Genomic DNA, 72,089 nt, shown 5'->3' on the forward strand with positions numbered 1-72,089 from the left:
ACTCTGAGAGCGTGAGTACATGAGCTCATCATTGAGATACATTGCATTTGACATGCGTACTTGTGATACATGTATAGAGGTGCATTTCCTTCTACTACCTAGTTGTGGGGACATTTATGATTTTACCTGTATCTTGACATGTAGGCATAGAGAAGTATTTTTCTCATGCTATCAGAAAATGAAATATCTTATTTTGACTTTGGGAAAAATCACAGTTTTCAAACCCACTCGTATTTTGGCTTTTTCGGTAAAAGATTTGGGTTTTCACTGAGATACTTGAAAAGAAATGCCTACTTTTCTCGAAATGTAAACAAACTGAGCCTTTTATTTCTGAGATATTCTTTTATTACTTGTTCTATGCTGTTATATTAAGTTGTAGAATATTGGTGTTGAACCTGACCTTCGTGTTAGCTCGTCACTACTTTCAACCTAAGGTTAGGTTTATTACTTATTGAGTACATGGGGTCAGTTGTACTCATACTATACTTTCTGCACCTTGCGTGCAGATGTTGGCTGCTGATGTTGCTGTGTTCGATGAGAGCTGGGTTGAAGATGTACCTGCGTCCCGGCTATAACTGCCTCTTGTTCGTAGTAGCTTTAGATCTGTAAAACTTTGTTTATGTACTATTCAAATAGACTATGTATTTATTTCATTTCCTCTTTGTAAACTCTATTCTTAGAAGCTCATGATTTGTACTACCAGTTCTTGGGGACTGTATAATATTCAGATAATTTCTTTACTTAATTACTTTATTTATTATTATTGGAATTGGTTAGTGGTTAACTGGCTTACCTAGCGGGTGGGGTTATGTGCCATTATGACTAGTTGGATTTTGGGTCGTGACAGGTGGTATCGGATCTCTAGGTTCATAGGTTCTACAAGTCATGAGCAAGTGTCTAGTAGAGTCTTGCGGATTGGTATGATGACATCCATACCTATCTTCGAGAGGCTACAGGACATTTAGGATATACTTCCCATCTTTCTTTCCTTATCGTGCAACATTGATTCAGCTTGAAGCGTAACCCTTTGAATTCCTTCCACGCATTCGTATGCGCACATGAGCACTCGGTATCGGATGTGCGCCGACGATTTGTGATTCCATGGTTGAGGTATGAGATGTGATTCTGGCGTGCTGATGATAGGTCAGTCTGGAGGACTTGAGGTCGAGTTTTGATGGTGGCTTGAGTAGGGAGATTTCGGTTGTGTGAACACATGTTTTTGGGACTCATATGTCCGATAATGTCCCTACGAGAGGAATTTGTGGCCCGATGAGCGGTGAAATGGCTATATGGTGAGTATGATGTGACTACGAGATGTGTTCGGATTGTTCGAATGTGACAAGAAGAGTTTACTTGAAAGGTAGCAAGGACTATGGGGTGTTTGATTTCTGTCTTGATTTGGCATCTGGTCTCGAGTTATGGGTGTGTTGAGGGATCTCTCATGATGTTTAGTCGTGGGGTGAAGTAGATTCTCATGTCTTGGTGATGAGTTCAGAATCGCAAGGATTAAGTGATTGCGTAGTAGTCGTGACTGTGGAAGGGTATAGAGAGATGTCAGTTTGAGGCAGAGCAGGCGGGATATCTCCTGCGAGGTGTCCTGAGGTTGTGTGGTCCTTATGATGTTTTGTAGAGAGTTCTCTTTTACCAGCGAATGATATATGTTGCAATTTGAGTTTGGATCGCTTGTGGAAGTTGGCTTGACTATTACAAGGGCGAATGTGAGATTTGCAGACGATTTGAGGTATTATATGGTTTGTGTTGCATGGGCTTGCGAAGGATTTAGTTGAATTTCAGTGCAGGATACTGGCAGTAATAGAGTATGGGTATCGTGATGTTATCGAGTGTTTTGTTCTGTGGCTTTGAGCCAAGTGGGGGAGTCTGTTATCGATAAGTTGATTGCATGATTATGCGTTGTATTGGTTTCGATTTGAGGTATACTGGTGAATCAGCTATGACTGCAGGAGTTGTATTACGCTCTATGGGTGTGTGGAAATCATAAAATAATTGAGTGGTTATGCGCGAAGGATGTAGGGTACATGGAGTAGGAATTTGCTCGATTGCTTAGGAGTGTGGACTACTCCCTTGGGTGTTGGTGTACTAATGGGGCACATGTCATTCGGTTCGCTTGGTCGATTCAGTTGATATTTGAGTATAGTGGATGATTCTCGAGAATGGTTCTAATAAATTCAAGATTTATATGTAGCGATTTGGAATTTTCAAGATTTATATATGGCTGGAAACTGGGAGCTGCATTGGATGGTGTCGAGATTTGTGGCATTTTATATCATTATGGATTATGCATTTCGGTATCAAGAAGGTGAAGAAAACAGTTTTATGTTCATATAAGGTCTCTTTAGAGTGGGTGTCTCGGTTGTGGTGCCTTGGGGTGCTTAAGAGGGGAGTCAGCGGCTTATGGGCCTTAGGGCGTTGTGGTTTTATATTAGGGTCTCTTGTGTGGTGAACTTTGGTTAATGATCATGGTGTTCTAGCAAGGAGAAGTATCAATTTGAAGGCAATTTGGAAAGGACTTGAAGAAATAGGATAGCTTGGTAGTAGGTTGGATTAACACAGTAATGGGTATGATCGGTTCTTTGGGTACTTATGACATGGCTAGTCTCTACAGGTGTTTCGTGGCAATGCTCTTCGGTTTTGGAAACATGCGTGGCTGGGTTAAGTTAGAGATATTCAGTTTAGATAGCTTGGTTATGTGCAGATGGGTTTCGAAAAGTTCTCAATGGTTTTTACCAAGTTTCGAGGGGTATATTTCCTGCTGGCGTGAGGAGCATGTGGTGTATAGTGAATTTCTCCTGGATGAAATCAACTGGAAGGTTTCTGACTGATCGGGTATATATTCTGCTTGTGACTCAGAGTTGATTATGAGATTCTTGTATTCTTCGTAGGATGGCATGGTAGACGCGGTGTATTGCGTGGGACTGAGATTTGCATGTGCAAGGTCACAGTTCAGTTTTGAAGGGAAGGACATAAATTCGTAGGCAGCATGGACGGTTTCAGATAACTAGGCAAATGATATTACTAATCGGTATGGCCTGATGAGAGTGTACATTTCAAAAGGGGCAATGTATTTCGATTTGTGGATACCTCATTGGTATTGCGACACTCTTCTGGTTGATCGACTGCTGATATTCAAATTTTTCTATGTGACACGGAAGAATTTTAGAAGTATTCCTCGTGGGATGGTCGTGTATGAGAGATGTGTTAGACATTCTGGCGGTGGAGTTGGGATCAGATATAGTGATTCGTGTGTTTTATGGATTTGGAGGCTGGGAGTTCTTAGGAGCAGATTGTTTCATGGTTGTGGACTGTGAAGTCATGGCCGAAGCTAGCTAGATGATAGTAAGCGTTATGATTCGGTTATTGTGGGGCTTTCGGAGGGTTATTTATCCATGTGTGGGTGCCCGGAGTTGAGTTGGGGGTCCATTGGTAGGCCCAATTAGGATGTATATTCTACATCGAGTCGGATTGGTTGGCTCTATACTGCTATTATTGAGGGATGTGTCATTTGGTTGTAGATGAGCTTATTCGTGTTCTGTTTTGTTCGGTGAGTTACTCTTCTATGCTATGAGAGGTCGTGATTCGTTGGTTGTATGCACCCATGGTGTAGTTCTGTTGGGGCCTTATAGTAGAATATGCGCGAGATGGGTATTTGAGTGATGTATGAATGGTTGTGCATTGGTTATGTTCGTTCGGGTTTGTGTGGCATTGTGTCATTTGCTTCTCCATGGTTACAGTAATGCACTGTGAGTACTTGATGTCAGATTGCGCGTAGTTATTGATTTTGAGCATGAGGGATGAGGTATTTTATATAGATCAGTATTTGGATGGGGTCGCGCATTGCGGCAGAGTTATGTTGAGATATGATCCTTTGTATTAGATTTGTGTGTTATGGTTCTATGGTGTGTGATGGGTTCTTAGCACTGTGTTGGGGTGGTACCCGTCGAGCTTGCGAAACGGTTCTCTTATTTGAGTCATTTTCGTGATTGAGTACATTTGGAATAATGCTTATTGGATAGTATTGGGGTGACATGTCAGTAGAGTAGCTGGTATTTGATAAGATGAAGTCGTCGGATCTAGGATGGGTGCTATCAGATTTGGTTGTGGTATATTTGGAAGGATAATATCAAAATTCGGCTTAGAAATTTTCTATGGTTCTTGTCGAAGGAGAGAGAGCTCCACGGCTGGTGGATCTAATGAATGGTTATGAGTTTCTGTGTGTTTCTTTCATCATCGGTAGTGTACGAAGGTTTTAGAATAGAGTCTTGTTTGATATAAGGTTTATTACCGGCATTGGGTTGTTTTGAGCAGCTACTGTGATTAGAAATCATTGCTTCGAGCATTTGAGCTATGTGGTATTTGAGTTTTGAGTATTTGAGTTATGGTTATCGCTTTTGGTACAGCTTGTTCAGACTTATACAGTATGTAGATGCGAAATTCTGATCTTATAAGAAATTCCGTATGTTGGAAATTTGATTCGAAGGCTTGTGGGCTAGGGTGAATTGAGAAATTTTAGTTATGTTGTGTTATCGGACCTGTATGGGATTGGGTGACATGGGATCACCCCCGGGTATGTGCATGGTAAGGTTATACGGCGGTTTGATGGCTTTGATAACAACTCTGGACACGTTTGAGGACGAACATATGTTTAAGTGGGGGAGGATGTAACGACCCGGCCGGTCGTTTTGAGCATTTGCACTTCGCTCGGTAGTTTACGGGCGTGAGTACTTCCGTATGATGTATTTTGATTTGTGTGAATCGTTAGTTTGGTCTTCATGTTATTCGGGATTGATTTGAAAGAATGATTCTCAACTAGGGAGCTTTAAATTTGAAAGAGTTGACCAAGTTGGACTTTTTAACATTTGACCTCGGATTGGATTTTTAATGGTTCTGTTAGCTCCGTTGGGTGATTTTGGACTTAGGAGCGTGTCCGGATTGTGATTTGGAGGTCTGTGGTTGAATTTGGCTCGAAATGGCGAAAGTTAAAATTTTGGAAAGGTTGATCGGGAGTAGACTTTTCGATATCGGGGTCGGATTCCGATTTCGGTAGTTGGAACAGGTCCGTAATGTTGAATGTGACTTGTGAACATAATTTGAGGTCAATCGGGCGTGATTTGATAGGTTTCGGCATTGGTTGTGAAAGTTAGAAGTTTCAAAGTTCATTGAATTCGAATTTAGGTGTGAGTCGTCGTTCCGATGTTGTTATGTGTGTTTTGAGGCCTCGAGTAGGTCTGTGTTATGTTATGAGACTTGTTGGCATGTTTGGACGGGGCCCCGAGGGGCTCCGACGTGTTTCAAATTGATTTCAGATCATTTTTCTTCATTTTGGTACTCCTGTGTTCTGCTGTTTTCGGGTGTCTCAGTTCTTCATCGCGTTCGCGTGGCTAGTGTCGCGAACGCGTAGTGTATTTTGATGGCAGCAGTCAATTGTTCTTCGCGATCGCGAAGTATGTCCCGCATTTGCGTAGAGTTGGGGCAAGTCCTCTTCGCGTTCGTGTATGAAGGATCGCGTTCGCGAAGTGTTGAGGTTGGCAGCTGGGAATTTGAGCGTTCTTCTATGCGATCGCATAAGGTCAATTGCGTTCGTGAAGCTTTTGGCAGCAGTGTTCATCACGTTCGCGTGGGGTGTATCGCGAACGCATAGAGTCTTTTGTGGCAGTGTGAGTTTTATTCATCGCGAACGCGATGGATTTTCCGCGTTCGCGAAAGAGGAGGCCCGGGCATATTATAAAGTACATTATTTTGAGGGTTTCGGCCATTTTTACATTTTGGAGTTATGGAGCTCGAATTGAGGCAATTCTTGAAGTAATTTTCACCATATGAATTGGGGTAAGTGTCCTCAACTCGGATTTGGTTATATTCCATGAATCTATCTTCGATTTTAGCTTTTGGTTGATGAATTTTAAAGAGGAAATTGGGGGTTTTGGGCAAAAGTTTCATAATATGAATTTTTGAGTTTTGAACATCGAATTGGGGTCGGATTTGAGTGAAACGAGTATGGTTGGATTCGTAATTGAATGGGTTGTTGGATTTTGTAAATTTTATCGGGTTTCGAGGTACGGGCCCAGGTTGGGCTTTTGGTCGGTTTTGGGCTTTTGATTCAAGATTTGATCTTTTCGATCGGGATTGGTTCCTTTAGCATTGTTTGATGCATTTGAGTTGTTTTTGGTTAGTTTCGAGCCGTTCGGAGGTCGGAAAGCGCGGGATGGCATCTTTAGAGCACCGCTTGTCTTGTTCGGCATTTGTATAGGCTTTTTCGAGGTAAGTAACTCTTCTAATCTTAATGATGAGGGTATGAAACCCCGTAATACATATTATGTAATTGGTATTGAGGTGACGCACATGCTAGGTGACGGGCGTGTGGGCGTGCACCATGTGAATTGGAACTCTGTTATTTCTATGGCACTGTATAGTGGTCCTATTTTGTTGATATCCGTGTTTTTACCGTGTTATAAAGTAATTAAGATGTCAATCAGATATCATGTTTAGGCATTATGCCGATACTGTTTGGACCCATAATGGTCGTTTCTTACTGTCATCTCACTGATTTCATTGATATTTCGTACTCAGTCATATTCATGCATTCATATCTTATCTCAGTCTCAGTTGTTATTTATTGATACATCATATCATTATTATCGGGCTAGTTTCATGGCATTGTGAGCGCGTGAGTGAGACTGGAGAGTGATGACTGAGTGAGGCCGAGGGCTTGATTGAGATTGATATTTTGGGATCGGGCTGCACGCTGCAGCATGTTATATTGCTATTTTGGGATCGGGCTGCACGCCGCAACATGTTATATTGATATTTTGGGCTCGGGGTGCACGCCGCAGCGATATAGCGCATGGGCTGAAAGGAACCCCTCTGGAGTCTGCACACCCCCAGTGAGCGCAGTCGACTATAAACAGGGATCGGGCTGCACGCCGCAACGGATATTGTACATCGCTGAGTGATTGAGTGTGTTGAGCATAGTGAGAGAGAATGCGAGACAGTGAGGTTAAGTACTCTGAGAGCGTGAGTACATGAGCTCATCATTGAGATGCATTGCATTTGACATGCGTACTTATGATACATGCATAGAGGTGCATTTCATTCTGCTACCCAATTGTGGGGACATTTATGATTTTACCTGTATCTTGACATGTATGCATAGAGAAGTACTTTCCTCATGCTATCTATAAATGAAATATCTTACTTATTGTTGAAAGGACTTTGGGAAAAATCAAAGTTTTCAAACTCACTCGTATTTTGGCTTTTTCGGTAAAAGATTTGGGCTTTCACTGAGATACTTGAAAAGAAATGCCTACTTTTCTCGAAATGTAAACAATCTGAGCCTTTTATTTCTGAGATATTCTTTTATTACTTGTTCTATGCTGGTATGTTGAGTTGTGGAATATTGGTGTTGGACCCGACCTTCGTGTTAGCTCGTCACTACTTTCAACCTAAGGCTAGGTTTGTTACTTATTGAGTAAATGGGTCGGTTGTACTCATACTACACTTCTGCACCTTGCGTGCAGATGTTGGCTGCTGATGTTGCTGTGTTCGATGGGAGGTGGATTGAAGATGTACCTGCGTCCCGGCTGTAGCTGCCTCTTGTTCGTGGTAGCTTTAGATCTGTAAAACTCTGTTTATGTACTATTCAAACAGATTGTAAACTCTATTCTTAGAAGCTCATGATTTGTACTACCAGTTCTTGGGGAATGTATAAGATTCAGATAATTTCTTTACTTAATTGCTTTATTTATTGTTATTGGAATTGGTTAGTGGTTAACTGGCTTACTTAGCGGGTGGGGTTAGGTGTCATCACGACTAGTTGGATTTTGGGTCGTGACAACGTCTAGTGGGGGAAGGAGATGGCACAGTTTTTTTATATAGGTCTAACGTGCATATATAAGGCGCTATACTATAGCGCCTTATATATGCGCGCTATACCTCCCGCCCATTTTAAGTTCAAATATAGAGCGATTATTCACCGCGCTATACCTTAACGGCAATGGTGCCCAATTTTTTTTTTTGTTTTGACCTATTTGTTTCTCTTGACTCGTGATATCATGTGTGGGCGCATCGCTATGAACTAAAGCATGCTTAGGGTTACCCTACACCTCAGAGAGTCATTTGACAACTTGCTCACCTTGAATTGTACTACTGATTATAGATGCTCAGTGTATTATCCACAGCATTGAGCAGTCAATTTAAGTTGAAGAAACCAGTCAAAATATCAAGAGTAGGCAACCTACACCCCTCCCCCTGATCTCTTATAAAAAGTAGAAATACCACCAGTCTTTTGTAAACAAAAGTACGGTCCAAAAACAGAAAATATATATTTCACGTCTTTGTCATAGACATATTGGACGTCTCTTTTTAGGAGTATCATATCAATATTCAAGAACACAACTCCTTGCCTTCACATTCAAGAAAGAAATCCTAGAAAATTAAAATACTGCTCTAGTCAGGACAATTTATTCATAAACAGACTAGATCCACAAATTTTAATCCTTATGCCACCCTAGAGGGCTCCCAATTGTAATCGCACCAAACACCAACTAATGATTTAATAAAGTAAACTTGAATAGAATGAAACTCCAAGCTTTTAGGACCACATGCCTAAAAGTATAATTTTTTTTGTTGAAGATCACATGCAGAGCATAGCAAGACCTTTACTGGGAACCATGTGCAATATGCACACTTGACTTGAAAATAATCTATGTAAAAAAACTTTATATTTTATAGTCAGTAATATGTGTCAAATAATGGTACGGTTTTGAGCCAGAGCCTGAAAAGATGATGGGGCCACAAAATCATACTTGTTGTGCTACACTTATGGTCACTCTTCTCTACTCAGTACTATAAAAAATAACTCCAACCATAATTTGCCATCAGACTACATTTCTTTACCTTTTTTACTTAAATAACATACTGATCAAATCAAAACCCACCACAACCTGTCACAACCACAAAGGTATTCACAATTTCCAGAACTAACTTTCACCAAGTTTCTTAACTACAAGATTAGTAAAGTCTAATATTAATCCATGAATCCAGTTCCTTAGTACTCTCCTACTTTGAACCAAAAACACAAACTTCACATCCTTCCCTTGGTTTTTTATACGAGAAAAGAAACAAGAAAAAGCACGTCTATTCGTCAAGCCTTTTACCCATATATATATATATCTGTAGCAATTATATCAACAAGTTCAGCAAGTTTCGTCATCTTTCAGATTTTAGCTCTGAATCTACACTTGGCATTGTCCCTTCACCTTCTAATGATAAAATAGGAAGCTTACATCTAGGACTCATCTTCTTCACTTCCTCACTAGAATATATAAATATCCTCCTGACCATCTTACAGAACTCCCTGCAATTAGAAAATTCAATTAAAACATTTAGTCAAAAGAAACATAGATGAAAATGATCAAGTCGGTTGCAGACTCACAGCCATGGATCATCCCCCACAAGCATCATGTCACCCTCATCATCCGTATACACAACTTCCCATTTGTTTCGAGGGCAAAGCTCTCCCTTGATATCAAATATCTTCTCCAGCTCAATGATAAGATCATCATAACCACTTAATCCAGTCAAGTCAACAGCGCGTCCAACACATACCCCTTGCATTTGCACCTAATTTGGATAATCATATGTAAGCTTACAGGTAAACAAATGGTTTCAACAGTTTAAAGAATGAAGACAAACTATCTTTTGTACCTTAGTACGAGTTCTTGATGAAGTGAGGCACTGCTTATGTGTATCCTTCAGTAGTGCCTCCAATTGGACTTGTTTCTTTTCTTCAGAAGGATTAAAATGCTCTACATTCTGGTCCTTATCAGCTTCGGATCCATCAGCGTAGTTGGATGTAATGTTAGGTGCGTCTTTCTCACTGGTAGGCGTATTATTAGAGTTGTTCCGCAAATCAATGCCAAATAAGCGACAAGTAGAAGAGATCTCATGCTTATTACCCCTATTCACTTGGTCAAGTAAAAGGCCATTACTTGCCCTTGATGACATCGGAGAACCGTAATCCAACAGAGCTGATCGTGTAGTCAGCTGCTTGTTGTCTTCAATAGAGTCTCGGAGCATATTGAGGGAACCATTTGCAAGCATACTATGCTGCCAAGCTTCACTGAGATGAGTCCTACAGCTAGTGTTGCTCACGCCATTGGAGAGGCTGCTATTCTGCTCCGAAGACCAGTATAGTTGGTTATCAGCAATACTACCTACGTGGCTCACTTCAAGAGTAGGACCAGATCCAGGGTACCAGAACGGAGAAGCAGCAGAGGCAGCTGAAATGTCTGCCACAAACCAATTATTGCAGAACTTTAATGACTGGGCTTGTAGAAGGGAAAAGAAAAAGTAAAACATGAGAGCAAGAGTTACTATATATATACCAGTGTGGGGAAGCTCAAGGGGACGAGGTCGCTTGATCTTTATTCCAGGTTGTGCAACATCTATAGAAGTAGGAGCGACAGAAGGCTCTATCTCCCATGGCGACACCCTGTCTGGCCTCACTATGGATGCTGGTTCATCCCATTGAATCTGTAAGGGCCAAAAATGTAAACTAGTGTGAAACGAGACAATAAATGTGCCAAACTTTGCCAATTATGAATCCAAACATATTCTTAACCTTCAATGATCGCCATTTAGATTCTGACCATTGCGAAGAAATGTCACCAACTCCAACTATCGTTCCTGTGAACCTGACAATTAAAACGAGCAGAAATCAAAATCTGCAACAGCAGCATGACCTACAAATTAACACAAGGGAAGGAAGTGCAGTGGTGAACCTTCTTTCAGGAGAATCTTCGCCTTCAAACCTCATCCTGAAACGCATACCTACTGAGAACCCATGACTCACAGCCTCCAGATACTTGTTTAATCCAATTATAAACTGGCTTGTCCTGATTGATGTCATATGGTATTAGAAGAACAAGGAGATGTCATATAGCATGCACGTCTAAATAATATTATGTGGCATCTACCACAGAGATAGAGGAATACCTTGGCTTATAATATACAACAAACAGTGTCTGTGTTGTAATAGCATGAGATGCAGTCGCAAGAACACCAAGATGCATATTTTGGCTGGATATTACAGATTGAGGCATATGGCTTTGCTGCCGAGCAAGACGTCGAACCCCAACACGCAGATCTCCATTATCACCCCTGCGATATTTAAGACGTGAATCACGTTACTTTCATGGAAAATTACATATGATTGAACGAAATAAAAAATGAAGCAGCAGCAGTTCCTAACAAATCGAGATCGAGAGAGAGAGTTAGCACCTCAGGAAAACAAAAGCATCGCCAGCAACTAATCTCTTGGAAGTTACAAATGTACTCCATCCAGTAGTAAGCAGGTGTCTTCGAGGTTGGCCTGAAAAGTAGTTAGATAGATTAAGGAGCTAAGAAAATATACACGTTTATCAGAAACTAAAATGCAGTTAGAAATATTATACCGGGAAAATTTTTACAATGATCAATTCTTACTGAACATTAGTAAAAATTACCTCTAAAGATATGCTTAAATCGCCACTCATACCCATGAAGATCTTTGGCGACCAAATCTTGGGTCGGAGTCAACTGAGTCATGTCCTGTTGATGCCACATACCAGTCCAAATATCAGAACATATTACCCTCTAAAGATTTGCTAAACGTAATGAAGTCTTATGACAGGAAGAAAAAGAAATAGCCTTCCTCTCCAACCAATTTTGTTCTATAACATCAAGACAAGTGGATCTACACAACAGTTGCTGATATAGAAAGAATAAGTAGTACCTGGTGTTAGTTAAACACATTTACTTCATCCATCTTTCTCAGAAAACAAAAAAGAGAAAGTGAAAACAAAGTGAAAGAACTACCAGTAGTGGGAGACATTCATTGGCGTGTTTCCGAAGAACAGAAAATCCTCCATGAGTGCTTGTATCTGATGCTGTTAAAATTTTACAGAACGAATGAACTGCATGTTTTGGCAGATCAGGTGGGCATGGATCAGGACTAGACGGTTCATCTTGCTACAAGGATGAAATTAAGGTGATGAGACACAGAATTTGTCAAACTAAATAATCTAAATAGCAGTCATATTCAATAATTATTCAACCCTTTAGCACCATATGCTGGCTGCTTAACTAAAGATTCTGAAAAAATAAAAGCAATTACTACTGATAGTTACCACTGCCTCAGGGTGCAAAGTGATCTGGGCATAGACTTCATCAGTCTCTGTCTCTGCCTGTCAATTGAAGGGAAACGATCAATGTCTTTTTATTTCCTTTTCTCCTTTAACCATAACAGGACATTTGCAACAAATTCAATAAACAAAGGTTAGACTTAAGAATCAAGAACATACCAGTAACTGGACGTGAACAACGCGACAGAGTATCTTTGAAGGAAGATTAAACTGGGGAATCTGTTGTTTCAGAGCTTGATTTGTCGATGCCTCTAACTACAAAAAACAACAATCAATACACAACCATAGAAAATTTTCTTTTTAAAAAATTAAAACTTCATAGCATCATAGAAGGGGTTTGGAAAGAAATACTTGTTCTATGTGACCCTGTGGAAAGTAGTAAACTCGTTCTCCAGTCCGAGGAACATCCACTAAAGGGCCTGCACAAGCTTTCCACAGCTCTGTATACATAGCATCACTTTCCATACCTACTCAAACACAATTAACCAGATAAAGAAAAAAAAAAACCTACATAAATAAACATATAATTGAAAAAATAATATGAGATGACAGAGATAGATTAAGCTTGCCTAAGGAGTGAAGCAAAATCACATAGAAAGGCCAAAAAATTTCACTCAAATGAGCAAACAAAAGTTGCTATTTAAGCTGGAGATTTTGCAAAGAAACCCAATAGGATGAAGACTAAACTACAATTTTCATTTAAACCAAACTTATCTCAAATCAGAAATTTATTGATTTATGAAAATGATTAGTAAATTGCAGTAACTAAAGACTTATCCAGGTGCATAAATACAATTGAGAATTTCAAGAACAAAAAACAAAAGAAGAAGAAGAGAAGCAAATATAAACAGATAGAGAGTCAAGCTTTGCTACCCCTTCTTAGAAAACAACAAAATTTCATAAAAACCCATAAAACAAACAAGAAAAAAGCAAATCTTTTTCACCTGTATTTTGACTTTGTACCGCAGGGGCTCCTCTAAAAACTTCTACCTGAACCATTAAAGGCCACTAAAACTCTCCTAGAAATTCACAGTACAAAATAATAGAGGAACCAAAAAAAGAAAAGGGCTGCTAACAACAAAGCTTGAAGAAGAAACCTTTTAATGTTGTTCACGCACTTTAGCATACCCCAATTATCATCATTACAAATCCAAACAAAAACCTCCAAATTAAGATCCAAATTTTACTAGCAAACAAAATACACTTAATCAGCCATTTTCTGCCAACTCCTCCTCTTCTTTCTCTCTCTAAATGTAAACACACATAAGTGTTATGTAACAGCTTTTGTGCTCTTCCTACAGCTAACTTTTTTTCAGTTACAAAACCTCTCTTTAGCTTCAGTCTTCTTGGTAGGAACCAATACCACTTTTTCGGGTTGTCAAAAACCGCTTTTTCCTGGCCATTTTTATCACCTGGAATCAACAACGTTGCCAAATCCCCAAAACCGCTTCCTTATTATCCACCCTCTTTGTTTCTCGCTCTCTCTACACATAATATACATAGCATTTTTGTCTTCCCTCTATATACTAACTGAAAATGAAATGCTTCTTTCACTGACTCACTGAGATATGCTCAGGTTAAAGCTTAACCCCAGTTAAATAGTATTTAACTCCTTTTCTTTTCTCTCTTTTTTCATCACTTTTCTCTTTTATTATTGGAAGTACCTTCTTTTTCAGTTATAGACTTATGGGTAATGGAAAACGATTTTACTTTATAATCTGACGAGTTTACCCACTAACCCTAGGGTGCATATTGGGCGGATCGGATGGATAATTACGCTTAACGGTTCAGTTTAACGGTTATCAGATTATAAATGTAGTAATCTATTCAATAAGAGAACGAGTAGATTGGTATCGGATTAACAATTATCGGGCGATTATCGTGCGGTTTATCGGCTAAACCAAATAAAAAAATTTTGATCAATCATTCAATCAATATCAAACAGCTTCAAATCAATATCAATTTTTAATACCATCTAAGATCTAACCAAACGGTATTTTTCAATTGAAGAGTTTTCAAGACTATTCATACTGTCATACACGTATTAACCAAATTTTTAATACCATCAAGACTACTCATACAGACATACACGTATTAATCATTGAGATTTCGATTTTTCGACTTCTCAGTTTTCAGTTCAAGAGAGAGACGGGACTGATGACTTCTCTGCCTCTGGTGGTTGCAGACAATTGAGAATTAGAAAATAGAAATTAGGGATTTAACCATTTAAGGTTTCAATAGCACTTTATATATATAGGGGTAAAAGTATAAATATAAAAATTCTTAACGAGTTAATAGTTTACCCGATAAGAAAATTGAGTAATCCGCCCCCAAACCGTTAAGCCGTTAATTATAGAATCTCAATCCGTTCACCATCCATTATCCCGATAATCCGATACCAATAAGCCAATAAGCTATCGGTTTGATCCGGTTAACGGTTTCGGTTCGGTTTTGAACAATCCAAACTCACCCTCTTCAACTCTCTTTTCACCTTCTTTGAAAATTTTATTCCATTTTACAGTGCATCAAGTTTAGTATATTTAGGTGAAAAAGTTAATATTAAATTATATGGAAAGTTATTTGTTTATATTCATTTTATATGGAATTAACATTAGTTCCATACTTTTAATATTCTTGTACTGATCTTGCTTTATTCAATTTGTTTAGATTTATATTTACTCAACCTAGTTAAATAATAAATGTTTATGTTAGAAGGAATTATACATGTTACACTATATATGTATATGGTGAAATATGGTATATATATTCTTTCCTCCCTATATCCTTTTTTTTCCTTAACTCGGGAGTAACTCTTTCTTTTTCTTCTCTCAAACAGTTTTTTTTACGTGTTCTTGCTGTGAAGATTATTCATTTAAAGGTGGTCAATCATAATCTCTCATGCATATGTCATGTTGCAATCCATTGTTTTTAGGCTTAAATAATTGAAGGGCTTATTTATCTTCATTTGTAACTGCTAATGAAAATAGAAAAAAATGCAATACAATGACTTCTAATTTGCTTATTTAGTGAGATAATTATTAAGAGACCCAGTTTCGGTTTCATTCATTCAATAATAACAATCGGAAGTGAATTTGGAGCTCTATAAGCATAGTGGGTATAATCACCATTTCGAATTCTTAGCATGAGGTGATGTATTTGACTTTTGTACATTGCTCGAAGGCCTCCTTTTTTCTTATGCAAGTTCTTTCTGAAAATAACTTAAATTAGTCCGAGCATATAAATTTGCTAGACAATGAGGTATAAATAAAATAAAACAACGTACATTTGTTAACTTATCGAATCCCGCAAATTCAAATCAGTCAAAATTTAGATTTTATTTAGCAAAAATAAAAAGAAGCATATTTAATTTCTTAATAAGGGTTGTTAATCACATTTTCCTTTAGAGTACCAAGCTACTAATTGAGTATAACAGCTTGCCGAATTTTGATTATCGATCGTTCATTAAAATGTGAGCTATTTGTATAGTTCTGTAACGTAACAAAAATAGGGGAGAGGGGCAAAAAAAATAATAACAGTAATGATCAAATAAGCAAGTACGTTGATAAAATGCATGCATCTTATAAATGTGCACATACAAGTATTAACATTTAACAAGCCATGTCAATTAAGTGATGAACAACGAGTTCACATCCCTTTTGTTTTATTTGCCATGCATATTTAAATATTTATAATTATTTAGTTTTAACATCATTATATTATCCATCTAAATTTATCCCTAAAAAAAATCAAGTAACCGCTAATTGAAACGATTCACAACTATCATATGAAATTTGTCAAATAAAGTCCTTGTCTCATGACCTATATATATATATATATATATATATATATATATATATATATATATATATTGATCTAATTTCAATTATCACGTTTCATATCATTTTCGTGGACAACAGATCATTAAACAATGCTAATTATAGCCTCTAGGGATACCTATTTATTTTGCCATGAATGGAATAAGAATAGCAGATATTAGTACGAAAAGAACATTCAGACAAAGTCAACATTAACCATAGTTGGGTTAAGTAGCTAAAGATATCGAGTAAACATGACTTTTATCAAACAGCGGTGGTCCTCACATAACGGCTGCTCAGCATAAGCGAAACCACCTGGACTATTCATTGCGTTTGCGGGTGAACAATTAAATAAAAGCCTATTTTTGTGTGTTATGGTTTAATGCATTTCTTTATGAGTTCATTTAACATACATTTTTTCCTCTTGATCATGTAGTAATGTAATAATATCAAAGTTTTTCATCCGTCTATTTGAAATTTGTTAGATATTTTCTTAAAACTTGACATGGATAAATATTAAATTAAAAAAATAATATGTAAACTTTTTTTATCATGTGCTTTTGGATATAAAAGGAAAATATTTTACATGAATAAACTTTTATGTTGTAAATACTTTTTAGTTCTTTTTAAGTATTGTCTCACCTCCATTTTTTTCGGAGATTGTGGACTTTAGGAGTCTCCCCTTGAAAATGATTGGTTTTTTGTGTAAGAGTTTATGAACTTGCACATATATTTTGTATTAAGAATAATTGTATATTGGTTGCTATCGTTAAAAGGTTGACACAAATTAAATGTGGTTTGTTAAGGTTTAAAGTTAAATGAGTTTATAAGACACCTCATAAAGTATGGGTAGGGGTGGCAAATGGACGGGTTGGGCTGAATTTGGGCGGGTCAAGATGGGTTAGGTCAACAAAATGGGTCATTGCCCAACCCAGCCCAAAGTGTACTTAGGTTAAGATGGGCTAAGTCAAGATGGGCTAAACAATGGGTCATAGCCCAACTCCGCCCAACTTGACCTATGTTTTAGAACCATGCTCATCTTGCATAAACAATGCCTTTAGCTTTTAACAAATTAGTATTTAAAATGTGTAAGTTATAAAATATTTTACGGGTGGGGTGGGGGGTGGTGCAGAAAAACGAAAAAACAGAAAATAAAAAATTAAAAATACAACAAAAAAGTAAAATAAAATAAAATTGCGGGGTCAGAAAATTGAAAATACAAAAAAAAATAATTTTTTTTTGCGGGGTTGGGGTGGGTGGGTGGTGCAGAAAAAACGAAAAAACAGAAAATTAAAAATACAATTTGCGAGGGGGGGGGGGGGGGTGTTTCCAGAAAAAGTTTTCCAAACCACACATTAAAACTTAAATACCTTGATTCTCATTTTTAAACTTAGATACAAAAACTAATGATGTGACAACTAAGTAAATTTCTAGATTAGTTGGGTTGAGATCCCTTTGTTTTGGAATGAGATTCATGAGTTGTATTTGGGCTACTTTATAGGTCAGAATGGGCTATAAAAAATAATGGGTTAACTTGGGCTTAGCCCAAATAAACCCATGAGCTGAAATATTGTAGCCCAACCTATTAATCTATAGGCGGAGTTGAATGAGTTTGGGCTCAAATTGCCACCCCTAAGTATGGGGTCTTATGTGTAGATACTCGGATGTAACTTCTAATTTGATGATGAGTTAAATTAGAATTACATATACACATGCACCTATAAATGGGTTATTGTCGCGACCCAAAATCTCACATGTCGTGATGGCGCCTATCTCAATACTAGGCAAGCCAAGAATCTCAATAAACCACCATAACTTAAGTTTGAAAACAAAATAATTACATTCAGCGGAAGAAACTCACAATTTCAAATTTAACACTCCCAAAATCCAGTGTCACTAAGTACATGAGCATTTAATATGAATACAAAGTCTGACGGATAAAAATCACTATGTGAAAATATAGAACAATATAATAATTAAACAGGAAAGGAATCGAGTCTGCGGATGTCAAGCAGCTACCTTGATAGTTCCCAACAGAATTAACTTCGAAATCTAGCAGTCGTCGTATCTGGGGCACCTGGATCTGCACACGAGGTGTAGAGTGTAGTATGAGTACAACTAACTCAATAAGTAACAAGACTAACCACTGGGCTGAAAGTAGTGACGAGCTCCGCAGGTACAATCCAGTATAAATAATGGTACAAACATGTAGGCATGCTTTCAAGTTCGACAGTTAAACTCAATACAAGTGAAATAGATCAATACTGTATGATATGAGGAATAGGGCATCCAAGTAGAAAGACCTCATGTAAATACTTCTCACAAATTATTCGGTCACTCGATACTGTTTATGGCTAATCCAGCCTAGGGATGTTCCAACTCGTATATAAATACACATCGACTGACAGTCAGTCACTAAGTACCATATAAGGCCAATCTAGCCCTGAGGTAATTTATTCCCAAATGTAAATAATACGGAGAAGATCAATGTCTAGGTAAATTCATTACAATATAAATAAGTAAGGCAAGTCCATGTCCTAAAAAATCCATCCCGAATATATATAATCATCTACGCTCACTAGGGTGTGTACAGACTCCGGAAGGGCTTCTTGTAACGACTCGGCCGGTCGTTTCGAGAGTTATAGCCATGTTTTCTCCATTTCTGCTTCTTTTGTGCTTTACTGATGTATTATGTCTTACCGGGTTGGTTGGTTCGGGTCCGGAGTAATTTTGGAGTGAATTGAGACACTTAGTCTCTTAATCAGAAGCTTAAGTTGAAAAAGTCGATCGGATGTCGACTTGTGGGAAAACGACCTCGGATTTGAATTTTTATGGTTCTGTTAGGTGATTTTGGACTTAAAAGCGCGTCCGGAATGTGATTTGGAGGTCCGTAGTAGAATTAGGCTTGAATTGACGAAAGTTGAAATTTTGGCAATTTTGGCCGGCAGTGAAAATTTTGATATCGGGGTCAGATTGGATTTCCGGAAGTTGGAATAGGTTCGTGGTGTCATTTTTGACTTGTGTGTCAACTTTGAGGTCAATCGGATGTGGTTTGGTAGGTTTCGACGTCGTTTGTGAAATTTGATAGTTTAGAAGTTCTTTAGGCTTGAATCCGGGTATAATTGGTGTTTTGATGTTGTCTTGAGTGATTCGTAGGTTCGACTAAGTTCGCATGGGGTTATATGACTTGTTGGCATGATTGGTTGAGGTCCCGGAGGCCTCGGGGTGATTTCGAGTGGTTAACGGCTTGATGAGAGTTGAGGAATTGCAGCTGAAGCTGCTGCTATTGATGTAACCGCACAGGCGGAGTGGGAACCGCAAGTGCGAGCCCACAGAAGCAAAGGAGGAGCCGCAGATGCAGCTAAGCAGGATCTGGGCAGAGGACGCAGGTGCGATGGAATTCTCGCACTTGCGATGGTCGCAGAAGCAGATTTAGGGGCGCAGGTGCGATGTACTTCCCGCACCCGCAAAGAGCGCAGATGCGGTCACTTGACTGCAGGAGCGGAGGTAGTGTATAGGGATTTTTCCGCAGAAGCGGGGCCTTGCCCGCAGATGCAGAAATAGAGCCGCAGGTGCAAGAAGTCTGGGTAGAACCTATAAATAGAACACTTCTAGATTTTTCACCATTTTCATCATTTTTGAGCTCGGATTTTGGGGATTTTGAGAAAGATTTCAGAGTAATCACTGAGGTAAGTTCTTTGTGCCTATTTATCTTGAATAATGGTGTTTTCCCACTGATTTTGCACCTAGTTGGTGAGTGTTTGGGGTGAGATTTGGGAGATTAGGGCTTGGGAATTGGAGAGTGAATATTTGGGTTTTGGAAGGACAATTGAGGTCGGATTTTGATAAATTTGGTATGGCTAGACTCGTGAGTGAATGGGCTCTCGGGTTTTTTGTGACTTTCGTTGGGTTTCGAGACGTGGGCCCAGGGGGCCGGATTGAGCCGATTTCGGATTTTGGGCTATATTTTAGTAGTTTTCTTGTGGAATTGATCATTTTAACCAATAAAATATTGATTATCTTGTACTGTTTGTGGCTAGATTCGGGGTATTTGGAGGCCGATTCGAGAGGCAAAGGCATTTCGGAGTAGGATTTATGCGCGGTTGAGGTAAGTAACAGGCTTAAATCTATTTTTGAGGGTATGAAACCCCGAGAATTGGTATAATGTGAATATTTGGAGGTGACGCACATGCTAGGTGATGGGCGTGCGAGCGTGCACCGTGCACCGTGAGGGATTGTGACTTGGTCCGTCCCATGAGACTGTAAAGTCAAATAGCCATTGTTATTACTTGTTTTCCTTGTCTTTGAGCAGTTGACTGTCTTTCATGTTAGAAACCATGCTTAGGCCATATGATATTACTGTTGGGACCCGCAACGGTCGTATACATGGTAATTGACTGCTAATTATTGTCTTGTACTCAGTCACAGTCTTACTTGTGTGTTATTGTCACGCCCCGAACCTAGGAGCGAGACAAGCACCCCGTGCCTCACCTAACCTGGCGTACCAAATTGCGACTAAGGGACTCTGAACACATAATGTCATACTTTGGCCATGGGGCCACCTTGCAAGACAATTTGCGAAGCAAAATATAAAACTGAATGGAAACTAGCACTAACTAAATATCAATATAAAGCTAGGCCGACAAGGCCGTCATAGCTACTACAGCTGACAAACCACCAATTTATACAAACCCAACATACTGCACTAACCAACAGGATATGCCTACAAGCCTCTACTGATAGATGTACTGTGATCGGAACAGGGCCCCGACCTACCCATAACATATATACAGATATACATAAGATGTACACAAAACTCTAGTCCTGGCAACTCCGAAAGACGTGGAGCTTACCGATCAGGCGGAACTCGGAAAACACCTACTGAGGAGGTCTACCCGTCTGTCTGTCTGAACCTGCACGCATGAAATGCAGCGCCCCCAAAAAGGGACGTCAGTACGAAATAATGTACCGAGTATGTAAGGCAATAAAATAACTGAAATCTGAAACTGAACTGATAATATGATAACTGAAATTAACTGGGAGTCAAAGATGATCTGGAGATATACTTACCTGCTGATACTGACTCAACTCCTTCAATATAGTAAGTAAAATAATTGTACGGCCTTATAAGGCTCGATATATATAACTGCTCTGCCATAGTAGGCTCGCTTATAGGCGCTCGGCCATACTAGGCTATGTATCTCGACCATGCTGGGCTCGCTCATAGGCGCTCGGCCACAGTAGGCTCGGTATATAACTTTCCATCTGATCAGAGGTTGCCCAATAGGGGCCTGCCCATCGATTATAGCTCGATGGTAATGAAAATACTGTAATACTGTATATATAGGCTTGCTGCTCTCTTGAATGGAAGAAGACAATACTATATTGAATATAGAATCTCGATAAGGAATAATATTGTAACTTATGAGACTAGAATAGTGTGAATAAATTCATGAATATGAACTTCTCTTTTTGTCTCATTACTAACACATGTAGCTACGAGATCATGCCAAAATGAAGGAAGTCTTAGCCTTAACATACCTTATCACAATCTTTTCAATCACCAAGTTGAACTCACCTCTTCGCACCTTAATCTACAAGAATGATAATAATACTATCGTTAAGTTACGAAAGGTACAACTATCGCACAACGAACGACAAACCTATTTTGTATTAAAACGGGCAGCATCTCCCCTATAATATGCCCTTCCTCCAACTTCAAGATAACACCAACAATACAAGGACAGAACAATAACAACATATATACATCATTTTCCAGCCCTATATACACCATCAAATACTACAAAACAGCCCAACACACCCCAATCTCTTCGTACACAAAACGACCACTGTAGTAGTGTCAAACGACCCGAAAATGTTATGACGAACGACCAGCCAACCACCCTACATTTATATGGTGTTTATAAACCCCCTTCCTCCTCCAAAACTCCACAAAATAGTAATAAAACACGCAGCCCAACAGCAACACAAAACAGTCCACAAAACAGTCCGCTACAAGTGAATAACTCGAACTCACGGCTTCCGATCACCATCCCGTGAGTTCTTACAAGTATAGAACGACTTACCATGAATTTACAGAAGAAAAAATGGATGAAAGAGAGCAGTAAACTCACCTTATTTGTTGGATAACTCAGCTCCTATCTTGGTTCTTCAAACTCTAAGTTTTACCTCCAATTGGAACTTGAAAGGGAGAGAAAATCAATTAGGGTTTGTGGGAAATTTTTGGGAGGATTCTTTGCAGAGCTTATGTCTGGTTATTATGCTCTATTTTGAGTCTAATATATGAAGAAAATAGGCCCTTAAAAGGCCTCTTTGGACGACCCGAAATGGCCCATTTTTGGGCTTTCATTTAAGCAAGTAGGTGACACACCTACTTGTCACCTAGCAGCTTGCGCAGTATCGCAAAAATGCACATATCTCTCTACTCCGATGTCGTATTGACAAATGGTTTAATGCGTTGGAAAATAGACTCATAGATCTTTAATTTGATGGGTGGAACACACCATAACTCTAAGTATATTGGGAGAAAATTGCAGTTAGAGTTGACCTAAAGTTTCAGTAAAACTTATGAATGTAACTTGTGATGACTTTCATCGACTTTTGTTCCACAACTCGCTTGACTTAAAAACATAACACACGGATGTAATACGACTAATATAAATCATAACATAATCTCTTTATCATGTTAATCACCCTAGTCTCACCCCAAAGGTACATGTTATAACATTCCCAACTTGTCGACTTTCGATGAAACATTGTTTTATTTAATTGCTTTAGCTTCTGAACTGTCCAACCCTCTTTGTACTTGTTGTTCATGATCTTCAATATTTGTAACCTCAGAGGTAACATGATTAACTTACTTTATATACTTTTAAATATTATCTCATTTTTTTGTCCTACATTAGTTTGCTTACGACGCATTTTTACATACGAAAATATAGGGTGTAACATCACTCCCCCTTGGGAACATTCGTCCTCGAATGTTTACTCTTGGAGACTTTGGAAACTTTTTCCAGAGTATCCTTGGTACACTAGGTTAAAACCAACCTGCACGTAGCCAGAAACATACTATGCATGCCACACATGGCCAATCTTTATAAATAGCAGCAATTTGCCTCACCGACCGTAAATCATAAATATTGAAAGTGAAAAATAAAAGCTTACCTGATGACCTGCTAGCCTACATAGAGCTATGTTGTAGCGTCCCATCTCGAACCATATCTTCATTTTGAAATAGGTGGGGGTATTTAGACTTCATTTCTTCCTCCGATTCCCACGTCATCTCTTCTACATTCTTGCTCCTCCATAAAACCTTTACGGAAGCTACCTCCTTATTTCGTAGATTGCGGATTTGTCGGTCTAGGATGGCAACTGGAATTTCCTCGTATGACAAGTCCTCTGTAATCTGTACATCATCCGTGGGCACCACTCGGGTAGGATCGCCAATGCACTTCCGTAGCATAGATACGTGAAAAACCGGATGGACAGACTCCAATTCTGAGGGCAACTCTAACTCATAAGCTAGTTGGCCCACTCTCCGAATGATCCTATAAGGCCCAATATACCGTGGGCTAAGCTTTCCTTTCTTGCCAAACCTCATCACGCCCTTCATAGGTGATACCTTTAAGAATACCCAGTCATTAATCCTGAACTCTAAGTCTCGTCGCCGCACGTCAGAATATGACTTCTGACGACTCTGAGCGGTCAACAGTCGCTCCCGGATAAGCTTTACTTTCTCTATGGCCTGTTGAACCAGGTCTGGCCCATATAACCCAGATTCCCCAACATCAAACCACCCTATAGGAGATCTGCACTTATGCCCATACAAAGCCTCGTACGGAGCCATCTGAATACTGGAGTGGTAACTGTTATTATATGCAAACTCGATAAGAGGTAGATGTTCATCCCAACTTCTTTTAAAATCCAACACACATACTCGAAACATATCCTCGAGCGTCTGAATTGTGTGCTCGGCTTGTCCATCAGTCTGTGGATGAAAAGCTGTGCTGAGATTCACCTGAGTCCCTAGACCTCTCTGAAATGACCTCCAAAAATGTGCTGTAAACTGAGCCCCACGGTCAGATATAATAGAAACTGGTACTCCGTGTAGCCGCACTATCTCCTTAATATATAACTTTGCATAATCTTATGCTGTATATGTAGATCTGACCGGTAGGAAGTGAGCTGATTTCGTGAGCCTATCGACTATCACCCATATGGAATCGAACTTATGATTAGAACGAGGTAAACCCGTGATAAAGTCCATGTTTATCGCCTCCCATTTCCATGTCGGGATCTCTATAGTCTGCATTAGCCCTCCAGGCTTCTGGTGCTCTACCTTCACTTGCTGGCAACTAGTACATTGGGCGACAAGCTCAGCAATGTTCTTCTTCATATCATTCCACCAGTACACATCCTTAATGTCATGATACATCTTCGTCGACCCAGGATGGATGGAATACCATGAATAATGTGCCTCTGACATAATCCTGTCTCGTAGCCCTGCTACATCTGGAACACACAAACGACCCCTATATCTGAGAACCCCATCTCCCTTTAGCTCTAACAGTGGCTTCTTCTGCTGCGGAACTCGCTCTCTCAGCTCGACCAACTCTGGGTCCTCGTACTGCCTTTCCTTGACTTCCGCTATGAGGGATGATTTTGTAGTGTTTTGGAGTACAACTCCACCATCCTCAGAATCTACTAACCGAACCCCCAACGAAGACAATTGATGAATCTCTCTAGCTAATTGTCTTTTCTCGGGCTCTACATGTGCTAAGCTACCCATAGATCGGCGACTTAATGCATCTGCTACAACATTAGCTTTCCCTGGATGGTAGAGAATGTTAACATCGTAATCTTTCAATAACTCAAGCCATCGCCTCTGTCGCAAATTCAACTCTTTCTGCTTGAAGATATATTGTAGGCTTTTATGATCAGTAAATACATCAACATGAACACCATATAAATAATGCCGCCATATCTTAAGTGCATGGACAACCGCAGCTAACTCGAGGTCGTGGGTCGGATAATTCCTCTCGTGCTTCCTCAACTGCCTTGAAGCATATGCAATTACCTTCCCATGTTGCATCAGGACACATCCTAACCCGACACCTGATGCATCACAATACACGGCATAACCCTCTAGACCCTCTGGAAGTGTTAGAACTGGAGCTGAGGTCAACTTGTTCTTAAGCTCTTGGAAACTCCGCTCACAAGCCTCTGTCCATTGAAACTTAGTTTCTTTCTGTGTCAACTTCGTCAATGGTGCCGAAAGGGAAGAAAAACCCTCTACTTTTATCCCTTCATCTGATACAATATGCCCCAAGAATGCTACAGACTTCAACCAGAACTCACATTTAGAAAACTTAGCATACAACTTACGATCACGGAGGGTTTGGAGTACCGCTCGCAGGTGGTCCGCATGCTCATCCTCTGAACGGGAATAAACCAGAATATCATCAATAAATACTATCACGAACAGATCTAAAAATGGCCGGAATAGGCTATTCATCAAGTCCATAAATACAGCGGGTGCATTAGTCAACCCGAAGGACATGACAAGGAACTCGAAGTGGCCATATCGGGTCCTGAAGGCTGTCTTCGGAATATCTTTTTCCCGAACTCTGACCTGGTGGTACCCCGACCTCAAATCAATCTTGGAAAAGCATCTAGCTCCCTGCAACTGATCAAACAAGTCATCGATCCTTGGAAGTGGATACTTATTCTTAATAGTTACCTTGTTCAACTGCCTATAATCGATACACATCCTCAGCGAGCCGTCTTTCTTCCGCACAAATAGTACCGGTGCACCCCAAGGTGAGGTACTGGGCCTAATGTAACCTTTCTCCAGCAAATCTTTTAACTGCTCCTTCAACTCCTTCAATTCGGCAGGTGCCATTCTATACGGAGGGACGGATATTGGTTGAGTTCCTGGAAGCAAATCGATGCTAAAATCAATCTCTCGCTCTGGAGGAATACCTGGAAGCTCATCTGGAAACACATCTGCATACTCTTTGACTACGGGAATAGACTGAAGTGTAGGTATCTCAGCATCTGCATCTCTAACTCGCACAATATGATAAATGCACCCTTTTGCGATCATTTTCCTCGCCTTCAGATAGGAAATAAACCTACCTCTGGGTGTTGGTGTATTACCTACCCATTCAAGGACTGGCTCACCCGGAAATTGAAATCTGGCTGCCTTTGCTCGGCAATCAACTGTGACATAGCAAGCTGCCAACCAGTCCATGCCCATGATAGCATCAAAATCCATCATCTCTAGCTCAACTAGGTCAGCTGAGGTCTGACGACTACAAATTGTCACCGTACAACCTCGGTAAACCCGTCTAGCAATAATCGATTCTCCGACCCGGTGTAGATACCGCAAAAGGATCACTTAGTATTTCAGGCACTATACCAAACTTCCTCGTGACAAATGGGGTAATATACGATAAAGTAGATCCTGGGTCTATCAAAGCATAAGCATCGTGAGAGCAAATGGTTAATATACCTGTCACAACGTCTGGTGAAGACTCCTGGTCCTGTCGACCCGCTAAAGCATAGATACGGTTCTGATTACCACTTGAACTGGAACCTCTACCTCTGCCTCGACCTCTACCAGCCGAAGACTGAGACTCACGCCTTGAAGGATGCACGGACATAGACGATCCTGTTGCTGAACTCGCTGGTTGTGCCATTCCCCCAGAATCTCTATTTGGGCAATCTCGCATCATATGCCCCGGACGCCCACATGTATAACAAGCATCAGAACCTGCTCGGCATTGACCCAAGTGTCCTCTACCACAGATGTCACACCGTGGAGGAAATGACCATGTCTGCGCAGATCCTCGCTGTCGCTGCAAACCCGATGCCCGTGAGCTCTCACCTGGTCCTGAATGAGTATAGCGGTCATACCTGTAACCCTGTAACCGAGGTGGCGGAGACCTAGGTGGCCGTCCGAAGTATTAGGTCCTATAACTACCCTGAGATTGCTCCTGAGACCTAGGAAATCTCATCCTCTTACGTTGCCCTTGCTCAGCCCTCTCTGTACCCTGCTGCCGACGCCTACCCCTTTCTATATTCTGGGCGAATGCCTGAATCCGGGAGATATCCATACTATCCTGCAATGCAGCGGTGGCACATGCCTCGGTTAACTCTGGGGCTAACCCTGCTATAAACCTGTGAATCCTGTCCCGCATAGTAGCAACTATGGATGGTGCATATCTGGCCAATGAGTCAAAATGGAGACTATACTCTCGAACACTCATATTACCCTGCTTGAGGGCTAGAAACTGATCGACTCGAGCCTGTCGGATCTCCCGTGGTAAGTACTGTTCAAGGAAGGCATCTGAAAAATTCTCCCAAATAGCTGGAGGTGCATCACGTCCCCTGGACCTCTCCCATCCCTCGTACCAAAGGATGGCTATATCTCGGAGTCGAAAAGCTGCTAGCTCAACTGCCTCTTTCTCCATGGCATGCATAACACGAAAGATCCTGTGAAGCTGATCTATGAAATCTTGCGGGTCCTCCCTCTGATCTGTCCCCGTGAACTCTGGGGGACTCAAAGCAATAAACTCTCGGACCCTTGAACTCCCAGACCCCTAAGAAGTTCCTGCACTAGCTGATGCCCTAGCCTGTTGCTGGGTAGCTACCAACTATGTCAACAAATGCACCGCACTCCTCAAGTCCTGATCTGATGGAAGTGGAGGGGGAACTGGATGTGCGGTTTCCCTAGGAATCTCCGTAGTTGGTGGAGGAGCCGGTAATGGCTGAGTAGGGGTCTCGCCTTGAGCCTCAGACTGGGCCCCATCTACTGGGGGTACCCTGCTGGTCCCCTCACCTACTACTGTATCTCTCCTCTGGCTAGCCGTAGTCTTCCTAGTCACCGTCATCTGTGCATGCAAACACCAACACATAAGTTTAATTCAAATTTCCTATAACTCAGTTCTATAGCACGATTTAGATTTCAAAGAAGTGTAACCAACTCCTAAATGCCCTGTAGTTCCTTGCTTATATAATGTGGTGCACAACACATCTATAAACAAGACCCTACTAGACACGGCTTGTAGACTTTCTAGGACAGAACTGCTCTGATACCAAGTTTGTCACGCCCCGAACCTAGGAGCGAGACAAGCACCCCGTGCCTCACCTAACCTGGCGTACCAAATTGCGACTAAGGGACTCTGAACACATAATGTCATACTTTGGCCATGGGGCCACCTTGCAAGACAATTTGCGAAGCAAAATATAAAACTGAATGGAAACTAGCACTAACTAAATATCAATATAAAGCTAGGCCGACAAGGCCGTCATAGCTACTACAGCTGACAAACCACCAATTTATACAAACCCAACATACTGCACTAACCAACAGGATATGCCTACAAGCCTCTACTGATAGATGTACTGTGATCGGAACAGGGCCCCGACCTACCCATAACATATATACAGATATACATAAGATGTACACAAAACTCTAGTCCTGGCAACTCCGAAAGACGTGGAGCTTACCGATCAGGCGGAACTCGGAAAATACCTACTGAGGAGGTCTACCCGTCTGTCTGTCTGAACCTGCACGCATGAAATGCAGCGCCCCCAAAAAAGGGACGTCAGTACGAAATAATGTACCGAGTATGTAAGGCAATAAAATAACTGAAATCTGAAACTGAACTGATAATATGATAACTGAAATTAACTGGGAGTCAAAGATGATCTGGAGATATACTTACCTGCTGATACTGACTCAACTCCTTCAATATAGTAAGTAAAATAATTGTACGGCCTTATAAGGCTCGATATATATAACTGCTCTGCCATAGTAGGCTCGCTTATAGGCGCTCGGCCATACTAGGCTATGTATCTCGACCATGCTGGGCTCGCTCATAGGCGCTCGGCCACAGTAGGCTCGGTATATAACTTTCCATCTGATCAGAGGTTGCCCAATAGGGGCCTGCCCATCGATTATAGCTCGATGGTAATGAAAATACTGTAATACTGTATATATAGGCTTGCTGCTCTCTTGAATGGAAGAAGACAATACTATATTGAATATAGAATCTCGATAAGGAATAATATTGTAACTTATGAGACTAGAATAGTGTGAATAAATTCATGAATATGAACTTCTCTTTTTGTCTCATTACTAACACATGTAGCTACGAGATCATGCCAAAATGAAGGAAGTCTTAGCCTTAACATACCTTATCACAATCTTTTCAATCACCAAGTTGAACTCACCTCTTCGCACCTTAATCTACAAGAATGATAATAATACTATCGTTAAGTTACGAAAGGTACAACTATCGCACAACGAACGACAAACCTATTTTGTATTAAAACGGGCAGCATCTCCCCTATAATATGCCCTTCCTCCAACTTCAAGATAACACCAACAATACAAGGACAGAACAATAACAACATATATACATCATTTTCCAGCCCTATATACACCATCAAATACTACAAAACAGCCCAACACACCCCAATCTCTTCGTACACAAAACGACCACTGTAGTAGTGTCAAACGACCCGAAAATGTTATGACGAACGACCAGCCAATCACCCTACATTTATATGGTGTTTATAAACCCCCTTCCTCCTCCAAAACTCCACAAAATAGTAATAAAACACGCAGCCCAACAGCAACACAAAACAGTCCACAAAACAGTCCGCTACAAGTGAATAACTCGAACTCACGGCTTCCGATCACCATCCCGTGAGTTCTTACAAGTATAGAACGACTTACCATGAATTTACAGAAGAAAAAATGGATGAAAGAGAGCAGTAAACTCACCTTATTTGTTGGATAACTCAGCTCCTATCTTGGTTCTTCAAACTCTAAGTTTTACCTCCAATTGGAACTTGAAAGGGAGAGAAAATCAATTAGGGTTTGTGGAAAATTTTGGGAGGATTCTTTGCAGAGCTTATGTCTGGTTATTATGCTCTATTTTGAGTCTAATATATGAAGAAAATAGGCCCTTAAAAGGCCTCTTTGGACGACCCGAAATGGCCCATTTTTGGGCTTTCATTTAAGCAAGTAGGTGACACACCTACTTGTCACCTAGCAGCTTGCGCAGTATCGCAAAAATGCACATATCTCTCTACTCCGATGTCGTATTGACAAATGGTTTAATGCGTTGGAAAATAGACTCATAGATCTTTAATTTGATGGGTGGAACACACCATAACTCTAAGTATATTGGGAGAAAATTGCAGTTACAGTTGACCCAAAGTTTCAGTAAAACTTATGAATGTAACTTGTGATGACTTTCATCGACTTTTGTTCCACAACTCGCTTGACTTAAAAACATAACACACGGATGTAATACGACTAATATAAATCATAACATAATCTCTTTATCATGTTAATCACCCTAGTCTCACCCCAAAGGTACATGTTATAACATTCCCAACTTGTCGACTTTCGATGAAACATTGTTTTATTTAATTGCTTTAGCTTCTGAACTGTCCAACCCTCTTTGTACTTGTTGTTCATGATCTTCAATATTTGTAACCTCAGAGGTAACATGATTAACTTACTTTATATACTTTTAAATATTATCTCATTTTTTTGTCCTACATTAGTTTGCTTACGACGCATTTTTACATACGAAAATATAGGGTGTAACAGTTATATATTTGTTTCCTCTCATTTCTTGTTGATACTTGTTGTATTCTCTGCTTGGGCTGGTTATTATGTTATTTTGTGAGCCCGAGGGGCCGGAGAGGTTAGTGACTGAGATAGGGCCTGAGTGCCGAGCTGTGAGCTGTGAGGTATATGGATCGTGTTGCACGCCGTAACGAGCCTATATATATATATATATATATATATGGATCGGTTTGTACGCAACAACAATATTGGATCGGGTTGCATGCCGCAACAATATTGGATCGGGTTGCACATCGCAACAATATAGCGCTTGGGCTGAAGGAGCCCTTCCGGAGTCTGCACACCTCCAGTAAGCGGAGGTACCTATTGAGAGTGTGTATTGAGGGCTGAGAGCCAAGAGCATGAGTTGTTGAGATGAGTTGAGTTACTGCTGCCTTGAGAGATTGTACTTGCTTTTATTTATTGGTGTACTTAGTTACTATCTGATGTTGTTGTAAAATTTCTGAAAGATTCATATCTTTTTATTTGAGCTCGAACTGATTTGACTTATACCACTGGATTTGAAAACATGTTCACTCTTTATTGAAAACTTTTGAAATGATCTGTATTATTATAGTTCGTCACTGCTTCTTAGTTCCTTATTTAATTCTGTTACTTGCTGAGTTGGTTGTACTTATGCTACACCCTGCACTTCATGTACAGATCCAGGTGTGTACGATTCTTGGGATCGCTGAGTTCGTGCGCAAGCTGATTATTGGAGACTTACGAGGTAGCTGCCGGCATCCGCAGTCCTTGTTTCTCCTTTCTTATTATTTTCTCTTTTGTATTGGAACTTGGCACATACTATAGTAGACTCTATTTCTAAATTGGTTATTAGATGCTCATGACTTAGTGACACCCCGATGTCGGGCTATCATTCCGCACTTGTGTTTTGGGTTTTTACCCCGTTATTGTATAAACCTTCAGTTAGTTTAATTGCTTTAGCTCACTTCTGTTATATATTGAAAGTATATTGAGAATGCCAGCTTGCCTAGTTCCACGATAGGCGCCATCACGACTGGTTAGGTATTTGGGTCGTGAGACTCCTTCAGCACAAGCGTGATATAAAGCCTTTATGGCCTACTGCAGGCGAGCAATCCCGATTCGTATAATAATAAAGCCTATATGGCCTGCTGCAGATGGGCAGCCCCGATCCATAAAATAGTAAAGCCTATAAGGCCTGCTACAGGCGGGTAACCCCGATCCATATAATAATAATGTATAAAGTCATTATGGCCTGCTGCAGGCGGGCATCCCCGATCCATTTAATGATAACATATATAAAGCCAATATGGCTTGTTGCGGCGCGCAACTCGATCCTATAAATATCCTTACAATGGACGAATATGACTGAGTGTGAAATGTGTATTTTTTTGAAACAATTAATTCAATAGCAACACGACCCCAAGGGTCCCAAAAATATTGGCATGTAACCTAAACATGATCTTTAATAAGAGCCTCAACTCAATTTCTCTAACATGTTCAAATAATAACATGATTCTTTAATTTTTCAACTTCATAGGATTTATTCGAGTCACAATTTTAATGGTGCACGTGCACACGCTCGTCAACTATCGTGTGCGTCACCGCCAAACAATTGATATAACATAAATTCGGGGATTCAAACCCTTAGAACCAAGTTTAGAAGTGTAACTTACCTCAAACCGTGTAATTATTTACTCCACTAGGCCCTTGCCTCGTGAATTGGTTTCCAAATGCCTCGAATCTAGCCACAAATTATTTGATTCAGTCAATAAAATTTATTGAAAATAATTCCATAAGAAAATACTAATTTTCCAATAAAATCCAAAATTTAACTCAAAATTGCCCGTGGAGCCCACGTCTCGGAAACCGACAAAAGTTACAAAATCCGAAAGCACATTCAACTACGAGTCTAACCATATAAATTTTACCAAAATCCGACCTCAACTCGACCTCCAAACCCTCAAATCTTATTTTTAATTCCCTAGATTCAAATCATTGATTAACACCTCAAAAGCACGTAATCTAGTCGGATTATTCGATGATAATTCAATATTATGAAGTAGAAATGATCACAAGTGACTTACCTCAAGTTTCCCTTGAATTCTCTCTGAAAATCGCACCAAAAACCCGTGCTTAAAGGTCCAAAAATGGCAAAACTCGGAACTCCTCCAATTTTATTCTGTCCAGGGCCTGTCGCACCTGCGACCAGATTAGCCGCATATGCAGTCTCGCAGGTGCGACGAAATGTCCACTTCTGCGATCGCCCACAATGCTCCCTTTGCTTCTGCGCGTTTCCTTTCGCACATGCGGCCTCGCATGTGCGGTAAAATCCTCGCACCTGCGCACTCTGCCTCACCAGCCCTTACCGCTTCTGCGCTTGCCAAGCTCGCTTCTGCGGGCTCGCACCTGCGAGCCAAACTCCGCAGGTGCGATTGCATCAGTAGGCAGCAAATTTCCAGCTTTGTTCTAAGTCCAGATTTGATCCATTTAACCATCTGAAACTCACCCGAGGCCCCCGGGACCTCAACCAAATATACCAACAAGTCTTATAATATAACACGGACCTACTCGAGGCCTCAAATCACATCAAACAACATCAAAACGACGAATCTCACCTCAAATCAAAATCTATGAACTTTGAACTTTAAATTCTATATCTCGTGCCGAAACATATCAAATCAATCTGGAATGACTTCAAATTTTACATACAAGTCATAAATGACATAACGGAGCTATGAAAATTTTCAGAAATGGATTCCGACCCCGATATCAAAAACTCAACTCCTCGGTCAAACTTCTCGAAAATTTAATTTTTGCCATTTCAAGCCAAATTCCACTACGGACTTCCAAATAATTTTTCGGACACGCTCCTAAGTCCAAAATCACCATATAGAGCTATTGGAATCATCAAAACTCCATTTCGGGGTCGTTTACGCATAAGTCGGCATCCAGTCACTTTTTTAACTTAAGCTTTAAACCTTGAAACTAAGTATTCCAATTCATTCCAAAACCTCACCGGACCCAAACCAATTAATCTAGTAAGTCATAAAATAAATGTAAAGCATAAATTGAGTTGTAAATGGGGAAACAGGGTTGTAATACTCAAAACGAGCAGCCGGGTCGTTATATTCTCCCCCATTTAAATATACATTTATCCTCGAACGTGCCAAGAGTTGTTTTCAAGCCATCACATCACTATTCTATCTACCATGCACATATCCGGGTATGATCCCACGTCACCCTATTCTGTGTAAATTGTATAGGCCTTGTCACACCTCGTTTTTTCCCGCAACCCTTATTACGAGGTTGAGTTAAAAGAGTTTTTCCAATTAAAGTGACGTTTTGAAAAGGAATTATTTATTATTCAGAGTCGCCACTTGGAATTGAGTTTTGGTGTTCCAAGTCACCTTTTATTGAATCCCTTATCAAAAGGAAGATTTGACTCCTAATTTATGGTCTAAGAAAACAGAAGATTGAGTAAGGAATTCTGTTAACTGAGGGGAAGGTGTAAGGCACCCCTCGAGTCCTGTGGTTCTAGCACAGTCGCTTTATTGACTAATGTAAGGCTTAAATCAATTTTTAGCTATTCTTGTATTTTATTGATTATGGCTTATTTATTACCGCTTAATTAATTATTATATTTTATTAATTGTGTTCACCAAGATGCGGTACGCACACAAGGTACTTCTTTGAAATTAAATGTTAAACTAAGGTACGGAATGTACACATTGTTAAAACATAATTATTTTGAATTTAAAGGTATCAAGACGCGGGAATGCACACAAGATCTTTTTATTACTTAAGCATATCAATCCAAGGTTCAGGTATGAACATATGGGCTAATATTTAAAGTACATCTAAAGTTTTTCTAGCATTTTAGAATATCTCAATTATTTATCTATTTTATTATTATTATTATTATTATTATTATTATTATTATTATTATTATTATTATTATTATTATTATTATTATTATTTACCTATTCTAACGAATCTTAAGGTTTTAAAGTAAAATATAACTAAGAGATGACCATTGGCCTAGAAGATAGAACCAAATCAATGAAGTTTTCTACTGATGCATTACAATTTAAACAAACCTACATCACATTAGATTTATTATTATCTAGAAATATTTATACAAAAAAAACATATGCAAATTCCAGCTATATTTATCAGTGGAACTTAATATAAAACAATAATCTTAATTAGCTATCATATTATTCTGTGTGAGTAGCTTGTCCTAATTTGATATAGACATATACATGAATATGAATTTGATTTAACTATTAAAGAATCAAGATTTCAGCAACTCAAATAATAAACTAAGACATGCTCCAACAAAATTTTGTCAATCACGTTACTTCATACCAAAAATATAAATGAAACTTCTAAGAAAAATAAACAAAACTATAACAAAGTAAAAAAAATCTTTAGGCACCCATCCTACTTAAAACTGAAAGAAAGAGCAAACAAAAAAAAAAAAAGAACAAAGAACTCGTCTTAGTTATTATTTTACTAAAGTCGCAAACAATCCAGCGATGTACATTAGATCAAACAAAAATTTTGATTGTCATGGGAATCAAAAATTAAAGATTAAAATAAACTCATTCAAGAATCTAGTAATTACTTATGAACACCATAAAAGTCGTCCTCTTTTAAAGGATTCTCTTTCAAACTTTTACTCATACTAAACAATATTGAGAATGCAGAAACCGAACAAGACTAAACCTTCTCAAATTCTTATGCCATAAAAATGATTCAAAAGATATCAACAAACATATCTAACTATGTATGAGCCAGATATTAAAGAGACGGAGATGAACCTTTTTGTGGAGATTTCAACAAAATCACAGCTACAATCTACTGATTTTCAAAGCTAGCAATACTAACTTTTCTAGAACCACGAACTCGGAACCGCAAACGAAATTTCGAACTCCGGCTTCGAACTCAATAACGTAACTAAACAGTTTTTCCAAGTGAATTTTTTTACTCTAAAAGAGCAGTCCTCTTTTCTCTTAGTTGCTGAAATTTCTTTTTCATCCCCCCTTTTACTAAAGTGTGTGTGTGCTATATATAGAATGTGTGTGCGTGTGACGGATATGTGGGTTCAGGAGATGAATGGGGAAAGTGGAGAATAGGACGTGAGGGAGTTAGGATTAATCTGAGCAGTATGAGAGAATTAGGAAAATGGGGGATTTGGAGGAGAAAGTCGTGGTGTTAGCGTTAGGATAGGAAGAAATCATTTTTCTTTTCTTATCCTCATCTTTTTTTTTTAAAACAAAAGCCAATTAACAAGACTAAAAAAATCAAATGTTAAAAAAAAACTACTTATACTAATATTTTATATCTCTAAAAGAAATTACTGGAAAAAAAAAGTACTACATACTAAGGCTTAGAATACTAAAAGAAGCGTACTTATTATTTTTTTATAAGATAAAATAAAATAACTAAGTAAGAATACTAATTAAGTATATATTAAAAAGATATAAGAAAATTAAATATTTAAACTATAATTTAAATGACACTAAAAAAAATATACCATAACTTACATATTAAAAATTCTAATTAAAAGAAACCAAATATTTTTTGTAAATCTTCTTTTTCTCTTTACAAATAGAAATAAAATTTGTATTCTAAAAGTGTGAATATTTTTATAGTTTTTATAAGCTCTACTAAAAGTGAGATAAAGGTTTGAAATATCAAAAGTAGACATAAAATACATATTTATACTAAAATAGTATAGAATTTGGGTGTGGTCTAAAATTAGTTGTTCACAGCATGCCCCTCTTTGCTTGGAAACATGAAGAGTTTTCAGGCAAAGATAATGAACAAGGTGACTGATTTTTGTCCTCACTATTATTTAAAAAGGAAAATAAGATAAAAGAATCAGATGCGACCGAACCTTGGTTTTAGGCAGCCAACATATCCCGAGTTCTAAGAGAATCAGGTCCCGTGTAGTTCATGTGGAAAATGACTGATAGAGTATACTTAGATAGAGAGCCGAGCGAAGTTCCGTCGAGGTTCTGATCCGCGGTTCTAACTATTACATCAAAATGAAAAGAAAATTACATACTCTTAAAATCTAAGAGTTACAAAATTTCTATCTAAATGCCATCTGGAGTCTTGTCTTGATTCTTGACTTGCTTCTCCCATTGACTTTAGACTGAAACTTGATGCTCTCGATGTAACAAACTATGAAATATTCTCCTAGGCTTGATTCTTGATCAGATGATGAGAAGATGGATCTTGAGACCCTATGTCTCTGCATGTATTACGTCAAAGCTGGTTTGGCTGGTATTGAGATCAAACGTTCCACTTTCTTTGGAAAGAACTGAAATCTTATTTTTGCACATCCAATCCGTGCTTTACAGAAAAACCTACAAGCCATCACAAACAAACAAAACGAACAAAAATTTTCTGCCCCAGTTTGCACTAGAAAATTTTTGTGAGTTATTGAAAACACATTAAATTATCTTTGCTATTGCAGAATAAAGAATTACAAGAAGGAAGGCAACCAGGGGATGTAGTACCCTGTGTTGACGATGAGATGAGGCTCGTGGCACTCTAGGGTGCTACTAGGGAATGTCGTACCCAATGTTGGAAATAAAATGAGGCTCGTGGAGCTCTAAGATGCTACTAGGAAATGTCATATCCTATGTTGCAATAAAATGAGGATCGTGGCGCTCTGAGATGCTACTAGGGAATGTCATACCCTACGTTGGCAAAAAGTAATGCAGCTGGGGGATGTAGTACCCTGTGTTGGCAATAAGATGAGGCCCGTGGTACTCTGAGATGCTACTAAGGAATGTCGTACCCTATGTTGGCAACAAAAAATGCAACCAGGGGATGTAGTACCCTATGTTAGCCATAAGGTGAGGCTCTTGGCACTCTAGGATGCTACTAGGGAATGTCGTACCCTATGTTTGCAATAAGAAATGCACCCAGGGGATATAGTACCCTATGTTGGCAATAAGGTGAGGTTCTTGGCACTTTGGGATGCTACTAGGGAATGTCGTACCCTATGTTGGCAGAAAGTAATGCAACTAGGGGATATAGTACCCTGTGTTGGCAATAAGATGAGGCTCGTGGTACTCTAGGATGCTACTAGGGAATGTCGTACCCTATGTTTGCAACAAGAAATGCAACCAGGGGATGTAGTACCCTATTTTGGCAAAGAGTAATGCAACCAGGGGATGTAGTACCATGTGTTGAAGATAGTGTATTGATTCCCTATAATGAAACTAGAAATAACATGATTACATGTATATTGGAAGAAAATCAAGGATTTGAGGACTTCACTTGGTGGTGTTCGTCTTTCACGAACTGTTTCCTGAAATTGTTATGTTCCTGTTCTGAATAAAAAAAGATTCGTTAGTTTTAAAATGGTGGTCAGTTTGTGGCCTTGATTTATTGGGCGACTTGACCTTGCGTCCATTACACTTGTTAGAAAAACTGACTCCGTCGATGATTGTACAAATTGCCGGGAGATTCTGTCTTTTCTTTCTGGAGATCTTCTTTCTCAACATCAAAACCTAACCATTTTGCACCTATCACCATTTGTGTTCATGGTGCAAACAACTTTGCTCCCAAAATAACTTTTAACTTAGTAACTTTTGTTGACCCTTGAAACATTGTTCAATCCTTCAAGCCTTTTGTTCGTCAGGAAAAATCACATATGGCTTTATGCCTTTGCCCATACGGTTTATGCCCAGCAATCTTTGCTTTATATAACGGGAAAACTGTAACCAGTTTTGCGGCCTTTTCTTTGCTTTGCTTTGACAAAATTAGACTGAAAGGGACTCAAAAAAGTAATGCGAAAGAAAATAAGAAGGTGAATTAATAGGTATTACAACTTAATCAAGAAGTGTCCCTTTCAGAGGCAAGAATAAGAAAGGACTTATCTGGAGGAAATATGCTGACTTCAATGAATATGACATGCACTTTGGACTGGATGCCCGATCCATTTGAACCGTCTAATTCTCGAAATCTATTGTAAACTTAACTTTGAAACTGAGTTCTTTGTCTTGACCATGCTTGTGTCGGGATGTACGAAGCCTTAAATCGATCAATGATGCCCTTTGTGGGTTTTCATCAATTGACCTCTCTCATTTGCCTTTCTCTCAACTCATTATTGCCTTATAGTGCCCGTGAAGGTTTTCACTAATAAGTCTCTCTCATTTATTTTTTCTCTCTTCAATGGATGAGGCATTACCCGTAGTATACTGACTTAGCATTCTCGAAAGTTGATCAGAAGGTCTTAGTAGGGAAAGGTAAAAAGAACTATTCAACTGAATTACAACTTTTGGAACCATTTTGATGGAACAACCATCGAAAATAAAATAAAATCATGCCCCAGTTTCTTTGAATACTGGGAAATATGGATTTTTGTTTTGGTGTGACCGAACCCCAGAGTGAGGCTGCCTACGTATCCTTTTGGAATCAGGTCGAACGTAGTTCAAATAACATGAACTTGTTTTGATGAAATTTTTTTTTTAAGTACATTGGTTCCAAAAGATGGGAAAACAAAGAAATATAAACAAGGCTTCAAAGGGATAACTAGGGTTGACCAGTGTTTGGGTAGCGAGAATGATAGCCTTTCGTCATCCCAACCTGAGAATGCTAAATATAAGAATGACCCAACAGAGCCATGTCAGACATAGTATCTCTTGACCGCATCTGCATTGACGGATATATCAGTCACCTTTCCTTCTATATCTGCCAAGTGTAGAGCTCCTTTTGACAATACTTTCTTGACGAGGTAAGGACCTTGCCAATTCGGGGCGAACTTTCCTTTTGCTTCTTCCTGGTACGGAAAGATACGTTTCAAAACAAGTTGTCCTACCTCGAATTGTCTTGGGCGAACTTTCTTATTGTAAGCGCGTGCCATTCTTTGTTGGTATAACTGACCAAAACAAACTGTCGCCAAACGCTTTTCATCAATCAAATTCAACTGTTCCAATCGGGACTTCACCCATTCAGTGTCCTCAATCCCTTCTTCAACAATGATTTGGAGAGAGGGAATCTCAATTTCAGCAGGTATGACCGCTTCAGTTCCATAAACCAATAAGTAGGGCGTTGCGCCAACTGATGTACGGACAGTTGCCTGGTATCCCAAAAGAGCAAAAGGCAGTTTCTCATGCCATTGTCTAGACCCTTGGATCATCTTCCTAAAAATCTTCTTGATGTTCTTATTCGCAGCTTCAACAGCTCCATTAGCTTTGGGACGGTAAGGAGTAGAATTGCGATGCTCAATTTTAAATTGTTCACATACCTCCTTCATCAGATGACTATTCAAATTAGCAGCATTATCTGTAATAATGGTTTTTGGAATACCGAAACGACAGATGATGTTGGAGTGAACAAAGTCTACTACTGCTTTCTTGGTAACTGCTTTCAATGTAATAGCTTCCACCCATTTGGTGAAGTAATCAATTGCAACCAAGATGAATCTGTGCCCATTTGAAGCTTTTGGCTCGATTGGGCCAATGACGTCCATTCCCCAAGCAACAAAAGGTCAAGGAGCCGACATAGGATACAACTCTGAAGGTGGCGAGTGAATCAAATCACTGTGAATCTGACACTGGTGGCACTTGCGAACAAAATGAAAGCAATCTCGTTCCATAGTAAGCCAATAATATCCTGCCCGAAGGATTTTCTTTGCTAGAACATATCCATTCATGTGCGGACCACAAACTCCCGAATACACCTCATTCATAATCATTTCGGCTTCTTTGGCATCCACACATCTCAACAAATTCAAATCCAGAGTTCTTTTGTATAGGATTTCCCCGCTCAAAAAGAAACCATTAGAGAGTCGCCTAATAGTTCTCTTTTGATCCCTGTTAGCATGTTCCGAATATTCTCTTATTTTCAGAAACTGTTTAATATCACGATACCATGGTTCACCATCTAGTTCTGCTTCAATTGTATTGCAATAACCATGTTGATACCGAATTTGAATTTCTAATGGATCAATGTGAGTATTACCCGGATATGGAAGCATTGAGGCTAGAGTGGCCAAGGCATCATCTAATTCATTGTGAAACCTGTGAATGTACTTGAATTCGATGGACTTGAACCGTTTTCTAAGATCCTCCACACATTGTCTATATGGAATGAGCTTAATGTCTCGAGTCTCCCAATCACTTTGAGCCTGCCGAATAAGCAAATCTGAATCTCCCATCACCAACAGTTCATGCACATTTAGATTTATTGCCATGTTCAGACCCATGATGCAAGCTTCATATTCTGCTGTATTGTTTGTATAGAAAAAACGAAGTCACGCCGTAGCAGGGTAATGTTGCCCAGTAGGTGATACCAGAATTGTCCCAATCCCTATGCCTTTGATGTTGACAGCCCCATCAAAGTATAGTTTCCAAATTTGACTGTCATCTTGGACTACTTCTTCAACTAAATTAACCTCTTCATCTAGGAAATATGTGTTCAAAGATTCATACTCATCATCAACCGAGTTTTCTTCCAGATTATCAGCCAAAGCTTGTGCCTTCATGGCAGTGCGAGTGACATAAACAATATCAAACTTTGTGAGCAAGATTTTCCACTTTGCCAATTTGCCTGTTGGCATCGGCTTCTGAAAGATGTACTTCAGGGGATCCATTCGGGATATGAGGTAAGTTGTATAGGCCAAAAGATAATGCCTAAGCTTCTGGGCGACCCAGGTTAAGGCGCAACATGTCCTTTCCAAAAGTGTATTTGGCCTCATAAGTGGTGAACTTTTTGCTCAAATAATATATTGCTTGTTCCCTTTTTCCTGTGGCATCATGTTGACCCAGAACACAACCAAAGGAACTATCCATTACTGATAGATATAAAAATAGAGGCCTATCAGGTTCCGGCGGGACCAAAATAGGGGGATTTGACAAATATTCCTTGATCTTATCAAAAGCTTCTTGGCACTCATCTGTCCACTTGATAGCGGCGTTCTTTTTCAACAACTTAAAAATAGGCTCACATTTGGTTGTAAGCTGCGAAATGAACCTGCTAATGTAATTCAACCTCCCGAGTAAACTCATGACTTCTGTTTTGTTCTTCGGGGGAGGCAGCTCTCGAATGGTCTTTATCTTGGAGGGATCTAACTCAATGCCTCTTCGACTAACTATAAAACCCAAAAGCTTCCCAGAAGGAACTCCAAATGCACATTTGGCTGGATTGAGTTTGAGATTGTACCTTCGTAGCCTTTCAAAGAACTTTTTCAAGTCTTGCACATGGTAAGCTTGTGTTCTCGACTTAATGATCACATCATCAACGTACACTTCAATCTCTTTATGCATCATGTCATGGAATATGGTAGTCATGGCTCTCATGTAAGTTGCCCCTGCATTCTTCAAACCGAATGGCATGACCCTATAACAATAAGTTCCCATGGAGTTGTGAAGGCGGTTTTTTCTGCATCTTCTTTATCCATCAGAATTTGGTGATATCCGGCATAACAATCCACAAAAGATTGGATTTCATGTTTAGCACAATTATCAACAAGGATATGAATGTTGGGTAAGGGAAATTTGTCCTTTGGACTTGCTTTGTTTAAATCCCTATAGTCAACACAAACTCTAATTTTCCCATCCTTCTTTGGCACTGGCATAACATTTGCTAACCATGTAGTGTATCGGACGACCCTGATCACATTTGCACTTAGTTGCTTCGTGATTTCTTCTTTAATCTTATCACTCATGTCTGTCTTAAACTTCCTTTGTTTTTGCTGGATTGGTGGAAAATTAGGATGTGTGGGAAGCTTATGGACCACTAGATCGGCACTCAAACTCGGCATGTCATCATACGACCAAGCAAATACATCTCTGTACTCGAACAAAACTTGAATTATGGCATCTCTCGTCTTTTGTTCAGTATGAATGCTTATTTTTATTTCTCTGGTTTCTTCAGGACTTCCCAGGTTAATTGCCTCAGTTTCATTTAAGTTAGGCTTAGGCTTATTCTCAAATTGATCCAATTCCCTTTTTATTTCTCTAAAAGCCTCATCTTTGTCATACTCAACTTCTTGATTCATTATTTCGAGATTAGACAGCTTTTTAAGATCTGGGCATGAATTCCGTGTGCATGTCATGTTTTTAAAGCCAGCATTATCGAAACTGAAAATGATAAGAAATTAACAAAAATTAGGGAAATAAAAAGATAGAATTTTACTACGAAAATGGAACTTCATTTCATTGAATTTGAAAGGATAGAAGGGTTAACATCACAGCAAAGCAATTAAACTAAAATATCTGGATTACAACCCTTAAAATAATTCAAATACAGAAAAAACAACAAAACAGGCTTCCAAGACTCCTTCCTGATGGGAAGAGGAGTCGCTTCCCAGTTGCTGAACGAGGTATCTGGACCAATCAGTTGAACACTTGCACGGCTAGGGCCCTCCCCAACTCGAACCATATTGATCTCATAGAACATCTCCTTGAGACCCTGGCAAACTCCGTCAATGTCATCCTGAGTAGAAGGATTTTGGACTTCTTCAAATTGTTGCTTGTCAAAAGAGTAGGCAATGTGAGGGATTGGTTTGGACAGATTCCAACCATTCTTTTTGCGGGCCTTGGCTCTGTCTATATCAGCTGATGTTGGTTTAAAGCCCAAGCCAAAGGTATTTTTCTTCGAAAATGGAGCAATGAGGTTCACAATTCCTTACAGAGAGGATCCCAATCCTTTTCCTGGTTCATAGTCGTTCCTCAACATCAGCGAAGCTACCATCACAGATGTGGCTGAAAGACGGGGATGTAGAATTGGTTTTCCTTCTTCCACTTGGTCCACCTCAATCACCTCAAATGCTTGATATATGATGGATTCACATCCTTCCTTGGCCTCGATATATGGAATGGACGGGTCTTTATAGATGGATAAGTTGTCCTCCCCATGAATAATAATTTCTTGCCTGTCACACTCGAATTTGACCATTTGATGTAGGGTGGATGGTACAGCTCTGGCCATATGGATCCACGGCCTTCCCAAAAGAAAATTATAGGAAGTTTCCATATCTAACACTTGAAAGACAATGTTAAAATCAACCGGGCCGATTGTCATGGTGAGTTCGATTTCCCCAATAGTGTCTCTTTTTGAACCATCAAAAGCTCTGATGCTGACATTACTGGTTCGAATTCTATTAGTGTCAATGTTTAGCTGTTGTAGAGTAGAAAGAGGACACACATCTACACTTGAGCCTCCATCAATCATGACTCCTTTTACGTAGTGCCCTTTACATTTGACCATAAGATGCAAAGCTCTATTGTGGCCAGCCCCTTCCTCAGGCAAATCATCATCGCTGAAAGTAATTCTATTTACTTCAAAGAATCTTTCAGCCATTTTTTCTAGCTGATTCACCGTTGTCTTTTCTGAGACATATGCCTCATTCAGAGTTTTGATCAACACATGACGATGCTCTTCTGAATACAAAAGCAGAGATAACAAAGATATCTGAGCAGGAGTTTTCCTTAGTTGGTCAATGATTGAGTAGTCTTGCATTTTTATCTTCTTAAGGAATTGCTCCGCTTCTTTTTCTGCTACAGGTTCTTTCACTGGCAAGTGACTTTCCCTGGCTTGCTTAGCTTTTCTCAATTCCTCTAGTGAATAACACCTTCCAGAGCGGGTCAAGCCCCCCATTTCACCTGGTTCTTCAACTATCTCTTTTCCTTTGTATGTCATGATAGTCTTGTTATAATTCCAGGGAATAGCTTCAGGTCGGATCACGGCTGGCTCTGTTATATTCCTCAAACCATTATTCGGAATGATCTTTTGAATGCCCCAGGGGATGTAAAGTTTTGGCCCACCCAATTGAACCTCAACCTTTTTTGTGCTTCCAGGAACATAGAGAATCGTTTTTTCAGAACAAGCCAAGTTCAAACTAGAACTTGCACCTTTCACAATCAACGGTGCCAATTGCGACGGGCTCACTATCACTTTTGGTTCTGGCCCTATGGTTCTAACAACCATCTCTGTCTTGCCAGACTGCTTATAATCCCGATCATCATAAATCATCCCAATAAAATGTGTATTATCCTGAGTTGGGAGTGGATTGTTTGTGATATTAGGAGTATCCTCATTGTTTGTTACCACAATTGCCTTTGCTTCAATCAAATTTTCAATGGCTTTTTTTAATGTCCAACAATTTTCGGTACTATGCCCTTGGGTGTTAGAGTGATACTCACATCTTGCATTTGAGTCAAAACCTTTTGAATTTGGATTCACATAACGCGGCATAATAGGTTCAATCAACTTCAACTGCTTCAACTTTCGAAATAGGCTTGTATACGATTCTCCAATTGGGGTGAACTCTTTCTTTGGCTCCTGTTCTCTCACATATTCTTGTCGGGGACGAGGATTATATGGTGCTTGAAAATTCGGCCGGAGTTGACGAGAGCCTTGTGGAATCGCTGCCCGCCATTGTTGGTGTTTGGGAGGCCTAGCATAAGTCTGAGCATTAAACACTGTGTATTGTTGCAGGGGAACTGAGTATCGGGGACCTTGAGGTGGATAATAATGTTGAGGAGAATTGGATTGTCCTTGTTGGAATTGCACGTAAGAAGGAGCTATTCCTCTTTGAACTCCCCCGAACCCAGATGCCATCATGGATCCTTCCTCCTTCTTTTTCTGATTTTCGAAACTGCCTGACCAGCTTTGAATTGCTTGTGTGGTCGCCTTAAGGGCTGCCTGACTCACAATTTTGCCTGAATTCATTCCATTCTCAACTATTTCACCAATCTTAATCGCCTCAGTGAAAGGTTTACCAATGGCGGCCAACATGTAATGGAGGTAATCAGGATCCTGAGCTTGGAGAAAATAGTCAATCATTTCTGCCTCTTTCATTGGTGGTTTGACCCTAGCAGCCTGCTCTCTCCACTTGATTGCATATTCTCTGAAGCTTTCTGTTGGTTTCTTCTTTATGTTGACGAGAGAGGAGCGGTCTGGCACTATATCAATGTTGTACTGAAACTGTTGGACAAAATCTTGAGCCATGTCATTCCAAACGTGCCAGTGAGAGATGTCTTGATCTATGAGCCACTCTGAAGCAATTCCTGTCAAACTTTCCCCAAAATAAGCCATGAGCAATTCTTCTTTTCCTCCCACTCCCCTTAATTGGTTACAATACCTCTTCAAATGGGCAACGGGATCACCATGCCCATCATACTTATCAAACTTGGGGGTCTTGAAGCCGGGTGGCAAATGAACATGGGGAAACATGCATAGATCGTTAAACGAAACACTCTTGTGGCCGCCCAAACCCTGTATGTTTCTCATGGTTTGTTCCAAGCTCTTCATTTTTCTAGTCATTTTCTCTTGTTCCATATTCTTTTCGGGCTTTTCGATCTCAATTGGGAACACGTTATGAGGAGTATGCTTGTATGAATCTGGAACCTTTAAAGTCAGTTCTGAAGAGTAATGTTGGGCATCATGAGCATCCAGTTGTGGATCATTATTGGACTTTTGAGCAACAGCCGGTTGAGGGACAGTGAAAGTATGGACAATGGGTATAGTAGGTGGGTCATTTCTGAGGGGTGCGATTGGAGGACGTGGAATGGAGGTACTGGGGATAGTGGGAAGGTTAATGCTCGAACTGAATCCAGGTTGGTACAATGGGTTACTTGTTATGGAGATAGGCACTTGAGTGGCAACTGACACATTATGAAGATTATCCGAAGGCCCTATGGGTAGTGAGGGCGGTGCTTGTCCATTCACCCAGGCTTGGTACATCTCTGCCAATTGTTGCTTCAACACTCTTACTTCTTCAACCAGTCCTGAACCTTGTTCAACCAATTGTCCATGGACATCATCATTATCTGACTCATTCTCACTGTTGTTTGCCATTCTTACTTTTTCCTTTTGATCTCGTGTTGTAAGGGTGAGTCGCCAGTTTAAACCACAAACCAACCACCTCTGTTTTACTTTATCTTTTAAAATGACAAACAACAAACGTGTTAGAGTTAGGCATTTTGCAGATATTAATCACACATTATATGTCATGCTCCTAATGCCATTATCATTTCTAAAATGATCTTGGAAGGCTTTATGTTTTATCCCGGCTTATTGATTTATTGGTTTATTTTCATCTTGAATTTAACGGGTTTTTTTTTCATTTTTTTAGATTAATTATGGTTATGATCGCATCCGATGAGGATTGCCTACGTATCATGACGCCGCATGAATCAGACCATTATGTAGTTTAGGGGAAAACAATAATAGTAGTTTTTTTTTATAAACAAAACGAAATAATACAATAACAAAAGGGACATTACATTGAAAATGACTTACCCAACTCTGACAAGACTAAAAGACAGCGATTTTAAAGATTCAACAATGACTCAAGCTAAAACATAACTACTACATGAAAAGTTCTAACAACTACGACTATAATTCAACTCCACAATCTTCTTGCTTTCAAACACTGGAACATCTGCTCATGGTGGGGCTTGCCCTGGTTGACCCCCTAATGTACGGTATATCCTTTCTAACTCTGCTGCAAGATGACTGGCAAAAGTAGGTGCATGCTCCAAAAACTTCTCATAATCCATCCCTTGGCAGTTCACATAACTTTGAGCGGTATAAACAGCTAAATTATGGACTTGCTCTTTGAAGTACTAGAAATTCTGGTCTCGATCTTGTAACTGCTGCTGGCGAGTGGTGGCTATCTCCCTTATGTGGCCCTCACGATCTAAGGCTGACTCCAACTGAGCCCGGAGTCTAGCCTGCTCGAGTCTCGCCTGAGCCATCTCCCTATCAAAATCTGCATGCTGGTATTCTCTATTGTACCTTCTCATTTCTTCCAACTGTGCATGGAGCTGAGCTTCTGAACGTACCCAATGGGCCTTTTCTCTCTCGAATTGAGCCCTCTCTTCTTCAAATTTTGTTACTTGGCGATCCTTACTTGATTCGGCCTTCTCATTTAGCTGTACGATCTTTTCCTTGGCTTTGTCCAACGCCTTTTCAGTCTTTGCCAAGAGGGAATCATAATCTTGCACCTTTTCCATCAGATTGGCAATGGTTCTCTGGTCTTTCCAACTTCTCACTGGCACTTCAGAGGCTTTCTTCATTTGTTGAAGTTGAGCACGAAGGGCTTCATTTTTGCGGATCAGACTCTTCTTTTCCCCTTCGGCTTCTTGTTCTTGCAAGTCTTTCTCAAAATTGAGGTTTCTCAGCCTTTCTTCTAAGGCATGAATAGTTGTTTTGTATCCCTTTTCCTGTTCACCCCAGGCCAACCGTTCTTGGATTTTATCATCAAAGGCTTGAACATGCGGCCTTTTTGTGGGCCTTTTGGGCTCTGGCACATCATCCACGCGAGACCTCTTCCCAAACCATATAGCATAACCCGGATCTACCTCACCTCTCGCAGGATCTGGCGCCTGAGTATCATCTTTCAAGTAGCGACAACCATTCCAAATTTGCTGGATTAAAGCTTCGGGGAGTGGGGCTTCGGGGTGTAGCTCAATCACTTGCACACGCAAATCTTCATCCTTAGGTACTACTTGGTACCTTCCTAGCTGTCTTAGAACTCTGTGTGGCGTATACGGCTGGACACTACTCAAACCCAACAACAGCAAATAACTTTTTAGGGCCGACATGTGTATCACCTCTTTTACCGGGAGCCATCCCAAAGTCCACTCAATTTGACTTGCATTTAAAGATCTTAGGTGGGATATCCAGGCTTCCACCCCTTCTGGAGAGTTGTAATCTTTTACTCTTTCTTCGTAACTCTCAATGAAATTGTCCTTGCTCGGACCATAGCTCATGAACTTGGGGTGATGTCGGAGATGCTCAATCAACCACATTTGTAACAAAATATTGCACCCTTCGAAGAATTTTGCCCCGGACTTGCACAAAGTCAACGCCCGATAAATGTCTGATAGAATGATCGGGGCAAGAGTGTGATGTTCTTTGGTAGTGAGGACCTGTACAACCCTGGCTATGCGGGTATCAATTGTCCGCTCCTCGTTTGGGAAGACCATAATTCCCAGAAATGCCACTATGAAGGCGAAGCGACGATGAATCTGCCATGTGTCTTTGTTCTGCTTGTTGTTAAGGCCCTTTTCATGCATTTCAAACCCATTTGGCTGCCCGAACCTAGAGTACAAGAAGTAGAAAGAACAACACCCTTCGACTATGTTGGTCTTTCTAATTTGCTTACTGATGTTCAGAAGATCGAAGAATCGGTGTACAGAAAGAGTCCTTGGGAATATGAGCTCTTGGTTTCTCAAATCCCTGCCAAACCCGGAATATCCAGCTATCTCTTCTAAAGTGGGAGTTAGCTCAAAATCGGAGAAGCGAAAGACATTGTGAACGGGGTCCCAAAAAGTCACTAGTGCCTCAATCAAATCGTCCCGTGGTTTAATTTTCATAATATCTGTAAGGTCTCCCAAGTGCTTGGTGACCCATTTCTGACCATCTTCTCCTAAATTATACCACCACATCTGAAGCTGAAGTGGAGCCTCGTCTACAACTGTGAATGGTGTGTTCTTGACAGTGCTCATTTTGTACCTGTGGGTGGTTAAGGTTAGGGTTGACACTAGTCTCAAGAGACAGAACCAATGCACTCCTTTTGCAAAACAATCTTTTGTAAATAACTCAATATTAAGAAAAATCAACAAGAAGGGGGGCTATTTTTGCAATTGTGACTGAAGAAAGGGTGGCTATTTTTGCAACTATGGCCTCTTCTTACTTTCAAGGATAGCTTTAGGGTCGGGGGAAGGGCATTATGGTCAAAGTGATTCCCAATTGACAGACACGTCCGTTCTTGCGAGAATAGCCCTTCAACAATTTTGAAGATGTTCTAAGGCTATTCTGACAGGAACGATTTGGGATTAACCGAAGCTGGGTCTGCTTATTTGTTTAAAAAAAAAAACTAGACACATTTCTTTTTTTTTTTATAGTTATTTTATAAAAATGGGGCCGAACCCTATGAAGGTTGCCTACGTATCTCACATCCGGTGAGAATCAGACCCGCGTAATTCGTAAAAATTTCAGGAATAGGATGACACTTTTTTTTTGAAAAATTCAGGCTTTTTTTTTTGGGGTAAATACTGAAATTTTCGAAAATCGGGTAAATTTTCTCCCTCATATTTTCTTCTTTCTGGTTTTCCCTCAATAGTTTTATATTTTTATTTTATTTTAGAAACCGGTCAACATGCACAAACCAAATCAAACATAATGCACAAGTAGCACATAAGATGCATCAGGATGGTCTTGTAATTTCGGGTACAGCTGTCCTAGACGGACCCAACCCCTGTGTTGAGTCCCCAAAGTCAAATGCACACGATGCAAACAAATGTTCCTACTAGGGATCCGGCATGAGGCTATTTTATTCTAGGTTTAAATCCTAAGGGGAGTGTTTTAGACCTGGCTTACCCAAGCGGACAGCTCGAGCCGAGATGGGGGTAACGTACCGGGAGCACGAAAGTCTACCCGGCCTAGTTACTGACCCAGCCTCGTTCTAATTGGTATGACTTCTAACAGAAAAGTGGGCCACGCGCATGTGTACACCATAAATTCAGAAGATTCAGAAGGGAGGCGTAAGAAGATAATTTAATACAGTTCAAATAGTATCAAAGCGGTAAATAAGCAACAATTAGCACATTAGGCCCACAAATATCATACAATCAATAAAGCCAAGTATAAATCACATTACAAGCTCAAATTCTGAACCCTGAACCAAAAGTTCTGGGTTCTTTTCCCCAGCAGAGTCGCCAGAGCTGTCACACCTCTTTTTTTCCCGCAACCCTTATTACGAGGTTGAGTTAAAAGAGTTTTTCCAATTAAAGTGACGTTTTGAAAAGGAATTATTTATTATTCAGAGTCGCCACTTGGAATTGAGTTTTGGTGTTCCAAGTCACCTTTTATTGAATCCCTTATCAAAAGGAAGATTTGACTCCTAATTTATGGTCTAAGAAAACAGAAGACTGAGTAAGAAATTCTGTTGACTGAGGGGAAGGTGTAAGGCACCCCTCGAGTCCCGTGGTTCTAGCATGGTCGCTTTATTGACTAATGTAAGGCTTAAATCAATTTTTAGCTATTCTTGTATTTTATTGATTATGGCTTATTTATTACCGCTTAATTAATTATTATATTTTATTAATTGTGTTCACCAAGATGCGGTACGCACACAAGGTACTTCTTTGAAATTAAATGTTAAACTAAGGTACGGAATGTACACATTGTCAAAACATAATTATTTTGAATTTAAAGGTATCAAGACGCGGGAATGCACACAAGATCTTTTTATTACTTAAGCATATCAATCCAAGGTTCAGGTATGAACACATGGGCTAATATTTAAAGTACATCTAAAGTTTTTCTAGCATTTTAGAATATCTCAATTATTTATCTATTTTTTTTATTATTATTATTATTATTATTATTATTATTATTATTATTATTATTATTATTATTATTATTATTATTATTATTTACCTATTCTAACGAATCTTAAGGTTTTAAAGTAAAATATAACTGAGAGATGACCATTGGCCTAGAAGATAGAACCAAATCAATGAAATTTTCTACTGATGCGTTACAATTTAAACAAACCTACATCACATTAGATTTATTATTATCTAGAAATATTTATACAAAAAATCATATGCAAATTCCAGCTATATTTATCAGTGAAACTTAATATAAAATAATAATCTTAATTAGCTATCATATTGTTCTGTGTGAGTAGCTTGTCCTAATTTGATATAGACATTTATATGAATATGAATCTGATTTAACTATTAAAGAATCAAGATTTCAGCAACTCAAATAATAAACTAAGACATGCTCCAACAAAATTTTGTCAATCACGTTACTTCATACCAAAAATATAAATGAAACTTCTAAGAAAAATAAACAAAATTATAACAAAGCAAAAAAAATCTTTAGGCACCCATCCTACTTAAAACTGAAAGAAAGAGCAAACACACAAAAAAAAAGAACAAAGAACTCGTCTTAGTTATTATTTTACTAAAGTCGCAAACAATCCAACGATGTACATTAGATCAAACAAAAATTTTGATTGTCATGGGAATCAAAAATTAAAGATTAAAATAAACTCATCCAAGAATCTAGTAATTACTTATGAACACCATAAAAGTCGTCCTCTTTTAAAGGATTCTCTTTCAAACTTTTACTCATACTAAACAATATTGAGAATGCAAAAACCGAACAAGACTAAAACTTCTCAAATTCTTATGCCATAAAAATGATTCAAAAGATATCAACAAACATATCTAACTATGTATGAGCCAGATATTAAAGAGACGGAGATGAACCTTTTTGTGGAGGTTTCAACAAAATCACAGCTATAATCTACTGATTTTCAAAGCTAGCAATACTAACTTTTCTAGAACCACGAACTCGGAACCGCAAACGAAATTTCGAACTCCGGCTTCGAACTCAATAACGTAACTAAACAGTTTTTCCAAGTGAATTTTTTTACTCTAAAAGAACAGTCCTCTTTTCTCTTAGTTGCTGAAATTTCTTTTTCATCCCCCCTTTTATTAAAGTGTGTGTGTGCTATATATAGAATGTGTGTGTGTGTGACGGATATGTGGGTTAAGGAGATGAATGGGGGAAGTGGAGAATAGGACGTGAGGGAGTTAGGATTAATGTGAGCAGTATGAGAGAATTAGAAAAATAGGGGATTGGGAGGAGAAAGTCGTGGTGTTAGCGTTAGGATAGGAAGAAATCATTTTTCTTTTCTTATCCTCATCTTTTTTTTTAAAATAAAAGCCAATTAACAAGACTAAAAAAATCAAATGTTAAAAAAAAACTACTTATACTAATATCTTATATCCCTAAAAGAAATTACTGGGAAAAAAAAGTACTACATACTAAGGCTTAGAATACTAAAAGAAGCGTACTTATTATTTTTTTATAAGATAAAATAAAATAACTAAGTAAGAATACTAATTAAGTATATATTAAAAAGATATAAGAAAATTAAATATTTAAACTATAATTTAAATGACACTAAAAAAAATATACCATAACTTACATATTAAAAATTCTAATTAAAAGAAACCAAATATTTTTTGTAAATCTTCTTTTTCTCTTTACAAATAGAAATAAAATTTGTATTCTAAAAGTGTGAATATTTTTGTAGTTTTTATAAGCTCTACTAAAAGTGAGATAAAGGTTTGAAATATCAAAAGTAGACATAAAATACATATTTACACTAAAATAGTATAGAATTTGGGTGTGGTCTAAAATTAGTTGTTCACAGGCCTCACAACACAACATAATTAAAAATCATTACTTCAACCTTAGCCCATAAACCTTGGAATTCAATTTTCAATATTCAGAATTTCTTTTCAAGACCTAAATCTTATATCAACACGTTGTATGAGTCTTAACAAGCTGTATCAATCCATAACCATAGCCCCAAATATAATCACTTAACATACTACGCAACTCGCATGCTCGCAATACCATATTCGATCATATTAACTTCTCCAAAGTAACCCGGTAATAGTATTAAACCCCATATCAAACAAAACCTCGTTCTAAAACTTTTCCACAATGCTGATAATGAAAGAAACATGCGAAATCTCATAACATCTTATCAGATCGATAAGTCATGTAGCTCTCCCGCCCCAACCAGAACCATACTAACTTTCTAAGCCGACTTTCAATATTATCCTCCCAATATACCGTAATCAGACCTGATAGTACCCATTCTGTTACACCCCATGTTTTCTTACGTAAAAATATGACATAAGTAAATTGATGAAAGCTCGAAAATAAGGTATTACATCCCGCATTTTTGTACGTAAAAGTTTCGTCGTAAGTTAATCGACGTAGACTCGGGGATGAGATTATTTTTGAGGTTATAAGCATTTATGCTACTTATAACACACGATAAATAAAGTGCCATGAAGGTTAAAGGGTGAACGAATCAAAGATAATGAGTTTCATTGTAGATTGTCGATTTGGAAAAAAAATATTGTCCGAGCTATAATATCCGATATTTATGGATTAGTGTCATACAAGGTACTACATGACCATGATAGTAAGATGTATAAGGTATGTTAAAAGTGAGTAATATTTTAAGTAATTTGAGATAATTCTTAATTATACGGATAATTAATTAAATATCGGGTAACGGGACATTACCTAATTAATTAATAAATTATGAGAATCAGTTAGAAGAATACCAGCCTCATAAGAAGTCAATATGAAGCTCCCACCGGAGTGTGTATGCACCAGAGTGCAAGTATTATAATAGAACTTCAAGTTGCGAATATGAATCATACTTATATGGAAGGGAGGTCATGAAGGAAATAAAACACGTGATGCGAGATTTTAAGGCAAGTAAGGTAAAGGTGAACAATGTACGAGATACTTAGGTGCAAAAGATTGTGAATAATCTATAACTTCAAGATGAAGGTCTAGAAGCATTGGGATTCAATATCCAGGAATGATAGCGGCGTCGTCAGTGGCATATCTTCCAGCCTATGGTTTCTAGGTATCGAGAAGCCTGATTAAGAAAGTAAAGAAGAGTTAGAGACGATGTGATGTCTCGCTTAAGTTATCGGGATTAAGCCCATAAAGACAAAAGAGCTGATGGTTTCTCTAAGTTATAGAAAGTTCAGCCTGAATGAACTCAAAGGAGTCTAAGACTAATAGCATTTAAAAGAGATGGAATGTTGTCATGGTAGTAAATTGAGGGTATACTTGCGATAAATGAAGGATGACGTTTGGACCTTCGATTGAGTGATGATTTGAAGGGATTTCATGAATTGTACAGGATTAAAATACCCACGTAAGTGAGTCACATTGGGATGCTATAAAGTATGGTTATTGAAGTACAGTATCGCCCCTAGGTGGACCGATCTAATTACTCCAGATGTCCCCAATGAGACGTGAGCCCTAGCGGCAGTGTTACATAAGAGAACAAGTTAGCAGTGACAGATGATAGATCAATATTGAGGTAAATCAACAATGGATGGACACAAGTCACAAAGTATGAGGTGAGATTAGGCCGTCATTCTTAAGATGAACAAGTAATAAGGAAGCATTAAAAGACTTGGATTTATACATATGGGATAAGTAACGAAAGTAACCTGAAGTTCGGTAACATACCTCAGTAACGATAAATCAAAGTAAGAGTTATGGTATAGTATGACCTACCTAGATGTGGTAGAGTCGTACGAACGGATAAGCGGACCTATGAAATAAGATATAGCAATATTCGTAAGTTCAAAAAAGGGAACCGAGCAAAGAACTTCAAGTATACCTATAGATGCCCAGAGGGATATCTTATCAAGCTCTATATATGTTTACAGAGTGAGGCCTAGAAATTGGCAAAAAGTTGAAAGGAAAAGAAGAGAAGAGTCGCATAGGTGCACTTACAAAGTCAGAGTCATACAGGCTGCATGACAAGAGGTAGCAACAGTTACAAGATTGGAAAGATCTCGACCACAAGTCATGGTATGAGAAAGAGGACTAAAGGGGGGAATACCCTAGACTTTGGATTTATTCAAAGAACAGTTACCTACATGGCTATAAGAATATTAAAGTATTCGCAAAAGCTATGGGTTATGAGAATGATAAGTGCATCAGTTAACATTTGAGGACGAATGTTCCAAATGGGGAAATGATGTTACACCCAATGTTTTCGTACGTAAAAATATGCCATAAGTAAATTGATGAAAGCTCGGAAATGAGATATTACATCCCGCATTTTCGTACGTAAAGCTTTGTCGTAAGTTAATCGACGTAGACTCGGGGATGAGATTATTTTTGAGGTTATAAGCATTTATGCTACTTATAACACGCGATAAGTAAAGTGCCGTGAAGGTTAAAGGGTGAACGAATCAAAGATAATGAGTTTCGTTGAAGATTGTCGATTTGGAAAACAAATATGGTCCGAGCTATAATACCCAGTATTTATGTATTAGTGTCATACAAGGTACTACATGACCATGATAGTAAGATGTATAAGGTATGTTAAAAGTGAGTAATATTTTAAGTAATTTGAGATAATTCTTAATTATGCGAATAATTGGTTAATTATCGAGTAACAGGACATTACCTAATTAATTAATTAATTAAGAGATAAGACCAAACCCCCCCTCCCCCTCCTCCCCAAAAAAAGTGGAAGCTAGCCACATTCTAAAGAAATGACTCGTATTAGTCGGCATTTCTTATTAGTCGGCATAATGTGTTAGTTACACATTCACTCCATTCTAATATTTTCCATACTAAAGACTATACAATCAGAATGTTAGTCATTCTTACAATTAGAATGTTAGTCATTCTTACCATCAGAATGTTAATCATTCTTACAACCAGAACGTTAGCCATTTTTACAAGCTTTCAACAAAACGTTTTTCAACCAAAATCCAACGAGAATTATTAGAAGCTTAATAACGTAAAAATTTTGTGGTTCTAAAGGAGTACGGTGCAACCTTTTCCAAGAATATCATACGGATTTTCCCTACTCCAGGTATGTTAAGGTTATCCCTTCTTTCTTTTTGGCATGACCCAAATGATACTGAAAGAAACGAGCAAACGCACAGTTTCTATAAACGACTCTATTCATAGAAATATTAGGGGTGCCTATATTCTTGGTTCCCATGTGAATTATTATTATATCTTTTTTTCATGGGTCTCAGAAAAATACCTATTTGATAAAATTTATCCGACAAGCATATTATTTTTATTACATTCCGAGAAAATATTATTAACGTATTTCTTATGCATTTCATGCATTTATACATATACATTGACCCATGACCAGATGGCGTTATATACGTGTATATATGTATATTATATGTATATGGTATATGGGAAAAGGTTATGGCGTTATATACGCACCACCACCTGATCAGTTGGTATACGTTGATAATTTGCCCACAGTGGCCGAAATGATATGATGGGATGCCCTCAGAGGCTTGATGATGTTATGAACACATATACCAATGCATGGTATGACATTTATACGCATATGTATGACATTATAAAAATGAAATGATTCATAGAGCTATGCAGACGTAAATGTCGAGTCTTTTACTCCATGTTTCTCTCATGTCTATTATTTACTGATTTTCATTCCTTTATACTCAGTACATTATTTGTACTGACCTCCCTTTTGCCTGGGGATGCTGTGTTTCATGCCCGCAGGTCTCGATAGACAGGTCGAGAGTCCTCCAAGTAGCCGATCAGCTCAGCGGGAGATGTTGGTGCACTCCATTTGTTCCGGAGTTGCATATGTGGTCAGTATGATTAGGACATGTACTGATTAGTATGGCGGGGCCCTGTCCCGGTCTTAATGATATTTATGTACTCTTAGAGACTTGTAGACATATGTCGTGTACGTGAAAGATTGTACGGCCTTGTCGGCCTATGTTTTGAGTTTATAAATGATGATGTTGGCCTATTAGGCCCGTATGCCACGTGTATATGATGATGTAATAAGAAAGATACGTTACGTTGGTACTCAGTTGAGTAAGGTACCGGGTGCCCATCGCGGCCCATCGTTTTGGGTCGTGACACATTCTAGGTCCAATGACCATTTTTTATTAAACACAACTATCCCATTGACATGCCACACCAATACAACTCAATCCACAACTACGCAACCTTGTACCCAAAATGGAAGATGTCTCAAAGTAGAGAACCGTATTGTAAATTCAACAAGCACCACCACAACTGTAATGCTGTAAGCTCATTATATATAGTAGAACCAATATACACAAATTTAATAACAGTAACCAGCTCTTCTAGAGCTCACATTAACATCACTAGCACAGACAACTCACATGCTATAGTATCAATATCTGGACCCGCACGGACAACTCACGTGCCAATAATATAAATATCTGGACCCGCACGGACAACTCACGTGCCCATAACATAATCCGCATGGCATGGTCATAGGCCTCTAATCCAAGCATATCATATAGGAGCAATCAAATAAGTACACATGAACCATCGTAACTGATAACAACTCCAGCACTCGCATGGCTATTACATCCTTCATGCACGATCATCCCACTAGGAATATTTTCATAATTCCTCCGTGCCACGTATCAATAACTCATATATCAGTAGTGTATTAACTAGGTGAGTATCGCAATACCGATGACATCCGAAAGTCAGAACACAATGCGCCTTTTTAAATGCGCACCCTTCTTAGGGATTACCGAGTAGTTATAACATTTATCTAAATATCTGAAACTGACCATGCTGTCTATAATTCATGACCTTCCCTTCAAGAATGAACTGCCACCTTGTACATGTAAATCTTAATCCCACACAACACACCACATCTATCATGCCATCATGTGACAAGCACAAGAATCTCATTATAAACTCTGAGTCACCAGTAAATTTCATACCCGGTTATCTTCTTCGATTTTTCTTCTGAATTACCCTCCAGTTGTCACTTTCCCTTGTCAGAACACTACGATCCTTGCCCTAAACTCACTACAAGACATCCTGACATAAAATCGCATTGCCCTAATGCACATAAGGTACTGTATTCTTCTTAAGCACCCCCATAAGTACCACAACCGAAACGCCCACTTTGAAAATACCCCATGTTAATTTAAAATTATTCTTTTACCCTTCTTATACTGGAATGCATAATCCATAGTCATACAAAATTACCGCAAGACCCCATTAGCATAATAGCCCCCAAAGAAGTAACCTTGCCTTAACACCACCAATCAAATTCATACTCCGTGCGCACTACATCCTTCAAAATAATAATTTAATCATCTCATGATTTTTTCATAAAGTGCAATATAACCCGCATTCAAGAAATTTTTCTTACTCAAGTCATCCTTGATCTCAACCTCTACAAGTCATAACTAATCCACAAGTGTACCTCGGAACGAAACCAATATTGCACATAATCGTGCAATTAAATCGTAGATAGATAATAGACTCCCCCAGTTGGCCCAAAGCCATATAACAAAATATCTGATATCTCACCATACCCAGATAATATCTAAATTGACCATACTAAGCAATAAAAGATCAACTCTGTCTCATCCCCCAATAATTTCCACACACGACCGATACACACGGTACACAAGTATAGTATCACCCACCGGCGTAGATACATGAACAGGTGAAACTAAGAACTTACTGGGCATATCTAGAAAATGAACAAAATATGATGAAGCATATGAATATGTGGAGTCAGGGTCAAATAATATATATTCCTCCCTATGGCACACTGAGACAATAACTATGATCACTGCATCTGAAGCAACATCATATGGTCTGGCAGGAAATGCATAGAATCAGCCCTGATCGCCACCGGATCGGCCTCCCCCTCTTGGGCGACCCCTAGCTGACTGAGCCCCACCCCGAGATGGTTGGGCGGGTGGTGGAGCAACTGGTGCAGAAGTAGTAGTCTAACTCCTCTGCTGAACCGGACCTCGCGTATGGCGGGGACAATATTTCCTCACATGACCTAGGTCTCCACACTCATAGCACTCCATCTCAAAGAATGGTGGCGAGTTCTGAGGCGGGCCTCGGGAACCAGAATAACTACCAGAAGGACCTGGTACATATGATCCCTAAACGAATGGTGCACGGAGCATACTCGGGGCTAGAAGTGCAGTGAGAGATGACTGACTATGATGAGAACTGTATGAACCATGGCTGGATGATGCACCACGGTGAACTGGACGACCCCTGTTGTGGTAGAACTGCATTCCAGAAGGTGCCCTACCAAAACTGCCTGAACCTCGAGGCCTCTTAGCCTCCCTGTCACCACGCTCCTGGCTATGAACCACCTTTATCTGTCGAGCAATGTCAACCACCTCGTCAAAAGTGGCACCAGATACCCTCTCCAAAGTCATAAGCAACCGCAGCTGATATGTGAGGCCATCAATGAACCTCCTGATAATCTACCTATCAGTGGGAACCAACCAAACTGCGTGATGAGCTAACTCAGAAAATCTCATCTCCTACTACATCACAGACATGCCATCCTGATGTAACTATTCAAACTGTCTACGCAGCTCCTCTCTGCGAGACTGCGGCACGAACTTCTCCAAAAAAAGAACGGAGAATTCCTGTCATGTAAGTGGTACTGCACCAACTGGCTTACGCCTCTCATAAGCCTCCCACCATCTGAAGGCAGCCCCATAAAACTGAATAGTAGTGAACGAGACCCCACTGGCCTCCAGAATACCTGTTGTCCGAAGCATCCGCTGGCACTTATCTAGAAAACCCTGAGCATCCTCTGAATTAGCACCGCTAAATAATGGAGGTCGAAACCTCCCAAATCTCTCAAGCCTTCTCTGCTCATCATCTGCCATAACAGGGACTACCGGGGCCTGGACGGCTACAACTGGCTGGGCTAGTAATGCCCTCGGTATCTGAAGTCCCTGTACTACCTGATCTGGAGTACGGGCAACAGGGGTATGAGTACCTCCCCCGATCTGAGAAGTGGCAGGTGCGTCCTAAGCCGAAACCACCTGATCAAGATGAGTGCAAACTGTCAATATCTGGGCCAGAGCCTCTTGAAGGCCTGGAATCACAATAGGTGCAGCTAGTGCCTGAGCTGGTCCCATCGGCTCAACTATATAGGGAATCTGCTCCCGAGATGGAGCAACTGGTGGTTCTACAGGTGATGCTCCAACTGCTGTATGAGCTACACCTCGACCTCTATCTCGGCCCGGCCTCTACCACGGCCCCGACCTCTCGCTGCCCTAACTAGTGGCACTGGTGGCTGATCGTCCGATCTGGTAGTACGTGTCCTCACCATCTGTGAGAGAATAGGATAATATAAATTTAGTTTCCGGAATCAACAAATTCACACGATAGAATACAAGAAAGTGAAATTTTCCTAAGGGTTCGGCAACCTCTCGAAGATAAATACAGATGTCTCTGTACCGATCCGCAAGACTCTACTAAACCTGCTCATGACTCGTGAGACCTATGTAACCTAGGCTATGATACCAACTTGTCACGACCCAAAATCTCACATGTCGTGATAGCGCCTATCTCAATACTAGGCAAGCCAACAATCTCAATAAACCACCATATCTTAAGTTTGAAAACAAAATAATTACATTCAGCGGAAGAAGCTCACAATTTCAAATATAACACTCCCAAAACCCGGTGTCACTAAGTACATGAGCATCTAATATGAATACAAAGTCTGACGGATAAAAACCACTGTCTAAGAATATAGAACAATATAATAATTAAACAGGAAAAGAATCGAGTCTGCGGACGTCAAGCAGCTACCTTGATAGTTCCCAACAGAATTAACTTTGAAATCTAGCAGTCACTGTATCTAGGAGCACCTGGATCTTCACACGAGGTGCAGAGTGTAGTATAAGTACAACTAACTCAATAAATAACAAAACTAACCTCTGGTCTGAAAGTAGTGACGAGTTCCACAGGTACAGTCCAGTATAAATAATGGTACAAACATGTAGGCATGCTTTCAAGTTCGACAGTTAAACTCAGTACAAGTGAAATAGATCAATACTGCATGATATGAGAAATAGGACATTTCAGTAGAAAGACATTATGTAAATACTAGTCACAAATTATTCGGCCACTCGGTACTATTTATGGCCAATCCAGCCCAGGGGTGTTCCAACCGGTATATAAATACACATCGACTGGCAGTCAGTCAATCAGTACCGTATAAGGCCAATCCAGCCCTGGGGTAACTTATCCCCAAATGTAAATTATACGGACAAGATCCATGTCCAGGTAAATTCATTACAATATGAATAAGTAAGGCAAGTCCATGCCCTAGGAAATCTATCCCGAATATATATAATCATCTACGCTCACTGGGGGTGTACAGACTCCGGAGGGGCTTCTTCTGCCCAATCATGATATAAAGCCTTTATGGCCTACTGCAGGCAGGCAGTCCCGATCCTAATAAAGTCTATAAGGCCTGCTGCAGGCGGGCAGCCCTGATCCATAAAATAGTAAAGCCTATTAGGCCTGCTGCAGGAGGGCAGCCCCGATCCATAAAATAGTAAAGCCTATAAGGCCTGCTGCAGGCGGGTAGCCCCGATCCATATAATAATAATGTATAAATCCATTATGGCCTGCGGCAGGTGGGCAGCTCCGATCCATTTAATGATAACATATACGATCCCATAAATATCCTCCACAATGGACAAATATGACTGAGTGTGAAATGTATATTTTTTTGAAACAATTAATTCAACAGCAACACGACTCCATGGGTCCCAAAAATATTGGCATGTAGCCTAAACATGATCTTTAATAAGAGTATCAGCTCAATTTCTCTGACATGTTAAGATAATAACATTATTCTTTAGTTTTTCAACTTCACAGGATTTATTCGAGTCACAATTTCAATGGTGCACGTCCACACGCTCGTCAACTATCATATGCGTCACCTCCAAGCAATTCATATAACACAAATTCGGGGATTCATACCTTCAGAACCAAGTTTAGAAGTGTTACTTACCTCAAATCGTGTAATTCTTTACTCCGCTAGGCCCTTGCCTCGTGAATTGGTTTCCAAACACCTCGAATCTAGCCACAAATTATTTGATTCACTCAATAAAATTTATGGGAATTAATCCCATAAGAAAAGACTAATTTTCCAATAAAAACCAAAATTTAGCTCAAATATCGCACGTGGGGCCATGTCTCGGGACTCGACAAAAGTTACAAAATCCGAAAGCCCATTCAACCACGAGTCTAACCATACAAATTTTACCAAAATCCAACCTCAACTCAACCTCCAAACCCTCAAATCTTATTTTCAAATCCCTAGGTTCAAATCCTCGATTTACACCTCAAAAACACGTAATCTAGTCTATTTATTCGATGATAATTCAATATTATGAAGTAGAAATGATCACAAGTGACTTACCTTAAGTTTCCCTTGAACTCTCTCTGAAAATCGCCTAAACACCCGTGCTTGAAGGTCCAAAAATAGCAAAACTCGGAACTCCTCCAATTTTATTCTGTCCAGGGCCTGTCGCACCTGCGACCAGATTAGCCGCATCTGCGGTCTCACGAGTGCGATGAAATGTCCGCTTCTGCGATCGCCCACAATGCTCCCTCCGTTGTTGCCTGTTTCCTTTCGCACATGCGGCCTCGCAGGTGCGGTAAAATGCTCGCACCTGCGCACTGTGCCTCATCAACCCTTGCCGCTTCTACGCTTGCCAAGCTCGCTTCTGCGGGCTCGCACCTGCGAGCCAAACTCCGCAGGTGCGATTGCACCTGTAGGCAGCAAATTTCCAGCTTTGTTCTAAGTCCAAATTTGATCTGTTTAACTATCTAAAACTCACCCGAGGCCCCCGAGACCTCAACCAAATATATCAACAAGTCTTATAACATAACACGGACCTACTCGAGGCCTCAAATCACATCAAACAACATCAAAACGACGAATCTCACCTAAAATCAAAATCAATGAACTTTGAACTTTCAAATTCTATATCTTGTGCTGAAACATATCAAATCAATCCAAAATGACTTCAAATTTTGCACACAAATCATAAATAACATAATGGAGCTATGAAAATTTTCAGAACTAGATTCCGACCCCGATATCAAAAAGTCAACTCCCCAGTCAAACTTTTTGAAAATTTAATTTTCGTCATTTCAAGCCAAATTCCACTACGGACTTCCAAATAATTTTTCAGACACTCTCCTAAGTCCAAAATCACCATACAGAGCTATTGGAATCATCTAAACTCTATTTCGGGGTCGTTTACGCATAAGTCGATATTCAGTCACTATTTTAACTTAAGCTTTAAACCTTGGAATAAAGTATTCCAACTCATTCCAAAACCTTACCGGACCCGAACCAATTAACTCGATAAGTCATAAAATAATTGTAAAGTATAAATTGAGCAGTAAATGGGGAAACAGGGTTGTAATACTCAAAACGACAGGCCGGGTCGTTACAGTTATAGTCCCCAAATCAGACGTAGGGTTCTTTTCTAATATCTCATCATTGGAAAAGTGAGAACCGTCTTATGTGCAATTCCTATGTCTCGGTTTGGAAAACAACTAACCTCAAGACAACGAGTTTCATCCATTCCTATGGATTGAGGTACACTTCCAAATTTAATTTATTATTGATGATCTGACATGATAGTTCTTGGGTAAAAGATGACGGTGTTCATGCATCTTAAAGTATTTTGGTTCTAACGTTTTGGGCTCTTACATGGCTGCATTTTCTGTGTCAATTGTTAAAGATCTAGAACTAGGTTAAGGTGTAATTTATGAAAGGGAGAAGAAAATTTTGTTGCAGCTTAATTGTGTCTAGCTACTGCTACGACAAGAAGAAGAAGGAGGCGCTAGGGTTTTTCCTGATTATTGCCTCTTCTGCGTTTGTTTAGCTCTTCGGGTTCTTCTTAGGTTGAGGGAAGTGAGTATATATAGTGTAGGAGTTAGTTGGTAGCCAAGAAAATGAGAGAATATGCACTTTGTAAAATTGCGTCCTATAGTGCAATGTGTGTGATTAATAAAAGAACTAGAGTTGTGAATTTGTGTGTGAAGGAATCATTCTTGCTCATCACTTGTGAGTAAAGATTTTTGAACCACTTTGAGTTTGAGAGAATGATCAAAAACATAAAGTTCATTTTATAGGCTTAAATCATTTTTCATGTCACATAAGTGATGTTAGGCTAAAAATCCAAGTTTTCGCATGTAATTTGCCTTGCATTATACCGCAATGTTGTTAACTTTGGTGTAAATATTTGTGACTCGAGCTTAATAATAGTGTTTATATGTGTAGGAGTCAATTTGAAGTGATTTGGCAAGCTTGCATGCAAAGTGAAGTAAAAATAAAAGAATTTGGAGGGAGTATGATTTTGGTGCCCAGGTTGGTGCCAGGCACCAACCAAAACGCCAAAGGCAGAATAGTGGAAAATTTCGGCGTCCTGATTGGCGCCAGACGCCAAGGGAGATGGCTAAGGGCGGATTTCGTCCTAATTTGGCTATGACTTAGTAGTTTCAACCCTACACGCCCCCAACATGTATAAAAGGGGTTCTAAACCTATTTCTTAGGGGGGAGACATTATTGGAGAGGCAAGAAGGCTACGAGAACACTGGGAAGCAACGAAGCACAAGAGTTTTCTCTTCCGTTCTTCCTTAATTTGTATTTTAATGCTTTCAATTATTATCATGATTGTTAATATGGTTATGAGTAGCTAAACTTTCTCATCTAGGGTTTGATGGAACCTTTTGAAGGATGATTTTCCTGTTGCATTTTATATAATTGAGCAGTTGGATTTCTCTACTTATTTAACTACACGTTTATTGTTGTTGATTGAATGGCCATCAATTGACTATGCCTATTTAGTATGTATTGCTTGGAAAGGGGTACATATTTAGGTAGTTGTTGAACAACATCACTCCTAACGTATGTGAGGAATCAATACGGAGGGTTTAAAGGTGGGATTAGGAATAACAAAACCTTGGTGCGATCTTAGTGAGCGGTGAGTTAGTGCCAGCTAGCGTAGTTCAGAAGAATATGTCTAGTAAATTGTAGTAGTTGCTCGGAAGAGAATTATAACACCTGAAGTACTCACGATCGGTAGAGAATACTTAGGCGAAATTATAGAAAACGTAGCAGTAAGGATTCCGACAATTGGAAAAATCATAACTCTAGACCTCCTTAGTCTTGTCTCAAATTTCATCCTTGTTAGTGATAATTTTACTGCTTTATAATAGTTGTTAGTTAATTAGTTAGAAATAAACATTATAATCTTTATAATTAAAAAATTATTTGGACTTGTATTTCTTAGTAATATTGAACAATTATAGCTAAGCCCTAGTTCTCTATGGGATTCGATTTCGGACTTGTAAACCGGATTATATTTGCAACGACTGCTTAGTCCTTTTTATAGGACATAGTTGGGCGTGATCAAATTTTGGCGCCGTTGTCGGGGACCGAACAGTGTAGTTGTAGCTGTACATATGGCTAGATTTCAAGTTTGAATTTTTATTTTTTTTAGTATTTAATTTTTTTTTATTTTAGTTTTACTTGTTGATTTGAGAAACATGGCATCTTTGAATTATGAGAGTTTTGATGTTGGTAATTCTACTTTTGATCTCACTAATGCATATTGTGGAGGAAACCACTCATGCCAAAATTATCAATATATTTCCGAGAGCGAGTTATGTGCACCAACTCAATCTCATGTGTGGAATGTGTATGATATGTGTGGTGGTCAACATGATCACTTTTATGGTTGTGCTTATATTTTTTATTCCCCCCCACCCCTTATTATGATGGTTCTACTTTTACTTGTGAAGTTACTAGGAACAAAGAACCTGAGGATGTTGACCTAAAGGAGATCAAGGATATGTTAATGTGCCTAGTGGAACAAAATAATAAGACACAATTACAGATACAAAAGCAAGAGACAACTATTCACAACTTGAAGGCTCAAGTGAGTCAAGTGGTCGAAGCATTGAATGCTCAACAAGTCAATATGATAGATAGTAGCCAAAACAAATGTGAATTAGTGTCAGCAGTTGACACTCTGATGGAGGAGGTCAGAGTAGAACACCAACAACCTAGCCAACTAGAATTTGAGGATGCCAATGTTGAAGGCGTGATACTAGAGTTAATCAAGGACATTGAGGATAAATATTCAGTTGACTCTAGTGTCATTGGTACAGAGGATGTTGAACATCTCGAAGTTCAGGTATTTGAGCGTGTTGGACCTCATTCCAAACACTTCTCTACATTGTGTTCAGATGGTGAAATGAGAATGGATCCTTACGAGCGTAGAAGGAGACAAGGGAAGAGGTAGACGAGCCATATATTTTGAAATTTTCGAAGCCGTCTATGCAAGATGACACTCCTGAGCTGGAAGCCAAAAAGTGCATAAAGAATCATTTAGTTATTGGCTTATAAGAATTTGTACCACCCCAAGAGCATGATCATAAAGCAGAATCAAAACTTGGGATCCAATTTATAAGTTCGAAGTGGAGGCAGAAAGTGATTCACGTCGTGCCGCGACGTTAAATTAGGCGCTTGTTGGGAGATAACCCAACTTTACTACTTTTTATTTTTATTTTAGTTTTTTTAATTCGTTTATTTTTTTTATTGTGTTATTTTTATAGTGTAGTTTTTTTTTATTTTGTACGATCATGGAAAATAAATCCATTGGAAGAAAGCAAAAGTAAACTAGATGGTTGGAACTAAGTGTGAGGTATCCGGACGAAGGACCAAGCTTGGGAGAAGTCTAAGTATCCCATGAGTTGAAGATGCTTCGACCTTTGGCCTACCAGGGAGTTTCTGTCACCCTCTTGTTATTTATGGTATATATTGGGGACAATGCACAATTTTGAGTGTGGGGTGAGGAGATTGTTTGGGTGATTTTCTATGGTATTTTAGTTGTGTTAGTTTAACTAAAAAAAATTTCTTTGGACTTTTCCTGACGATGGATCTCTTGGACAGTTTTCTTGAGGGATTAAGGTCCAATAAAAAAATCTAAAAATATTTTTTTTTAGTCGTAGGTAGATAATAATCCCCCTTGATTTTTCTTTTGGCATCGGTTCATTCCCTCGGGATGTAACTTGAACCGGATAGTTTTGTTTTTTTCTTTTTATTTTCAGGAAATCGAGGAAAGAAAACTTGAGTGCTCTTATGTGCCTTTTGACCTGTTTGTGTCACGACCCAAAATCCCACCACATGCATTGTGATGGCACTTAGTCTCCGAGACTAAGTAAGCCGATAATAATAACAATTCAACCTTTTTTTTTACAAACAAAACCAACAACGAAAACAAATATGAAAACCTCCCAAGACTGGTAATACTGAGTCACGAACTCTAACTGAATACATTGAATGATCTCGAGGACCGAATGTACAATACTCTTCGGATAAGAAATTAACAATACAATAAAAATATAAAGACTCCAAGGGACTGTGACGACCAAGCAGCTCTACCTTGAATACTTGCGATCACACTTTAACTCTGTCCGAAGCCGGTATCTCCAATACCTGGCTCTGCACAAAATAATGTGCAGAAGTATAGTATGAGTACACCACAGTCGGTACCCAGTAAGTATCAAGACTAACCTCAGTGGAGTAGTGACGAGATACAGTCAAGACACTCACTAGTCTAATAACCTGTGCAATATAGTATACAAAAATAATAGGAAATAAATAACAATGATGGCAACACTAATCAACCAGTGATATACACATCATGGCATCAAGAATACCATTAATATTGTTCAACAAATTGAGTACAAGTACAACCAATTAATCAATTCCTTCAAATATAAATCTTTCGCCTATATGCTTTTCAAATAATAATCTTCAGGATATAATACTTTCCAATAAATATATTTCGAATATATTTACTTCAAATAAATATCTTTCAAATATAAATCTTTCAAATAAATCTCTTTCAAATATAATTCTTTCAAATACAATTCTTTCAAATAAATTTCTTTCGAATATAATTCTTTCAAGTAAATCTCTTTCAAATAAATATCTTTCGAATATAATTCTTTCAAGTAAAAGTCGCCATATGACACCTCATTTAACTTTTCTAGTGTGAGAAATATATTCACTATATCACATCAAATGGCACAGAAATACCTTTGTGCACTTGTCTCATTCTCACCCAATGTATATATATAGATCAAATCAATTGGCACGGCAACACCCTTCGTGCATTTATATCTTTCTCACCGTGCTTACATATAACAATATCAACTAGGTGGGGGAAATGCCAATAACAATAAAAGAAATAAAGTGGGAGGCACACAGGAAGCAACCACGACTACAAGTCACATAGAAAACATAGGTGCACAATAACATCTCAAGATAAAGGCATGAATGTATACACAACAAAACGATATCACAATATATTGTATGTCTCTCGTCCTCGCCTGCATGGAAACACCCTTCGTGCCATGAATATATGATAATATAAAAATAATGGCACGGCATCACCCCTCGTGCTTTACTCTCATCCTCACGTGATAATATAAAAGAAATGGCACGACATCACCTTTCGTGCTTTTACACTCTCAATGGCATGATATCACCCTTCATGCTTTACACTCTCAAATGGCACGGTATCACCCTTTGTGCTTTACACTCTCCCTCATATGATAATATAATTCAAATGGCACGACATCATCCTTCGCGCTTTACACTCTCAAATGGCACGACATCACCTTTCGTGCTTTGCACTCTTCCTTACCAAGCACATGTATATCATTAACAAACAAGGTAGGAAGCATAAATAACATCAAGGAGAGTGTTTAAACCACAATACAATACAACAATTTATATCACAATTTGCCACCAACCACACCCAAATTCCAAATATGTAGCAGAATCAATAAATTTCTCAACAAATAGCCCGAGGCTCCACACAGCGTATATAAATCCTCAAAACAATCAACAGAGGTGAAAAATACTCAATATAGGGCAACACCTTTATTAATCCAAATTTTTGATAATTATATTAACTCCTCAATTTAAATTTATTTAATAAATATTTGCAGATAAGGATTCCATCATGAATTTAACTCCAAGAAAAATATCAAATCAACAAACACACAAAATTCACATAAAATCCAAGTGACAATAACACCAAATTATTATATAAAATACAAACTTGACAAATAAGGAATGAGGCGTGATAATTCAAGGATTTACTAAATGCCAACAATTATCCAATTTAATATATAAAAATGCCTAAAACCTTAAACCAATAAAATTTTCACATATAAGCCCGAGTACGTACTCGTCACCTCGCGTACACGGCTTCCAATCACATAATTTCCACATAAGACTCAATGCCAAAGGGGTAATTCCCACACTCAAGGTTAGGCAAGATACTTACCTTTTTGAAGTTATGCAGATATTTCAAAATCCCCTTCTTGCTTGAATTGACCTCCGGACAGCTCAAATCTATCCAAATTAATTGTACAACTTCATTAAAATTCATCGGAAACAATTTTGGATAATAAAACATCGACTTAAAATTTTATTCTAAAAAGTCAACCAAAGTCAATGCGGGGCTCGCCTCTCAAAACCTGATATAATTTTCACGAAATTAGAACACCCATTCTGATATGAGTTCAACCATACCAATTTTATCGAATTCCAATAAAAAATCTTGATTTCTTCCATTTAAATCTGAAATAAATAATGAATATAATCATAGATTCATGAAATATAATTACTTTAGGATATAGAACACTTACCCCAACCAAGCTTGTGAAAAATCCCTCCAAAATCGCCCAAATCCGAGCTCCAAAAATTCCAAAACGAAATGGCAAAAATGATCAAGTTCAATCCTTATGTTTCTGCCCTGTTTCGCTCCTGCGGAGTGCTTCCATGCTTCTGCGTGCTCGCTTTTGCGAGAAAAATCATGCTTCTGCGAAAGTGTACTGCCCAGTCGACCCTCGCATCTGCAGAAGCATTTTCGCTTTTGCGAGAATCGCATGTGCGAGGCAGTGTCGGCTTCTGTGGTTTCCTTTGCGCTTTTACGCACCAGTTGCCGCTTTTGCGGCCTTCTCAACTCCCCCTCTTCTGTCGTTTCTGTGAGAAACATCTCGCTTCTGTGATGGTCGCACCTGCGCCCATAATTCCGCAGGTGCGATTCCAACAGCTGGTGCCATTTTCCAGCAGCTTCCTTCAAGTCCAATTTGCTTCGTTAACCTTCCGGAATCCACCCGAGGCCCTCGGGACTTTGACCAAATATACCAACATATCTCAAAATACAATACGGACTTATTCGAGGCTTCAAACCACGTCAAACAACGCTGAAATTATGAATTGCGCATCGAAACGAATTATGAGTTTTCAAATCTTCCAACTTCTATATTTTGCGCCGAAACGTATCAAATCAATCCGGAATGACTTCAAATTTTTTACACAAGTCATAAATGACATAATGGAGCTATTACAATTTCCGGAATTGAAATCCGACCTCGTTATCAAAAATTTCACTTTCAGTCGAACTTTCCAAAATCTTTTATTTTTCACCTTTTGCCAAAATGCGTCGAATTGTCCTACGGACTTCCAAATCCAAATCCGAACACACGCCTAAGTCCAAAATCACCATACGAAGCTATTGACATCATCAAAATTCCATTCCGGGGTCGTTTGCTCAAAAGCCAACTCTTTGGTCAACTCTTTCCATTTAAGCTTCTAAATAAGAATTGTTCTTTCAATTTATTTTCGAATCTTTCGAAAATTAAACTCGACCATACCCGCGGGTCATAATACATATTACGAAACTTCTCAAGACCTTAAGTCACTGAACAGGGTATTAATTCTTAAAATGACAAGTCGGGTCGTTACAATTTGATGCTAACATAGTTAGACCTTAGCATGCAAATTACATTCCTAACATGTTTTAATGATACTTGATGCTGTGAAAGACAGCATGTCTGTGACGCTTTCTCTCAATTACTTGACTCATTGTTCATGTAGTGCTTTATTGCTTAAATACTTCTTGACTTTGTGATTACTTGCCTAAACTTGAGAGTTAGAATGTATCCGCCCGACTGGGGGTCATGTGCAATGTGTGATGTGAGGTTTTGATTACATTCTCGATTATCGTGTGTTTGTCTAGAACTTGCCATGTGTGTTAGTCGAAGTGAAATAAGTGAGCTTTGGGAGTCTAGGAGATGATTTAGGCATTTCTTTGATTGTCAATTGAGATGCCACCATAAATAAAATTATCTTTAGATAGCCCATTTGAGCCTATAAGCCTTTTCTTTGGCACCCACTTTACAAGCCAATTCCCTTTTTGTCCTTAATTAAATCTTGTTGAACCTTTACCTTCGAAAGCACTTAAGTCTCTAGAAGAGTAAGGTGAGAGTTGGGATAGTTTTTGAGTAGAACAATAGAAAGGCCAAAAGGTGCATGTATATTTTGGAAGATCATTAGCCGGGCAACCTAAAATTGTGGAGAGTGTTGAAGAAAAAGAAAAGAAAAGAAAATACAAAAATAAAAATAAAAAATAGAAGAAAAAAAAAGGGAAAAAAACAATAGATAGAAAATACACCTCCTATTCATCACGATTCGGGCTAGTGAATGCAGAGTTGTGCTTAAAGAAAAGGGTCAAGTTGTATATGGTTTCGTGGCATTGCTTGAATTGGTCATAAAAAGTGTGTAGTGGAAAGTTAAGTGTAGTGTATTAAGGTGCTTAAGAGGGCGAGTCACTATATCCAAAAATATATCCTACCCGTTCTTTAGCTGACATTATAACCCGTAAAGACTTAATTGATCTTAGACTTTGCGAGCTTAGATTAGTGGAGATATACACTACGGAAAAGCATATGGTACAATCACGGGATGCACATGAATTTCTTTGTGAGAGTAAGTGGTCCTTTGTTCATATATGTGATGTCCTTAAATTATATTCGAATGCATATTTGAATGTGTGAACGAAATACCCTCGTATTCTTTGGTAAGGCACATGATTCCATGACGGATAGGTGACGTTATTAAATATTGGG

General features: G+C 39.1%; 3 protein-coding genes across 6 annotated transcripts; all 3 read right to left on the reverse strand.

Moving 5' to 3' along the window:
• Positions 1-8,923: 8,923 nt before the first annotated feature.
• LOC104087697 (auxin response factor 18) lies at positions 8,924-13,753 on the reverse strand. 4 transcript variants are annotated; one of them, XM_009592242.4, is made up of 15 exons: positions 13,292-13,752; positions 13,139-13,184; positions 12,546-12,661; positions 12,354-12,449; positions 12,180-12,236; positions 11,869-12,021; positions 11,517-11,601; positions 11,293-11,383; positions 11,008-11,172; positions 10,794-10,907; positions 10,634-10,706; positions 10,398-10,545; positions 9,718-10,301; positions 9,446-9,633; positions 8,924-9,367 (listed from the first exon to the last, which is right to left on the reverse strand). In XM_009592242.4, the coding sequence occupies exons 3-15, from the start codon at positions 12,657-12,659 to the stop codon at positions 9,220-9,222; spliced, it is 2,016 nt and encodes a 671-aa protein (XP_009590537.1). In that variant the 5' UTR covers positions 12,660-12,661; positions 13,139-13,184; positions 13,292-13,752; the 3' UTR covers positions 8,924-9,219. The 4 variants fall into 4 exon arrangements, with proteins under 4 accessions (XP_009590537.1, XP_009590536.1, XP_009590539.1 ...); XM_009592241.4 differs by having other exon boundaries at positions 13,139-13,753; XM_009592244.4 differs by lacking the exon at positions 13,139-13,184.
• Positions 13,754-40,320: 26,567 nt separating this feature from the next.
• On the reverse strand, positions 40,321-40,896 carry LOC138906766 (uncharacterized; the record flags this gene model as incomplete). Its single annotated transcript, XM_070196358.1, has 1 exon — positions 40,321-40,896. A coding segment is annotated over exon 1 (576 nt), but the record flags the coding sequence as incomplete, so codon positions are not given.
• Positions 40,897-47,263: 6,367 nt separating this feature from the next.
• LOC138906278 (uncharacterized) lies at positions 47,264-49,150 on the reverse strand. Its single transcript, XM_070194814.1, has one exon. It carries the CDS (start codon positions 49,148-49,150, stop codon positions 47,264-47,266), a length of 1,887 nt encoding a protein of 628 aa, XP_070050915.1.
• Positions 49,151-72,089: the final 22,939 nt, after the last annotated feature.

Source organism: Nicotiana tomentosiformis, chromosome 1 (assembly GCF_000390325.3).
Source record: "Nicotiana tomentosiformis chromosome 1, ASM39032v3, whole genome shotgun sequence".
Taxonomy (NCBI): Eukaryota; Viridiplantae; Streptophyta; class Magnoliopsida; order Solanales; family Solanaceae; genus Nicotiana; species Nicotiana tomentosiformis.

Bases quoted from the DNA above. Each gene is read 5' to 3' on its own strand.
- LOC138906278 (XM_070194814.1), bottom strand. From the start codon at position 49,150: ATGAGCACTGTCAAGAACACACCATTCACAGTTGTAGACGAGGCTCCA.
- LOC104087697 (XM_009592241.4), bottom strand. From the start codon at position 13,193: ATGGTTCAGGTAGAAGTTTTTAGAGGAGCCCCTGCGGTACAAAGTCAA. The intron at 11,602-11,868 runs GTAGTTCTTTCA...TGGCATCAACAG, and splicing joins ATGAATGTCTCCCACTACTG to GACATGACTCAGTTGACTCC. The intron at 11,384-11,516 runs GTAATTTTTACT...ACTACTTTTCAG, and splicing joins ATTTAAGCATATCTTTAGAG to GCCAACCTCGAAGACACCTG.